Source organism: Phaseolus vulgaris, chromosome 3 (assembly GCF_051622355.1).
Source record: "Phaseolus vulgaris cultivar YP4 chromosome 3, ASM5162235v1, whole genome shotgun sequence".
NCBI lineage: Eukaryota > Viridiplantae > Streptophyta > Magnoliopsida > Fabales > Fabaceae > Phaseolus > Phaseolus vulgaris.
In genome coordinates this window covers 36376534-36446218 of record NC_143500.1, presented here as the reverse complement: position 1 = coordinate 36446218, position 69685 = coordinate 36376534, and the positions used below count along the sequence as shown (strand labels likewise).

At 29.9% G+C, this 69685-nt stretch overlaps 1 protein-coding gene and 1 pseudogene across 3 annotated transcripts; one reads left to right on the top strand and one right to left on the bottom strand.

Annotated features, from left to right (window-relative positions):
• Positions 1–43688: 43688 nt before the first annotated feature.
• On the top strand, positions 43689–53883 carry LOC137807247 (cadmium/zinc-transporting ATPase HMA3). 2 transcript variants are annotated; one of them, XM_068607765.1, is made up of 10 exons: positions 43689–44033; positions 44328–44540; positions 46012–46269; positions 48300–48397; positions 48888–49143; positions 49276–49413; positions 50014–50341; positions 50728–50930; positions 51146–51348; positions 51637–53883. In XM_068607765.1, exons 2-10 carry the CDS (start codon positions 44354–44356, stop codon positions 53527–53529), a joined length of 3564 nt encoding a protein of 1187 aa, XP_068463866.1. In that variant the 5' UTR covers positions 43689–44033; positions 44328–44353; the 3' UTR covers positions 53530–53883. The 2 variants fall into 2 exon arrangements, with proteins under 2 accessions (XP_068463866.1, XP_090156914.1); XM_090300788.1 differs by having other exon boundaries at positions 43983–44033; positions 45999–46269.
• Positions 53884–63457: 9574 nt separating this feature from the next.
• LOC137805569 (zinc finger protein BRUTUS-like) lies at positions 63458–68561 on the bottom strand (annotated as a pseudogene). Its single transcript, XR_016519427.1, has 8 exons — positions 68458–68561; positions 66796–67114; positions 66503–66697; positions 66246–66376; positions 65645–65872; positions 65101–65269; positions 63994–65016; positions 63458–63921 (listed from the first exon to the last, which is right to left on the bottom strand). The product of XR_016519427.1 is annotated as a zinc finger protein BRUTUS-like (transcript).
• Between the last annotated feature and the right edge of the window lie 1124 nt (positions 68562–69685).

The following is a 69685-nucleotide window of genomic DNA, read 5'->3' as shown; positions in this document are numbered from 1 at the left end:
TATGAAAAACCTATGTTTAACGGAGATCCTCTGGCTTCACTAATGATCTAAGTCATGTAGACTAAGATATCAGGTGGTGAGAAGTCGAGAGGGAGTTCATACACACTGGGTCCCACTGTAGACACTCGATATTGGATGTTTGAACTTACCCTGATCCTTTATTAGATTCACTGGTAATCTTTGGATCAAGTGTTAGTCTCTGGTAGGGGCATACTTAATGAGTCTTCTGGAAGATGAAGTGGGATTGAAATGAAATCCAATTATTATGATTGAAAATAGATCCATGTGTGGTTTATATGAATGATGAAATTGGTATTGAAATTTTACATGAAATCATTTAAAGAAATGTTTATAAATTATTAGTCTAAATTGGTTCTATTTCCATGAATTATGTTATGGATTTTCTTTGCACTAGCTTACCCTTGCTTTTCGTGTTATGTTTGAATTGCGACGACTGTACTATGTATACGAGCAGATGACCATACAGGTGCAGGAGAGCCTTAGAGGTTTCAGAGTTTTATTTTGAGTTATGGATATGTAAATATTTGTATTTCTATAAATCCTAATCATGTATTAGAAATGTTTTGAAAAACTCCAAGTTTGTATAGAATCTAGTAGAACTTTTATTGTACTAGTTATATGTAAATTATGGGGTGTTACATTTAATGGTATCAGAGCGGTTCATCCTTAGGATAACCTGAGGGTAGTGGGTTTATTCTGTTTCTCCTGCGTGTAGATTTGTGTTTAAGTCTACCATCAAGACTTAGTTAAAAGTTTCTAATAAGATGTTTGACAAAGTTGTTTTTCTTTGAAATCTTGTTTGTGTTTGAGTAAAATTAATTGTTATGAATAAAGATGAAAGTATTAAGAATGAAAAGAATCTTGATAGAGTGGTGAGGGTGCACACTCATGACTGGATCAAGATTATTTTCTATCTTAATTCTAAGTAGCTAGAGTACATTTTAGAGATAAGTCTTGATTAGTTTTGTATCTATTTTGTGTGATTATTTCTTTTAAGTTAATTTGTCTTAAAGATGTAGCTGGAAATTTTTACTAGTTTCTAATCCAATTATTTATGTGCTTAGAAGATGGCACGTAGACCACCTACTCCTCCTCCACCAGTAGATATGCCCAACTTAGCTCGGGCAATAGAGATTTTTTTTTATCAGTAAAAAATTAAATAAATTAAAAGGGGACACTTGAGGAGTGTCCCAACCCTTATACAAAACCAACAAGAGCTAACCTAGAGAGCATGAGAAAACAGAAAAAATCTTCAAACCCACCCTGTAAATTAACTAAACAATCCAAAGCTTTTAACCAAACCTTGGCCACAACAGAAGCAAACGTTAACCAAGTCCATTTTCTCAGTATAGCAGCGTAATGTTTAGCCCCATTTCCTTCACATGGTGTCGTAGCAAATTATACATGGGTAACCTTTGCTCCAAAGATTCGTATAACTAAAAAGAAAAGGCTGGAAGTACTTTCTATGTATCTCAAACCCGGTAATTCATGCATAATCTAACACCTCCAGGGGCACACAATCCATCTATTTCCTTTGGACCTGCTTCCACTTGAGCACTGCAAGGTGAGGTGTAAACTCCATAGTATCACATTGCATAGGGACAATAAATATTGTTGTTGCTCTAACACCCGAAGGCCAGTACACACAACCAAGCTTACTCCGCTCTAATAACTAATACATCGTACCCTTTGCAGCACCCAACCCGTGTATCAGTGCAGTAGAGATTAGTCCATCATTTCCTTACGCACTGCCATAGCTTCAGAAACCATCCAAACAACAACATAGCCCTGGCACAGCTTCACAGTAGCTACTGTTCCAACCAGCACCGTTCCCAACAAGGCGATAGAGGAAGACACAAGCAATGTGATACACCATCCGAAACAAGCCAACACCCCAACCATACACCATCAGTGCCAGCAACCCCATGCCACCCCATACAACATCTAATCCAGTGACCTCGTCTACCCCAGCCATTGATAGCTAGCACCTGCTATTTCAACCGAACAACCAGCCTATTGCTTAGAACATTTCTCACCAAATTCAGGTAGCTAGATATAGTACCTATAGCACCCAAACCAACTTTGTCCTAGCCTGTACTTCCCAACACCTGGAGCCCAATATTTTGTAAAACATAATTCCTGCAAAGAGTAAGATCACCAACTTTTTTTGATAAGCACCAGTTCTACTATGGCAATAGAGATGATGGCAACAGTTGCAACAACAGAGTTCTACTATGGCACAACAGCATCAGGCCGCCCTTTATCAATTAGAAACAACTAGATTAGCAGCTGAAGCGTCTCAACTTCATCAACAACCCCATACCTTTAGTTTGGAGGATTTTATGAGACACAATCCACCCAAGTTTAATGGGAAGGTAAATCCAGATGAAGCAGACCAGTGGGTGAGAGACATAGAAAGAATCTGTGAAGCTACTCAATGCCCTGAAGAGAGAAAGTTATCCTATGCCATTTATGTACTAACTGAAGAAGTTGAATTCTGGTGGATAGGCATGAAGAAAATGATGGAAGACAGAGGAGAAATGTGGGACACCTTGGAAGTCCACTCATGAAGGAACAAATGAGGTGATAAGAGCTAGAAAGCATGCTCTTATCCAAGAGTATGAGATATTTAGAATGCTTAAAGGAGAAACAATTGCTGAGGTGCAAAAAAGATTCACGCACATCATCAAAGCCTTGACAAGACCTTTGATAAAGAAGAGCTGAACATCAAGATCTTGAAATGTCTTGATAGAGCATGGCAACCAAAGGTAATTGCTATTTTTGAATCTAAAGATCTAACATCATTAAGTGTTGCTTCCTTGTTTGGAAAGCTTAGGGAACATGAGCTAGAGATGAATATACTCAATGTTCAAGAGAGTGAAGATAAGCACACAAGGAGCATAGCCTTAAAAGCATCCAAGCACAAAGGAAAGCAAGATTCCAGTGATGATAGTGATGAGGAAAACCTTAGCTTCCTGTCAAGAAAGTTCAGCAAATTCCTAAAGAGAAACCGCAACAAAGACAACAACAAAGATAGGTATGGAAACAAAAAATCCAATGATTTTAATTCAAATAATTATACTTGTTTTGGTTGTGGTGAGCAAGGTCATATAAAGGCAGATTGTGCAAACAAAAGCAAGGAGAAAAAGCCCAGTTTTAAGGAAAAGAAAAGCAAAACAAAAAGGGTCTACATAGCTTGGGATGAAAATGAGATATCATTATCAAGTTCTTCATCAAGTGAAGATGAGAAAGCAAACATATGCTTGGTTGCTGAAAATGATGATGAATCTTGTAGCTCAAGTGAGGTAAGTTCATGTGCTTCCTTAAATGAACAAAATTACAGTGAATTGCTTGAAGCTTTTCAAGAAACACATGATGAAGCTAATAGATTGGTTCTTTCAAACAACCGATTGAAAGATCATAACAGTTGGCTTGAAAAGAGAGTTAAATCACTTGAAGAAGATATGGAAAAAGCAAAAAGTGATTTTGAAAAATTGGAAAACCATTTCAAAAACTCTTCTTGCAAGTGTGATACTCTTACTTGTTAAAATTGTGAAAACCTTGAAAAGAAAGTGCACTATCTTGTAAGTACTGTGGACAAGCTTTCAAAGGGGAAATCTAACTTTGAGAATGTCTTGGCATCTCAAAGCTGTGTTTTTGGAAAGGCTGGTTTAGGCTTTAATCCACAAAACAAGCAAGATAAGTTTTCAAAAAGTTTTTCAAGAAAAATCAGAAAAACAACCGATTGTTAAGACGAAACAACCGATTGTTACATGATTTTACTGCATGAAGAAAGGCTACTCTGTTAGGTTCTGCAAAATAAGGAAATATTATGTTCCAAAATGTTTTATGAAATGGATTCCTAAGGGATGTGAAGTTTCTAACTGCAAAGAAAAGTCAAATGAACCCAAATTTGTAAGGGGACCAAATCTTATTGCTTGAAATCTTTTATGCAGGAAAACTAAAGAAAAAGGAAGGACTGAGTCATCTTATCAAGTTCTTGAAGAAAAAGACAGTCATTGAAGCTGAATCAATGCTATGCAAAAGACCTCAACAGCGAAAAGAGGCTTCTTGATCATAAAGCACATGACTCATTGAAGAATTAACATAAGGATAAGACTTTCCTTTATTTGTTCTTAATTTCGGTTTCAAAGTTCTTTCTCATGGTTAAACAATCTTTTTATTATGCTCAATGTCATTTGCTTTGAACTCCTTCTGCTCATGGTTAAAATTCAAAAACAGTTTTAACTGCTGTAGAAAAACAACCGATTGTTTCTTCGAAACAACCGATTATTTTGGGTCTGACAGCACTATGAAGAAATTGTTTTAATTGCTATTTTGAATTTCTATCCGTTGCAGATCAATTCAAAAGAGAGAATCTTGGTCAAAGAATCTGTGTTGAAAGCTGATTACGTTCAGAAAGGAGTTACAACTGTCATAAAGGAAAATATTCCAAAAAATGTTGGGAATTCAAAATCCTTAATGACTAGTCAAAGATCACATGTGAAGACCATGTGATTTTCAGCTTTTTCTAACGTTTTTTGTGCCTAGCGTCAAGTCTTCTCTATCTGAAATATCAGTAAACCTTGAAGATGAAACATCTGAGTTGGTCAAGTCAACTCAAGAGTTGAACAATGGATCACTCAGCAAAATGGGTTTTACCAAAGTAGGTAGAAAATGGATAAGCAAGGATGGTGATCTTGGTGTCTCATCTAGTGGTGCTGCTAATCTTGAACAAGATGAACGTGCTGACATGGATGTTCAACATGAAGATCCACTTGAAGATTATCAAGATGTTGGACCTAGTGCTGGTGCTGGAAATCAATAAGAAAGGATGCAAACCATGTCTCCATTTGAAAGACTCATGGTGAATAGGTTTGATAGCTTTGCTGAAAATCAAAGGAGCCTTCATGATCTCTGTGTTAGTAATTTCCAGAGGATTGACACCAGGTTTGACAACATGGATGCGCGGTTCATGACTCTAGATGAACAGATTGAAGCTGTCCATAACCAAATGTTTGATCTTCAGTTTGCTGATGAAGAAGAATGAAGGAAAAACAACCGATTGGTTATCGGAACAATCGATTGTTTTTGGTGGTTATGTCTGGTTTTTAATTTTTTTTTTCTTTCTGCTGTTGTTGCTTTAATTCTGATGTAATCAAAACAATATCTTGTTTTATCTCTTCTTTTTGTCTATTTTGTGAAGACAAATAGGGGGAGATATATCCTGTGTTTAAGTTTCTGTTTTTTAGTTGTTAAAACAGTTTTTGGGATGTAATATTTTCTGATATTTAGCTCTGAAGTTTATTAATGTTTATCTGTGCTAACCAAATATCATAAGTTCTATGCTTTGTTCAAAACTGTATCTTGCAGGAACTGCTTCAGATTCAATCAGGTACAACACAAGCATCAGGGATTTGTCTTCATCAAATAGGGGGAGATTGTTGAACCAAGTGGTGTTCAAGCTTTGAAAAATCCAAACCCTTTGAAGGATGTTGAAGCGTTGGTTGTGCTGGTTTAGTATAGTTCTGGGGTAGTTTGAGTTTTGTAATCCACCCCTTGATCGAATCTAAAACATAAAGCATCTCAATCTTTGTGAAGATAAAATGTTTTAAAACTAAGTTAAAACAACCGATTGTTTTTGTCAAAACAACCGATTGTTTATACTTAGGTGTTTTGAGAAAAAGATTGAAAACTGTTTTTCAAATGGTTGAACTGTTAAGAACCAAAACAACCGATTGATTCGAGGAAACAACCGATTGTTTGTTTTGGGACCATAACAAAAAAACTGTTTTATCTTTGACTGAGCTTTAAATGATTTAACTGCTTATGCTCCAGTCATTAAATGTTTTGACCAATCTTTTAATGCAATTTAAGAGTTTGTTAAGATTTGATACCAAACTACATCTTTGAATAAATTCAGAAAAAACAGATTTGAGAAAAAAATCTTTGACAAGTTTTTGCTAAGAGTTTTTGAGTTTTTCAAAGAGCTGAGATTGCTGAAAGTTAGTGATTGATCAAAGTTTGTGGAATAGGATTCTGCTTGTATTGATTTCAGATTATCTTCTGTAACAAGTGTAATCCTTGTACTCTGAAAAACAAGTTTCGTTTCTGTGTTTGCTGAGATTGGTTGTGTGTTCTTGAGGGGATCAAGATCAACAATCTTGGTGTTGGTGTGTTGGCCAAGGAGAGTGTGTTTCTTGAGGTGTTCAAGGTCATTCTCTTGGTTGTTGTGTAAGTGATCAAGTTGTGATTGCTTAGTGGATTTCCTCGGGGTTCTGAGAAGACTGGATGTAGCTCTAGGTTTGGAGTGAACTAGTATAAACATCTGTGTACAATCTCTCTATCTCTAACTCTTTAAATTTAGTTTTAATTATTGTTTGCTGGTATAAACAACTGATTGTTTCTGTGAAACAACCAATTGTTTTTCTGGTTGTGCTGATTTTGTTTGGTAAACTGAATTTTTTATCAAAAGTTTCCTGAGATAAATTCATTCTTGTTTTAAATGTTTACGAAAATCCTCTTTAAACAATTCACCCCCTCTCTAGTTTAAAGTCATTCATTCTAACACTATTAACTAAGGACTTTAGATAGTTGAGTTTTTTTTTCCGAATGTAATTTAAATAAAAAAGTGTTCATGTTAAAAGGATATTCAATTATTTTTAACTAAGTTTCAAAACACTATTATATATTTCTTTATAAAATTAAGGATTTTTTTTGTAAATATAATTTTTAACTTTTAAAAAGACAACACTTTTTTCATAACTCTTTTCGTTATTATTACTATTATAAATATTGTGACTAAAAGAAGTTATATATAGACTAATTTTAGGAGAAATTTTTTTTTAAATAAAATTTTTTATGTTAGGCATCACTAGACATCACATCACTATGTATCTTTATATTATAACAACAATTATTTGTCATCACATAAAAAAAATATTAAAAAAAGAAAGAAAATACTAAAATATGGGGGGACTAGACCAAAACTCATATGTTAATAAAAACGATACATAGGTAGACAATATCTATTCATAAAGAATTCTAAGAACATAGTAGATGATGTAGCCTATTATACCAATGAAAAATTCTCTATCAATAAATCATAAATTAGCTAACTTATTAACACACACATTTTCTTCACGAAAAATATGACTAACTCTAAACCTGATTTTGGACAAAACTTGGTTTAGGGGAAACTTTTTGAAATGAGTATTTTGAAACTATAAATAAAACAAAAACTAGACTAGTTTTTTTATAAAAAAATGGTTTTGGTTTTTCAAAATTTTATAAACTTACTGTTGAAAAACATTCCAACATGCCCTAAAGTAATTAGTTTTATGTTTTCCATATAAATTAGTTCGTTCTTCCAAAAAAGTACAGAAAATAAATAAGGATGTATGATTGGCAAGAAAAAATTGCGAGTAATTTTTTTTTTATAATTTCGTAATCTTTTTTTTTCAAATTTCGTGTATGCTAATGTAAAACGTGTAATACGTGACATAATCAGATAGTTGAATGTTTTTATGAAGTTATGGATTTAAACTTCGATATCATTATCATATTATATTTAAAAAATAAGTAATATAGTAACACAAGAAAAGTCATAGATATTAGTAGTTAAGCTGGTTGAATTTGGATAAATTTATTATTCAACTCAATAAAAAACAATTAAGTTGAACCCGAATTCTATATTTTTATTAGATATAATCTAACTTAATCCACGTTTATAGATTGGATTCAGGTTTATGTTGAATTGAATTATAGGTTTTAAATTTTTTTCCTAAAATATATATAATTTTAAAGTTTTAATTTCTATAAATTAATTATATTATTTAATAGTTAAATATTAGGTAATGTTATCTAGGATTATGAGATAAAAAGGGAGTTAAAATTTGAGTCATGTTTAAGGAAAAGAGCCAACAAAATTCAGGTCACAAAGTTAACTTTCAAAGATAATAATTTGGGGTGATAACGTGGTGTGTTTTGTGCATATTTTTTGGCTTCTATTTCTCATCGCAGGGTCGGTTTGATGAATTTGACGCTTGGGTGTTTGGTTTACTTTTGTTTGCTGACAAAGATTGAGTTTAGTTGTTGAACTTTTGTGTCTTGTCTTAAGAATGTGTTTCTTTGGAGGGTTAATGTAATTGTATATTTTTTGTGCTCTTGTATCTTGTTATTTGTATAAGGGTTTGGGCCTCCCTGCAATGTCTCATTTTATTTTATTTATTCTTTGTTGATTAAAAAAATGTGGGTTGGCCCGTCCTATCTTGTGGTTGGCCCACAAGGAGTGCGGACTCAATTCACTGTCCCACAAGGAGTGTGGGCTCAATTCACTGACTCACCTCGCATAAGAGGTAGCCTGCGGGTCTGCGAGCTAGCCCACATAAGGAAAATATTTTTTAAAAAAATAAAATTTTATTAGTTATAAAAAAAAACCTATTTTTGCTGCTGAAAAATTAAAATTGTATCCCTCTTTCAATTCATTTAATTAGATAAAAACATGAATTCAAGTATGAGTATTGTAACACCCCTTAATTTACATATAACTATTACAATACCGATTCTACATATTTCTATACAAGCTTACAGTTTTTCAAAACATTCCTAATACATGATTAAGACAAATAGAAATACAAATATTTACAATATAAGTTTCAAAATCAACGCCTTAAAACTCTTCTGATCCTCAGACACCTGTAAGATCATCTGCTCGTGTACGTAGTACAGTCATCGCAGTTCAAACATAACAAGAAAAGCAAGGGTAAGCTAGTGAAAATAGAATTTTATAATATACGCAATTAAATCAAAAGAGAAAACCAAGTTATATGATCAATTTCTCAAATTATACAATCTTCTCCAAATCCCAACATTAAAACAATCACATGGATCTACACATCCAAGATATTCAACAAACAACGTCTTCCGGAAGACCCGTATTAAGTAAGTCCTACCAGAGACTAACACCCAAGATTACCAGCGAATCCAACAGAAAGAATCAGGGTAAGTTCAATACAACCCAAGCCGTGCATCTCATATGTCACGGTGTGCATGAACTCCCCCATCAGCTTCTCACCACCTGATATCTTAGTCTATGTGACTTAGATCATCAGTGAAGCTCGGAGATCTCTGTTACCACATAGGCATCAATACTTAATACACATCAAACATCAGTCCATACATTATCCCAAATGTATGAATTCAATTCCACACCATTTCATCATACAATATCATTCCAAATACGATCCACAACATTCAAAATTTTATTTGACATAAAAAAAAATAACACTTTAATACTAAATCATCAAAACCGAATATTTCCACAAATTTAAATAATATATAAACAAACAATCCAATATATATAAACACACAACATCCCTGCAAGAGAAATTGCATATTGGGACCACGTCCCTTCCACATCCAGATCTTCTATCCTAGGATGCTATTAAAAAAAATAAATTTAGCTTCCCTTACCTCAATTGCTTGCTTTCCAAGCAACTTTTAGAATTTTATCCCTACCGTTTGGATAAGCTTCAAGATTTACGGGCCTAATGCAAATTATCCAAACATAACAAAATTTCAGTATATAATAGAATAAGTTGAGAGGATTAAACTTCTCAAACTGACCCCATCAAGATTGATGACTAAATCCTAAGGAAAAACAGAGAACAAAGGATATTTAGAGTAAAAATGAACTTACTCTGTTTGAAAATCTGATCGGGTAGAAATGTTCCTTAACTCCTCAGCTATAGCGTGGTATGATCAGATTCTAAAATAGATGAAGATTGGGAGAGAAATTAAGAGAGAAAGAGAAGAGAATTGGAGAGAGAGAGAGAAATGGAGATAAGGAAGAAGAAAAAGCATGTAGGTTTCTGTTTTTTTAAAAAAACAACGTTACATTATCTCCAACTACAAAAATTTTCGTCATCGAAAATGAACTTACCAAGAAAGAGATTAGGGTATAATGCTTGTATCTCCTCTTCAATTTTCCAAGTGGAGTCTCCAGATATGAGATCCCACAATACTTTCACCATGGGAATACTTCTTCCACGAAGTTGTTTCACTTGTGAATCTAAAATTTTGATTGGCTTCACTTCCAACGACAAATTTTCTTTGACCTGGATGGAATCAGACTCTAGAATGTGGCTAGGATCAGGCATACTTTCTTAGCTGGGATACATGGAAAATATTGTGAATGTTAGCCAAAGAAGGAGGCAAAGCAATTTCATAAGCCACAGGGCCTATTCTCCTGAGAATTTGATAAGGTCTTATGAACTTAGGAGTCAATTTCTTGGATTTTAGTGCTTTTCCTACACCAGTGAATGGTGTAACTCTTAAAAAGACATGTTCACCCGCAGAGAATTCTAAAGGTCTTCTTCTTTGATCTGCATAAGATTTTTGCCTGCTGAGAGATGTTTTCAATCTTTCTTGAATCATTTTGACTTTCTCATTGGTTTGTTGTATTAATTCTGGTCCAATTAACACACTTTCACCATCCTGAAACCAGCACAGAGGTGTCCTGCACTTTCTTCCATACAATGCCTCGAAAGGAGCCATTCCTATGCTAGCTTGGTAACTGTTATTGTAAGTGAACTCTACCAAAGGTAGAATTTCATCCCAACTGCCCAAATGATCTAACACACAAGTACTAAGCAAATCCTCTAAGGATTGGATAGTTCTCTCTGATTGTCCATCAGTCTGAGGATGATATGCTGAACTAAATCTGAGTTTAGTCCCCAAAGCTTCTTGAAGCGTTTGCCAGAATCTGGAGGTGAATCTGGGATCTCTATCTGAAACTATGCTGGAGGGTACACCATGCAATCTGACTATTTCATCTATGTAAATCTGGGCCAACTTCCGCATAGAGATTCTCAAGTCTATAGGTAGGAAGTGTGTCGTCTTTGTCAACCTGTCCATTATGACCCAAACAGAGTCATGCTTCCTCAAAGTACGTGGTAAGTGGGTAACAAAATCCATTGAGATACTGTCCCACTTCCACACTGGAATGTCTAACTGAGTTAACATGCCTCCAGGTCGTTGATGTTCAATCTTTTATTTCATTATCCTCTGGTATGCATATTCTATTTTTGAATCTCAAAATACCATCCACTCCTAAAGAGAAGTCTTTAGCTTTGTTAGTATTTAATAAGCCCATGAAGTTCTTCAATTTTGAATCTTCCAACTGTTTCTCCTTCACCTTCTCCATAAATTCACTAGTTATAACAAGGGTATTACAACTAATGAAATTTGAAGACATGGAAACCTCCAAATTCATACCCCTGAAATCTTCAATCAATGCTAACTCTCTAATCATAAGCGAAGACATTTGTATCTTTTTACGACTCAACCCATCTGCAACAACATTTGCCTTCCCAGGATGATATATTAGCTGGAAATCATAATCTTTTAAAAATTCAATCCATCTCATATGCCTCATATTTAACTCCTTCTGATCAAACAAATACTTCAAGCTTTTATGATCACTAAACACATTAAAACTAACTCCGTAAAGAAAATGTCTCCATATTTTTAAAGCAAAGACAACTGCTGCCAATTTTAGATCATGAGTTGGATAATTTCTTTCATGCACCTTTAACAGACGAGAAGCGTAGGCAACAACTTTCTTATTCTGCATCAAAACACAACCCAATCCCTGATAGGAAGCATCACAGAAAACTTCAAAAGATTGATTGGTATCAGGGATTGTCAATACAGGAGCATTAGTCAACCTTCTTTTCAACTCTTCAAAGCTTTTCTCACATTGTTCAGTCCATGCAAAAGGATGATCCTTTCTAGTCAATTGGGTCAAAGGAGCCACTATTTTAGAAAAGCCTTCTATAAATCTCCTGTAATATCTTGCTAACCCGACAAAGCTTCTAATTTCTGTAACTGTTTTAGGACGTTCCCACTGAAGTACAACCTCCACTTTAGAAGGATCTACTGATATTCCCTGTGCAGAGATGACATGTCCTAAAAATTGTATTTCTGACATCCAGAAGTCACATTTTGAAAGTTTAGCATATAATTGTTTCTCTCTCAAAATGTTCAAGACGGTTCTAAGATGTTCTGCATGTTCTTCCCTTGTACGAGAATAGATCAAGATATCATTTATGAACACTACGACAAACTTATCAAGAAAAGGTCTGAATATCCGATTCACATAATCCATGAAAATAGCTGGAGCATTAGTCACCCCAAATGGCATAACCAGAAATTCATAGTGACCATACCTTGATCTAAAAGCAGTCTTCTGAACATCTTCCGCTTTCACTGAAATTTGGTGATAACCTGAGCGTCGATCTATCTTAGAAAAGACAACTGCCCCATGCAACTGATCCATCAAGTCATCAATTCTAGGAAGAGGATATTTCTTCTTTATTGTTAACTTGTTTAATTGTCTGTAATCTATGCATAGACGTGACGAACCATCTTTCTTCTTCACTAATAGCACTGGAGCTCCCCATGGAGAAACACTAGGTCGAATAAATTGCTTCTCCAATATGTCTTCTAGTTGTTTCTTCAATTCAGCTAACTCTGCTGGTGCCATTCGATATGGAGAAATTGACACTGGGCCTGCTCCAGGAATCAAGTCTATTGCAAACTCTATCTCTCTTTTAGGTGGAAGTCCAGGAATCTCATCAGGAAATACATCCATAAACTCCTGAACTACAAACATATCTTTTTGTACTTTATCAGTAACTATAGAACAAGCCAAGAGCATAAAACATTTTGCACCTTCTTGTATCTCTCTCAAACTGATGAGCTGAGATAATCTGCATTCCTTCTAATTTAGGGATAATCTGCAAATTATCCAAACAGAACAAAATTTCAGTATATAATAGAATAAGTTGAGAGGATTAAACTTCTTAACTGACCCCACCAAGATTGATGACTAAATCATAAGGAAAAACAGAGAACAAAGGATATTTAGAGTAAAAATGAACTTACTCTGTTTGAAAATTTGATCGGGTAGAAATGTTCCTTAACTCCTCAGCTACAGCGTGGTATGATCAGATTCTAAAATAGATGAAGATTGGGAGAGAAATTAAGAGAGAGAGAGAGAGAAGAGAATTGGAGAGAAAGAGAAATGGAGATAAGGAAGAAGAAAAAGCATGTAGGTTTCTGTTTTAAAAAAAAACGACGTTACAAGTATTGTTAGAAGACTTGATTAAAAATAATTAATGTTTTGTTTTGCATCTATTTTAATATATATGTGTGTAAATGTATTAGAATATCTTATCAAAGTTTTGCTACGAAATATTTTAATGAAGATGACTATTTTTTAACGAGTATATTATGGAAATATCTTTCTTATATTATTTTTTATTAATAAATTTTAAATATAAGACTTTACTTAAAATTAAATTCAGTGTCGCTCTTAATATTAACTCCTTTAGATGATTAAAATAAAACATTCCTTTTGTTAGTACGTTAAATTCAATTCTTTAAATAAAATAAATATCACACTACAATAATGGGTGAGTAGGGGTATATATACTTTTTTACAAAAATAATAAAATAATTATTTTTTATTTATGCAGGTCAGCAGGCCAACTCATCCCGCCCTGTTGTTGGCCTGCGAGTTATGCGAGGTGGGTCTAAGCGGGTCAACAGACTAGATTAGTGAGTTCGCCATGCGCTTTTTTATAGCGGACTGCGAGTCGTCCCACATGGCCCGTCCCGCATTACCATCCCTAATAATAACTAGGACACATATCTTGTATCGTAATGATTATATTGTGTTATATATTTGTTTGAAACATTGTTTCTATATTGTTTTGAATGCATAAGTAATTGTTTGGTTGTTTTTAATGATTAGAGGGGTGAGAAACTGTAACATTCCTATCTTTACCCATATTTAATAAAATAATATTCAAGCAATATCTAATTAGCATATAAACATATACAACTATCTCATATTATATCTCAAAATATACCATTCTTCATAGGTAGAGATTTTAATATATACACAAAAGTTTTAAAAAAACAAAACATTCGTCGTCCCAGATGCTCACCGAGGAGCTTTATTACCTGCAACCTCGTTTGTTCTTGTGTAAATACACAATCATCACAGATAAAAAAAAAAAAACAAAACACAACAAACAATAAGGTAAGCTAGCTATAAAAAAAATCTATATAATTTCAATTTAACAAACAAAAGTAATCAAGTCTCGTACAATTTCTCAAGTCATCAAGTGTCTATCATAATTCATTATTCACATTATTCATGTCAGATTTCTATTGACCAACATACTCAGACACTTGACTTTACTTCCAGAAGACTCGAGCATTAACTTAGACTCAGAGATCTGAACTTGTCATACTATTTCACTGTGAATTCACACAACTATGCGCATAAATAATTCAATATCATAACACCTAGTATGAAAAGGTTAGTACATATGATTTGAAAGACCATATTATATTTCACACCGCAGACAAAATCATATGAACCTCCTTTGACTCTCAACACCTAATAATCTTCTTCTATATGACTTCAATATATCAGAAGAGACGGGATATCTCCTTCTAGATGAATCCCTAATAAATGCACATCCTAAACAATCTTAACACAGTATTTTCTTTCCTGAAAATACTATGTCTTGATTAAGATTCATATTTCACATCTCACAATATCCAAAATCACACAATTAAATAATACCAAAGCTTAGAATTTCAAAACACACAAAAATTAATCCAATAATCACATAAATATCTAATAAAAGGATTTGTTTTATTAAATATACATAAAATTATAAGTTAAAACTATAAAATAGACATAAACCAACATTTTAAAAGCTAAGGATAAAAATTTCAGTTTTAAGGTTCTTTTAGGCTAGCTTAAGCGAAAATCATCTCGCTTGAGCAAGAATGAGTCTCGCCCACTCTCGCCCAAGTGAAATTATCTTGCTTGAGCGAGATTGAACCTGAGAGCATCCATAATTTCATCCTAGGCGTTGCCTGAGCAAGATTTCTTCTTGCTTGGACGAAAACAGACCCAAGAGCACCTCATTTTTCATTTTATTCTCGCTTGAGCGAGAATTATCTCGCTTGAGTGAGATATGCAGAAAAATCAGCATAAAACTGTTCTATTTCTGAACCAAAATTACATTCAACTCAAAATTTTATAAATCTACACATTAAAATGACAGTTCTTACTCATAATTATTCAAGCACTATTATTGAGCTATTATGTCAATATATACATATATGCTCTCTAAACTAAAATCATCTAAAATAAAAAATCAATTCTGATCAAACATTACATTTGAATTGATTCCAAAAACTATTCAAATACATTCATTAACTCATTCAATTACCACTACAAGAAAATCATGAAATAGAAACCAATTTTTAGAGACCAAAATAATTAGTTACAATAGTAACTAAATTAGAGACCATTTTAGAAACTAAAAAAAAAATGGTTTCTAAATTAGTTTCTATTATTGTTAAATAGTTTCTAAATTGGTATCTAATTAACAACTAAGGTTTTTGCTACCAAATTTAGAAACTAAATAATTGGTAGTTAAAACCTTGGTTGCTAATTAGATACCAATTTAGAAACTATTTAACAATAATAAAAACTAATTTAGAAAAAAAATAGTTTCTGAAATGGTCTCTAATTTAGTTAGTATTGCAACTAATTATTTTAGTCTCTAAAAATTGGTTTCTATTTCATGATTTTCTTGTAGTGTACAAACTCATATACATTCCACAACACCTATCATATATACAATTTCACATTTCAATCTCAATCAAATTCTACTCTACTAAAACACAATAAATTTTGTAAGAAAATTTGAGACTGGTAACCACGTCACCCCCACATCTAGATCTTCTAGCCTAGGGTTCTATTGGAAATTTAAAACTAGCTTCCCTTACGTGATTTTGATTAGGTGCTCATTAAGAGTTCCAAACCTACCAAAAGCTCAAGGGTAGCTTAACCTGCACCACAAAGTCTTTATAAAAAATATAACTACATCACTAAGACACTAAGCTAACAGAGACTAATCCTAAAGCTAAAAGAGTTACATGCAAGGGCATATACTAAAGACAAACCTAACCAGATCAAAACTAAGTCAAAGGAAAAAAGGAGCAAAGTGAACTTACTCTATCTAAAACTCTGATCGACCAGTCTTGTAGTATTCGCTGCCAGGAACCCCATGATGGACTTTGATCGTCATTCTGATGACAAAGATGTTCACCACGGATACTTCGGCAAAATTTGTTACCAAAATTCAACGTCTTCTTTCTTGCAATCATGGTGGTTTACCTTTTAATTACTTGGGGGTGCCTATCTTTGTTGGTGTTCCAAAGTGTCGATTTCTTCAACCTTTGGCGGATAAAGTCAAATTGAAGCTAGCATCTCGGAAAGGGAAATCTCTTAGCATGATGGAGCGAATCCAGTTGGTGAATACGATGATTAATGACTCTCTAGCTTATAGTTTTAATATGTTTAAATGACATGTTTCTATTCTTAAGCAAAGTTAAGTAGCAATGTAGAAATTTTATTTGGATTGGTGATATTATGAAAAAAGGCATAACTACAGTTAATTGGGCTAAGATATGTTCTCCTCTTGATAATGGAGGACTGAAGATTATTAATCTCCATCATGAAAATAATGCGTATCTTCTTAATCTTGCTTGAAATTTTTCTTATAGTAACAAGCCTTGATCTCTTCTTTTGAAAGCCAAAGTTCTTAAATCAAAGTACTAGTTTAGAATGGTTTATAGATCATTCTCTATTTGGCCTGGGATTAAATAGTTTTATGAAACTGTTCTTGAACACACTTCTTGGACTGTTGGTACAAGTACTTTTATTAATTTTTGGAATGATAAATGGTGTTCCACTCCTTCTTTATCAATCATTGCAGGGGTACCTGATGGTTCTAGAATATCATATACAGTTTCCCAATTATGGACTAGTAGTGATTGGTATATTCCCTTGCCTTTATAGCAGATGCCTCATTGTTTTGAACATATCATGATTAGGCAGAAACATGATATTCCTAATTAAATTCGGGAAGATTCTGGGTGTTTCACTCTTAAGTCGGCTAGGACTTTTTTTTTGGATCTAGGAGTTCCATGTGGTTAGGCCAAATTCATTTGGTATCCATATATTCCTTCTTCCAAAACTCTAGTACTCTGGAAAGTTTTTCCTGGACGACTTCCTACAGATCAACACATTCAACATAGAGGTTTGCATATATGTTCTATGTGTACGTTGTATGAAAAGTAGGAAGAATCTATTCAACATTTTTTTTAATGTCCTAATGATTTGCATATTTGAAGTTGGGTTCGGAAATTTTTTCTTAATTCTCATTTCTCTAATGTGGATGATCTTCTTTCTTTTATTAAGAGTGATGATAGTCATTTGGTTAATTTTATTAAGCTTGGTGTGATAAATTTTTCTATTTGTATGATAAGTTATGCTAGATTTCAGGTTAAAATTGATGTTTCTTGGGCCATTCCGATCATTAAAGATCTCACTTGTTTAATGGGTAATTCTTCTAAAAATTCTATGCGAAATGATTTGTGTTGATTTCAATGTGCTTAAGTTTTTTGGTATTAATACTCATAGTGGTAAAGTTCTATCTCCTCTTCTTGTTCGATGGGAGTTTCCTTCACCAGGTTGGGTTAATAAACATTGATGGTGCTGCTAGGGGTTCTCCTGGTTTTGCTACTTATGATGGTATTTTCTGTGGGAGTATGGGGGAATTTATTAGTGGTTTCTCTATTTTTCTTGATGTTCAGACTGCTTTAGTTGTTGAGTTTTATGGAGTTATACATGCTATTGAACATGCTCAAAAGATGAACCTTACTAATTTATGGATTGAATGTGATTCTGCTTTGGTTTGTGCTGCTAAAACTAATGTTCTTTGGATGTTTCGTAATAGGTGGAACACTTGTCTTAATTACTGTGAGAAAATCAGGTTTAGGGTTTCTCACATTTTTTGTGAAGGGAATGCTTATGTTGATAAGCTTGCTAACTTAGGATTTATTCATAGAGAACAATTTCTTTAGTATAATAGGCTTCCATCTAGTTTTTTCTTAGAAGTTTTTATGAATACGTATAATATTTTTTTTCATGTGATGACAAATGATTATTTTTACTTAAAGTGTCAGCATAACTGAGATGTCAAGTTTCATAGTGATTCTTAACATGAGAACTTTTATAAAAAAATATAATTTAATTTCAGAAAAAAAAATCTTTAAACATATTTTTAAATGTAATTTTAGATTTCGAACTTGAATCTCTGTATTTTATTTTATTTTTCTTTAAAAAATTATTTTTATTTAAAAATATTAAGTTGAAACATTGATTTGTCTCAATAAAAAATTACACGACATGTATAATTTAATTAATTAGATTAAAACATTGTCATTTGGCTAAAGAACAGGATAATGATTGTATATCTTTACCAAAGTACATTAGTTGATTCCGAATAAATCCCTGGAATGGTTCCTCCACTAAACCCACTACTAGCCCACCTTCACAATTCATTTAAGATAACAATACCTTCTTCTTCCACAAATTTCTTCTCATGTAACAAAATTCATTTTAATATCAAGCACAGTAATTTATCTACAAAATTGATAATCTAAAAATTACAAAAATAAAATAAATTCCAAAACCATAAAAAATATTTTTTCATTAGACTGAGGTTATCTAAAGTGAATAATTTTTATACAATCCTACGGAAAGATAACGCTATTGCATTTATATATCCGCATTTTTTATTTTATATTTATATATAATTATGTTTAATATTAAAATTTGAATAATTATTTCATAAAATATTTTTTGTTTTTATTTTTCTCTTTGTGATTCCTCGTTTATACTTTTTCCCTCTCTTATTAATTACTTCTACACATTCGTATTAAAAAAATATGAGAACAAAACAAAAATATGTAAATAAGTTTAATTCCTCTCCAAATCGTTGCAAATCTGAAACACAAAAAGCAAAACATAGTTAAGTTTATAGTTGTAATTTCTTATGAAAAATAGAAAAAAAAATGAGAATAAAAGAAGAGAAAAGAAAAAAAGTGAGAATGGAAGCAAATAAAGGATGTGAGAGAAGGGAGTGAAGCATGAAATACGTTAATATTGTAACTGATAAGTTTAAGTAACACAATTAAGAAAGAAAAAAGTGAGAAGTTTTTTATAGGAAGGGAAATGAGAAGTTGTTGCTAGTGAAGGAAGTGATAAATTATTAAGAAAAATTTGATTATTAGAAGATAGAAATATAAAAATAAAAATAAACAAAAAAAATAAAATGAGAAATAAAATGAAAAAAAAATCTTCTATTATATATTTTCAAAATAATAAAATGAAATATTAACATAAGATAAAAAAATAAATATATACACGAAAATCTTTCTATATAGATATAAATTAACATTATAGCGTGCGCTTTTATCCAAATATTTTTTTAATCATGTTACTTGTTCTTAATCCTAGCATGTAATGTATATGGTTATATATGTTTTTATCCATTATTTTTTAATCTCAATTTTAGTGCAAAGCGACTCAAAAGTCACGAAGTGACAAAAGTTAAGATGTCGTGCATCTTTTTCCTTTATCTGGTTTCTTAGTTAAGCCACTATTATATATATACTTTTTATTTATTAGTTGTAATATTATATAGTACGTTTTATCATTTACTTTAGTAGTTGTTAAAAGTAAGAAACTAATTCAGTTGAAATACATTCACTGAATTTGGACAACAAAAAGAAAACCAAAAGTTAATTGAACAGCAAAATTAAAAATCAATAACTTGTTCCAAATAATACTGGATTTATCCCGTTAAATAAATATTATAGAAGGAAAAAATATAATTAAATAAAGATTAATTATGAATAAAATCGTTTAGGATTGAGTATACATGTTGCCTAAAATAGAATATAAAAAGTAATGAAAAGCTAACGTTGACCACAAACACTCCACCATCTATCTATATGAGATAGATAAATGCTACAAAGATTGCTACAAATAAAACCAGAGATTCAAACTTTGCGTCAATATAAAAAATTCAAACTTTGCTATGATTATGGTACCAAAAGGAATCAATTTCACACAATAAATTAAATATATTATCTTGAGCATGTAAGATCGACCATGCACCCTTAATTATTATATTCATGAAATAAAGCTCCACTCATAACTTACAGATATTTTTTAAGAGGAAGACAGATTTGGCCATGAAAATAAAAAAAGATGACACGTGTGTGTTGTGTTTGGCAAGTTGAGTACATGAGCTGAGGTTGTTTCCTTCGTGCAGGCAGAGGAGCAAATAAGAATTCAAATAGTAAACATATATATTATGTTATGTTGGATTTTAAGAGACCATCACAACTGCACTTTTCTGTTTCTGTGATAAGTTATCTCAGCTTTAAAGCTACCATCACTTATCAAGTTTTTTTTGCATTTTTATCAGTTTGGATAAATTCCGCCCCTTTTTTTTATAAATAATTTATAAGCAATATACTTTCTTATTGAATTTTCAAAAAATATGTAGATTTTTTTACAAATATATATTATGAAATGAACTTTAAGCCTAACTCAACCTCATAAAACCGGTTCATGGTTGAGGTTTGTACACTCCCTTCACGACCAACAAACACCTATTAGGATAGGCTCAATATCATATTAAGAAGTGGACTTTAACTCTAACTCAATCCTATAAAATCGGCTCATAAAAGTGAAGTTTACATTCACTTATATACAATGAATTGTCTTCATCTCTATTAAATGTGGGATATCCAACAATATAAAAATTATATTTTAATTAAAAAAGAAAAACAATACTCTATTGTGTTTGATTGAAATTATATAAATAGTTTATCTGAGAGACGTTCTCATAATGTTCGGATGAGTGGTATTCCCATAATGCATATAATGTGATGTAATTTAATTATAAGCTTGGGGACTTGATCCATAGAAATACTGAAGCTTATATTATAGCTTATAGCTAAACATAAATAATAGATAAAAATAAATGCATAATTGAAGTGAGGAAGGAAAGACGTCCACTAAAGAAATGCTGTGGGATATGCCAAAGATAGTGGATTGTTAACTAAAGTCCACTATAACCATTTTTATGCAATCATAGAAGCATCTATTATTGTTGTTGTAATTATTATTCTTTTGGGGAGTTAGTGCTATGAACCAGGTCGACTCAGGGAGCTCCCACATGAGTGGTGGATCCTAAAACTTATTAATAATAGACTTCCAAGGGTGGAAATGCAATCATTTTTCTGCAATCATTTATTGTGTACTTTCATCATATACAGTTTAAGTTTTGGGTAAGAGGTGTTGGAACTTAAATCCACTGGAAATGAAATAACTACTTTTAATAATATATAAGTGTAAAGTTGAGTTAGTTTTGAAATTTATTTTTTAATTTAGTATTATAATTATTTAAAGTTTATTTTAGTAAGAGTTTAGTTTTCGGATGTTAAAAAATTATTCATAAATATATAATTTTATGTATGAGTTGATAGTCTTGACATGAGAGTATGAAAGTATGTGTTGAAAATCTCATATCGACTAAAAATAAAGATATTTAATATATATATAAACGAGTGTAAATTTCATTTCTAGAAAAAAAAAAGAGACTTTTTAGTGGCAAACTTTAATATACAATTTTGAGAATAAGGTTTCTCAATATTTAGTAATTTTCCTTTAAACTTATTTAATTCATAACTCAAATTTATAGGTTTATTATTATTCTTAGTTCCATATCTTATCTATGATTGATTGCGTATTAAAAAGGTTTATTATTCGTTACAATTTTTTTTTCTCTTCACGACTTATTATAGTTATTAAAATATAATAAAAAACATAATTATTAGATATATAAAGATATACAAATACACTTAGAAATATACTATAGTTAAACTTCCAAAATATAATGTATGAAGTATTTTAAAACACTGAAAAATAAAACTTCTTATATTCAATCCAGGTACAGTATAATATTTAAAAATTCATTTTTATGATTATTTTATCTATTTATTTATTTATTTTACCAATAAGTAAAGAATAAATAAATTGGAGTATTTAAGGAATACTTTAACTTTATTACAAAAGACTTGCTTACCATTTCAAAGATATCCTCATACATCACCTTATCTAACATATCTAACATTGCCTTCAATCAAGTCCTAATGATTTTAACAAAGTGTATAGGGCATCTAAACTGAATTAGTTGCTCAAGAATAAAGCCTAAATAGTACAACATTGTATTTATCAAATAATATTTCCATGTATTACTTCACACTTATACCCTTTGCATACCTTTCAAGAATTGTTTTTGTGTTATTTGGACAAACTACAATCCCCATGCTTTATGCTCTTGTGCCATTTTCATTCACTTTCCAACAAATGTTAATCACTTCATCCTTTACATATGCTAATTTCAACAATTATTTTCCACTTATTTTCCACTTGCAATTACCACATCTAATACCTTTTCCCACAAGATTATCATACACAACAAACATAAATAAAGTCATATACAAATCCCATCATCCATCATATTGTTACCCCCAGCTATTGACTCATACAGAAATATAGGTTATATTCAACCAGATTTACTTTTAATAGATTTCAAGCAACTTATTGAGTCCAAACATGAATTAGAATAAGCAAAAGATATACCATTTCCATTTCTGATAATTCAAGACCTAGATTTCAATTATAACATCATAAAAATCTATATCGGATCGGGTATATCATTATTAAAAATAATATTAATTCTTTATCTTCAAATCTCTCGCACTATTGTTACATCCACACACCCTCAAACATTATTTTCTAATTCTGATAACTTTACCAACCTGAATTGACATAAATGATTTCTTACATTGTTATACCTAAATCTATGTCTTCATATCGATCATCATCATCTTCTTCTATTCACATATTATAGCATGGTAATCACATAAATAATATATATGGTAAAATCTGATTCATTATCAAAAGTCTTCTATGTATTGTTATTCACATGTAGTTAGCGTAGTTTCTTAAACCCTGAAATCTTCATTGTAGTTAGGATAGTTCATTGAATCCTAAATCTTCACTGAAACTTAGATATGTACTACATAGTTTGGGTCATTACAAGAAAATCATGAAATAGAAACTAATTTTTAGAAACCAAAATAATTAGTTGCAATAGTAACTAAATTAGAGAATGGTCTCTAATTTAGTTACTATTGCAACTAATTATTTTGGTCTCTAAAAATTGATTTATATTTCATGATTTTCTTGTAGTGAATAAAACTTAAATATCTTATATTAATAATAATTCCAATACTTAGCATTCACATTATATTCAAAACATGTTAGCTATCACAGCTTATTAACTAACAATCACATCTTAATTTAAACACAACATTTATAAATTTGTAAGGACGGACAAAAATATTATATAACAATAAAATTATATATAATTAATAACATTTTAAAGCACTTTAAAACCATAAAAAATGTCATATAAACCAAAAAATATCTCTTGAATGAGATATTATTGTTTGAGCAATATTCTCCGGTAGAAGAGAGAATTATTCTCCAATAAAATAGAGAATTGATACAATGTTATCATTGCTTAAATAATGTCTAACATTGTTTGAACATTCTAGAAGAAATAGAATACAACTTATTTTTTTTCTAACTAAGACAATCAATATTGTTTAATTTTACAAGTCACTTTTTTTTTCTTTTAAATAATACTTAGAACTTCATATAAATAATTATTGTTATTAAAAACTTGAATTTTATTCATTAAATGATATTTTAAAACAGGTAAAAATTATTTATATTTTATTCCATTAAATTTTTATGATTAAATGTGAACATAATATTGTCTATTGGAATGTAATGGATACAAAAAGCTGGAACAAAAACAAACCTCTTTTGTACTTAAACCAGGGTTTAGGAGAAACTAAATAATGTTGTTTTCTTGTTCTTAAAAATGGTGGCTTGAAGTTATTAGGATAGTGGAGCATCGATGGTAAGAATATTGGTGGAAGGTCATTTCCGGACAAAACGCAACCATTCACTTTACAACTAATTTGGTTTTTATCAACTCATGTCATTTTTCCTTCCATTATTCTGTCCTTGAAAAAAAAGTATTGTTTTATTAAAAATATTATACATTTTATTAAAACATGACACAATTCAATGTCTGTTTCAATTTTTTTTTAAATGTAGAAAGTTATTTAATATAAATTTAGGAGATATAAGTACATTTTTCTTTAATTTTGAACCAAATATAATTTTAATAAAAATATTATATCTTCACTAGAAATATAAGACTATGATTGGTCTATTTTAAAATTAGAAGCTATATAAATTTCATTTAATATAAAATTAGAAAGGTAAGTGTAATAAATTTCTTTAATAAGCAAAACATCATTATTCATTAAAAATATAGGAGATATGAAGGTCTATTTTTAAAATAAAAAATATAAGTGTTATTTAAATAAATGAATGAGAGAGGTAGATACAATTATTCTAACTTTAAACTATATTCATTTTATCACACTTTCTTATAGTTCTCATTATTTTGACTGTATTTAATGAATGTGATTCTCTAGTAAAATCAACTAACTTAGTTGAATTTTTGCTTTATTCCAACTTTATAATAACCAAACCAATAAAACCCCCAACATCTATTGATTCAGGTATTAATTTAAAGTTAAGAACGTACTCATTCAAATATTTGAAGAATGTTTTTTATTTATTTATTTATTATGAATATAATTTATTAGTGTTTATATATTTTGATCTAACTTGAAAAAGTCTTATCTAAATAATTGAACTTTGGAATACATTAACCAATTATGTCCAATTTATTGGTTGAAAATATATTACATTTTTAACTTATTTTTAATATATTTATGGTTTAAATATATTTATAATCAATATATAATGAGTATTTTTTTTTATTTTGTTTCCTGTAAAATAGTTTCTTTATTATTAATCCATCTAAAGTGGAAAATGAATATAAATAGGCGACTTTCATTAACCGGTACGTAATATAATATTAATATATGCATCTTTTGAAAAATGTAAGGTCCAGAAAAAGAACATTATTTATTTATTTCAAAATGGGTTAGAAACTAAAAAAAATTATTTTAAATTTTGAAAAGAAAAAAATATTTTGCAAATACTAAAACAAAAATTTACTCACTGGGAAAAAAATATTTTAATTTTTAAATGCATAATTTTTGTATAAAAATAAAAAGTGTAAAACTTATTTATTTTACAAAAGCTAAAAGCATATTCAATTCGTTTACTTTTTATTGGCTATAAGTTGAGGATTTAGATTTAAATAATTTTTTCCTAAAGTCTTAGATTGGATTTTAATTGGAAAGAAGTAAAAAATATTTTTTAAATTGACTCTAAAGTTATATCTGATAAACTCATCGTGAACCAAGTTTGTATTGACTTAGATGGATGACTTGATATTGAGCATTGTTGAAAATTAAATCCAACTTATTTGAAAATTTTGACCTATAATTTGTATTTTAATTTAAAATTGAATCTAATATCCTTATATTTTCCTCAAATATTTGTATCAAATAAATTTTAATAAAACCAAAAGGTCAATATAGTGGAAAAAGACAACTGATCAATCGGGAGGCATGTCTATTCGATGGTATGAAAGGACCAAGGTAGAATATAGTTTTGATAATATTGTTTGTGAGAATATAATTTCTTTAAGAAATTTTTTTTTGATAATATTATTTAATTTAGAAAAAAATAGGAAATATTTAAAATAGAAAGGCATAGGAAATAGAAAAGTAAAAGTAAAAGAAAATAAACTAAATTATGTTGTTTGATGGATACAAATTACAAAGAAAAGATTAAGATATTTTGTATCACTTACCTAGATGAACCAAAAAAATATATAATTTTTTTATATTAGTTCAAATTATTTAAATTACTCTATCATTTTTTAGCATAAAATGATTTATTGATTTAACATTGTAAAATATTTAAAAAACTAAAGAGAGAGGCATATTCTCCTATTTGATGCCATTTTAATTTTTGAGGTAGGGTTTATTTATTGTGGTCCCACAGGAAAAAATTCTTCTCCTTTTACTTTTATTCTCAAACAAATAGAATTTGTGTTCAAATCCATCATTTCTTATTTTCTTACCTTTTATTTGTCCTAAAACAAACAGTGGATATATATATATACATATTTTAATGTCTTGACGTTATGTTATGGATGTAGTCACGGGTATAATAATTGTTTTCCTTGATAAGGAATAAACCAAACAAAGTTTCCAATGAAAAAAAATATGACTGTAATGAGGTGGTGCCCAAACATGTGGCGGACATTCACTCATATTATCAACACATGACATCTGAAATTTCTGTAATCAAATCAATTGTTTGCCATGGGACTTACTATAATTTGGTTAAAAGGATTTAATTATGCCTTTTGCTTTGTCAATCTCTTTAATTAAACCGTTTAGTTGTTAATTCATTAATCTTTTTTTCTTTATTTGTTTAACCTACATTTAACGATTTTAATTATTTTTAGTAATTTTTATTTATTAGATTAAATATCTCACATTGACTAAAAATTAGACCATTTCATAATATATATGTGGATGCGAACCTCACCTTATAAGTCGGTTTTATAAGGTTGAGTTGGACTTAAAGTCAATTTTTTAACATGGTATCAGAATCTATCTTAGCTAGTGTTTGTTGGATTTATCATGATACTCGTTATCGGATCACCTATAATATATTTTCTACTGATGTGAGGGGGATTCCCACATCAACTATAGATTATAACATTTCGCGAGGGTTCAAACGAGCGTTTGAGGGTTCAAATTGTCAAAGGATAAATAATAAATTCATTCTCTTCATCACTCAAATTATTTATATGACTTAAACATGAAACTGTATTATTTGAGACATCAAATAAAGGCAAAAGGAATAATATTCTATCACAACGATAAATATCATCGTTTGCAGATCACTCAAATAAGATTCTCATCATTTAAGTGACATGACTCAAAATTTAATATAGTTTGATTAAACGCTAAATCAATACAATGTTTTATCTTATTCCACAAAGATATTCGTGTCTCAATTAAATTGAAATCAAAATATTAAATTGAAATCAAACATTCATTAGTTAACATTTTAACTTTACATACCAATTGATCATTCATACAAAACAATGTTAATTTCGAATTGCACACACCTTATATAATTCATAAAATACACACCTTATATTTCAATATAAACAATACAATAGCATGTAAATATTTATCTCATTAATATACTTATAGTTACCAAATTTATCCTTCTTATCAAACCTGAAGGTAAGGGTGGTCATGGATTGGATTTTGGAAAATTCAATTCAAATCCAATCCAAATCCAAATATTTGGATCAAGTTTTAAATCCAAATCCATATATTTTGTAAAAACAATTTGAGTTTTTATAAATCCAAATTTAAATATTTAGATTGAATTAATCTAAATTCATATTTTTTTTAAATAAATAAATTGGATTTTAAAAGTACATCTATATTTTCTAAAAAATTAACATAATATTAATATAATAATATGTAAAAAAGAGAGTTTAATATTATATAAATATTAAGAAAATGTAATAAAATTATAATTTAATAATACTAAAAATTAACATTACAGATTAGTCAGTGATACAAAAAAAAAAGTAATTGTATTACAAACTATACATAAAATTGGTGATTTTTTTATGTTATTGCTAAAGTAATGAGTGTAAAAAATCAACCATTGAATTTATATTTTACTATAGAATATCTTGTAAATGTAAATATATTTTTTGATAAATATTTTTGGTGATATTATTGCCTGCATATGGTCTCTCTCATGTGTATATAACTAAAGACAACAAAATCTATGCAGTATTTAAATGAAGAAAATAAAAATAAAAATTGTTTATGAAAACAAAATAAAAAATCGAAACAATTTTTTCAAAATTTTAATATATGATTTTGTGACTGTTGAGTTTTATATATATATAGAAAGAGCTTTAGTTTTAACAAAATAAAACAAAAATAATATAAATAAATTATTCTAAGAATTAAAAAAAAGGATAATAAAGTATAAATGAAAAAGGAAGAAGAATGGAGAAGTATATGCATGTGAAAAGACGTGAGAGGGAATTTTACTAAATGGGCATATTCAGAAAATATTACAAGAATGGGCATTTTTTTGTCAAAGTTGTCAATGGTGTAGGCAACATAAATTAAATTCATTAATCCCTCTGCTTTTCTTTTTTTAATTAAAGTTTCCAACCCGATTGACAACTTCAGTTTAAATAAAATTGAATACTGGATTGACAACTTCAATGTATTTTATCTCAAATGAAATTTCCAATTCTGTTGGCAAGTTTAACTGATTTTTTTAAATAATTAATATTTTTTAAATTGAAAGATGTATATAATAATAATTTAAAAATTATTTAAATTTACATGAAGTGAATAAAAATAAGAATATTGAGAAAATTTGTATTTTTATAGATAATTAATATTAAAAAATTAAACTAAATTTTGTTTTCACAAAAAACAAAGTTACTTGTTGTTTTTAAAAATTTGAAATTATGTTTGTGAAATAACGTTTATAGTTGATAAAATTATAAATAAAAATGGTAGCGTTTAAACAATATTTGCGGGAAGACGATGAGATCTCATAAAATTCTAATAAAATGATTCCTGAAAATACAACCAATTTTTAGAGTACCTTTATAGATAATTCATATTAAAATGATATTATCAATAAACATTAATTTTCTTAAATTAAAGATAACGAAAAGATATTTACACATACTAATTAAAGAGTACTGAGTATAATATATTATAAAAATATTGATTGAAAGTAATATATTATGTACAAACAATAAAAATATAAGAAAAATAAAATAAAAATATATTTTTTAGCAATTGTTTGTCAATATTTAATATCAATTAATTATATTAACTTGTTTTTTTTATAAGTTGATAATAATTAAATTTCATCTTTTAAAGTATCATTTTTAAATTCTTTTAATAGAGTATAAGTATTAAGTATTGTTTGTGTGTGGATAACTATTAAAATATAAGTATTCAAAGTGGTAAAATATAATTAAATTTAATGAAAAATTAATGGTTATTTGTATATTTTACCCTCTCAGTTTTCTTTAATTTTTTTTTTGTTTTAACTCTCCAATAAAAGATTAACAGGTTTTGTTTCTTTTTGCTTTTGCACTTTCGTTTTTGGTCTATACTGAAGAAGAAGCCGTGGACTAAATAGACAGACAGTGGTCTTTCGCTAACAAACAACGTTGCATTTAATATTCCATGCAATTCTAACCTAACACTCATGATAAGTCTTCTGCGACTTCATTCACTTTTGTTCCCTCTCACCACAAACCATGGCTATCACCACCTCCTTAACACTCCAGGACGTACACTTCTGATGTTACAGTATAGTTGATGTTTCAAAGGCTAGAACCAAAGTAAAGGGTAAAATATAACATATATATTACATGTACCTTTCTTGTGATTTAATTCATTCAACCATATTCTTTTCTGCGCATGGATAACATGTGGAGAATAGAATGGATAAATCTTTTGCCCATTGGCTCTTTCTCTGCTCCATCAGAGATTCTTATTCTATTCCTTATTATTTATAAAATACTCTTACTTATTATTATTTATAAAATACTTATTATTTATAAAATACTCTTACTTATTGACTATAATGAAGACATTGTATGAAAATAAAAAATATTAGTTGAGTTTTGTTAATGTTTTTAAAACAGATTTCAAGTAGTCAACTTTGTTTACAAATTTAAAGATATTAGTACATTAGAACTAAATTATTATAACTAAATTCTTTTACATGTAATTTTCTCTCATATATATAGAACTAAATTTTAGTCAAAACCAAAATATAATTTTCTTCTGGAATGAACAAGGGTTCATGAGTAATGCCACCATGTAATACAAAAATACATACAAATCCATCCACAGAAAATACAAAAATAATTTATGAGAGCTAAAATATACTGATAATCTTTGTTAGCATGTGCTTGCTACTACAATTAAATAAATAGTTAAAATATTAGAGAGAACTTACCTTTGTGATTGAATGTCACCCTTAAGCACTCTGAAACAATGGCAAAGCTTGAGAGTGTTTTGCATAGGACACAGACTCTATTAAATAGAGTTGCTTGTGTGAGTTTCAAAAAATGAAAGTTTGAATTCAAACTTCATTTTCAAAAAGAACCTGTGCCATGAAAAAAGAATCTCTGCCATGAAAACTATAGCCATGACATAAAGCTAGACACAAAATAAAGTATTGCTTGGTGGTGCACAAAATTGCAAATGAAGTTGACAATGGTGTGTGAACTTTTTTCATTTGGTGCCTATACAAAGTTGTCAACCATGAAGACAACTTTTAATATAAGTTGTCAATGGTGAATGCAACTTCTTCCAAAGTTGTCAATGGTGAAGTCAACTTCTTTGTTATGAAATTAGAAAAAATAAAAATAAACCAAGTGTAGTGTGGAGTGATGGTTTTCTGTCACAATTACATGAGGACTTGACTTATGAATAAAAATTATTGTACTCATACAGAACATTTGTTATATAATGGAACAACAATGCAACTCTCTAGCCTTGCATTCCTTCTTTGTTCTACACTTTTTCTTCTCTTGATTTCTGCATCCAAGTTAAAAAAATCGTTCTTTGCCGATTTCCGCTTTGGTTAAGGCAACTTTTGAAAAAACAAAAACATGATTTGTTGAACGAGTCTTCAAAATAGACACCATGTTACGCGCAAATCATTATTATTCAGAAGATATCACAACCTTACTTAGAAAAAAGCAACAAGATTCGTCTATGTGTTTTGTGGAAAGGTTTAATGCAGAAAATTCTGAATTTGATGTCCAAGAATTAGCCACCCCCAACATGGTCGGCGACCTCAATCATATACAGTTAGATTAACTGATTGGTGGTGTGATTGTGGCCACTTCCAAGCTCTTCGACTTCCCTGTCGTCATGTTATTGCCGTTTGTTCCTCTTGTCATTTACAAATGACGACATTCATTGATCCAGTTTACAACATCCACACGATTAGAAAGGCATATCAAGTTGAATTTCACCCCGTTTGAAACGAGGATTATTGGTCTACTTATACCGGGCCAAATTTCATACCAGAACCCCACATGCGACGTAAAAACTCGGGACGACCAATTACGACTCGTTTGCATAATGAAATGGATCAATCAATTCAGAACAAGACAAAAAAATGTTCTTATTGTCGCAATGAAGGTCACAACAGAGTAAATTGTCCATTTAGACAGTAGAATCATCCTTTGTAATGTTATTCTCATCAAATATTTTAATATCATCTTTTTTAATGACTTATATTTAATAATATATTTTATTTTTAATACATTTATTTTACATAAATACATGTATATTATTACTTTTTACATATTATATAATTTATACTTTCATATATTATATAATCTAAAAATTTATACATAAATTATATCACATTTTTATAAGTGTATTTTTAACTTTAACAATATTTAAAAAATACTAAATATTTTTAATTTATCAAACAAATCATTTTTAATCCAATTTATTTAAAATTATTGTTAAAAATATTCATTTTAATTATTCAACTTTATATATCATTTTCTTATATATCAACTTTCATAATTAAAATACTTTTTTAATTATGTATTTTTTATTTTTAAAAATATTAATTATCATTTGGTTAAAAAAATAAAATCAAGTGAACTTGACAATTGAATTGACAACTTTGATTGAGATAAAATATATTGAAATTGTCAATCCAATATTCAATTTTATTTAAACTGAAGTTGCCAATCCGGTTGGAAATTTTAATTAAAAGAAGAAAAGTAGGAGGTTAAGGAATTTAATTTATGTTGCCTACACCATTGACAACTTTGACCAAAAAATGTCCATTCTTATAATATTTTCTAAATCTGCCCATTTACGTAAATCTAAAAAAAAACTACACCATTTTGGTAAAATTTCCGACGTGAGAAGCGTTAAGAGTTACTGTGTGATATTTCTAAAAACATCTTCCTTATTAACAAATGCAGAGGAATGTCCGTAGGTGATTGGTAATCTAGATTTTCTAGTTTCTAAGATCTGTTTAAGTAAAATGGATATCTGATCTGAAAATTTGATAAAATGTAGATTAATATAAAAATTAAATTTAAATAAATAGATATTTAATAGATTGGATCAATATAAAAATAGATCAATTTTGTTATAATTGAATTTTTTTGTCCACCCCTACCTGAAAGTTACACTATACCTTTTTAATCCTAGAAACTATTTTATAAATTTTTATTAATAATAGAAACCATTTTAGTTATCAATAATTTTTTAATTCTAAAATAGTATATAATTTAGTTAATATAGTAACTAATTATTTTTTTGTCTAAATTTAGTTGCTATTTAATGATTCTTTTGTAGTGATAATAAAAATATTTAGTATTGTATATTTATAATTGATTTTCATTTTTTTATTTTATTTAAAATAATAAAGAAATTTATATTCATATATATATATATATATTGAATTCATCTATGATGAATATGATTAATATCCATTTTAAAATGGATGTATATACATATACCTTATTTATATTTTAAAATTAATCAAAAATAATTTTAGTTAATATTATTTTTTTAAATTTTGTGTAATTATAATTTTTTTTATTATCTAACATTGAAGATTTAAATTATTATTTTCTTTGTTTTAATTTTTTTCATAAAAATTTAATTAATAAATATTTAAATAATATAAAATATGGACACATATATTTATTATCTGATGACATAAAGAAAAAAGTCAAAGTTTGCACCTGTTAAATATCAGTAACAAAGTAAATTTAAATTTTTACTTTAATACGAAGAACGAATATAGTTAAATTCGGAGGCATCTCATTCATAAACTTATTCTAAAATGATAGAATGTCACAAAAAAAGAATAAAAAGTATTAAATATAATTTTATTACTAATTCACGAAAAAGAATCGTTTTTACTTTGAAAGAAAAGGTCACGTGACAAAAAATTCGTTTTTTTTTCTATTTTTTAAAAAACAGAGATGCAAATTTAAGATGGGTAGATTCCTACGGAAAGTAGGGTATCTGTTGATGCAGGTAATGGGGCTTAGTGGTGTTGGGCCTACTGGAATGTAATGATGTTGTTAGGGTATTTCTTCCTGCACCCTATCAAAACGTTTCCTGCACCCCATCAATTTCTCAAAAGATAATTTTATATATTTTTTAAATGATTTCCAAATTATCTTTCTCAGAAACTTTCAAAACACCTCTTTCTGAAATTTATAAAACGTATTCCATAAAAACATTATACGGAAAGAAACAGAATTTCTGAAAAACAATTTTTGAAAAAGATTTTCATAATAAACTTTTCATAAAGTATACGTTTTGAAATAATTTTTCTAAAATGTATTTTAAAAAGAACTTTTCAAAATAAAGACAAATTAAATAAAACATTTTAATCATTTCATTTAATTACGGGTGGATGAAAATTTTATCTGATAGTGGAAGAAACACCCATGTTGTTATTATAAAAAATATAAGTGAACTCCATTTTGGGGTCGCTATGAATTATTATGAGGGTCCACCCCAGATCAAATCTCTTCTCCAACAAAAACAAAAATTAAGGTCTAAATTAATTACACTTTTTTAACCTCATATACTGCTAACATTTATTAATCTATTAATCTAAATCACTGATTAAAAAGTAACATCTGTGATAAACTTCTAACTATATTATCGATCTTTCCCGTCTTTCTAATCTTAACCTACACACAAAATATAAGAAACAAATATATAAATAGAAAAACAAAATTATTCAATATTATTGGAAGAAAAGACATTATATATCTCTATACTTTAAAAAAATAAAACTAATAAGTTACATAAAAAAAAAAAGTAGGTAATCTATATTATATCGTGCTATTGTGAGTGATTTATGTAAAGTTCTAGAAAATACATATAACTATTAAAATACAAATTCTACTATACAAGTTCTAGTTGGATTCTATACAAAATTAGAGTATTTTAAAGTATTTTCATTACAAGATTGTGACTTATAGAAATACATAAATTTACAATATAAGGTTTAAAGTATCCTAAAGTTTTCTGGGACCTCCTACACTTCTGTTTGTGTACATAGTACAATCATCACGCAGTTCACAACACAAAAAAAAACAAGAGTAAACTAATGAAAATATAAATTTTATAATATGCACAAATAAATCAAAAGAGAAAACCAAATTACATGAATCAATTTCAGGATTATTCAATCTTCTTTAAATCCCAACATACAACAATCAATAGATCTACACATTCAGGATATTCAACAAACATAATAACAACTAAATAATTGGTAGTTAAAACCTTGGTAGCTAATTAGATACCAATTTAGAAACTATTTAACAATAATAGAAGCTAATTTAGAAAAAAAAATTAGTTTCTAAATTGATTTCTAATTTAGTCACTATAGCAACTAATTATTTTTAGTCTCTAAAATTAGTTTTTATTTCATGATTTTCCTGTAGTGATGTGATAAATTTTTAGAACTTTGTGACTACGTTACCTTCACATCCAGATCTCTAACCTAAAGTTCTATTAAAAGATAACACTATATTTTCTCTTATGTAAAGAACTTATCTCTAAGTTAATCTTCCAAAATCTAGGTCAGAATCGTTATACAAAACCTGTGGATCTAGAGCAATTTATCGAAACATAACTAAATTTCAGTTTAGGGTTTAAGGTATAAGATTTAGGATATATAATTTAAGATTTAGAATTTAGGATTTAAGGTTCTGAGTTTAAGGTTTAAGGTTTCTCACTCCACTAAAATTGATAACGAAATCACAAATAAAAAAATTGAAAAAAAATCCTAAACTTATTTTGTTTAAAAATCTGATTGGTTGAAAATATTTTAATCACTTAGCGAGATGTGATCATACTGTGAAATAAATGAGGGACGAGTTACGGAGGAAAGACATTAGAGAGTAGAAAGAAAGTTTGAGAAATAGAGAGAGAAAAGGAATTTGTGTTTTGTTTCTACGTGACGTTACAACTTTTATAATTAGTTTAACTCAAATAGAATATATTTAGTTTTACTGAACTCTGAAACTCAATTTACTTTTAACATCAATATTTCCTATTTGAGATATTCCATAGTAGATTAAAATACGTTTTAAAAATATAAAAATATATACCACAATCAATTACGTATTATCTTACATATTTTGGTTCTTCTTTATAGATTTGTATGGAAAAAAAAATATTCAAAGAAATCTTCCCTTAAATGTTATCATTTGTCATTTTTTTTATATTCAATTAAAATAAAAAAAACAATAAATAAGAATATGTTGTATTTCTGAGAAGAAAATATTTTTTAACATAAACCATAAAGAAACTCAAACAAAATAAAAAACATTATATTTATTCCGGTAGTGTAATAGTCCTACCTTAAAAATTGATACTAATAATATTTTAAATATATATTTTTCTTTTAATTCACTCATTCGTTTTTTATGAATAAAGATGTGATAGAGGTTCAAATTATAAAACTAACAATACACATAATGATTAACTCTTATCGTATTATCTCACACATGATGATTAACTCTTATCGTATTATCTCACACATGATGATTAACTTTTATGGTATTATCTTAATGAACAAAACAATATCTAACATACTATTTTATATTTTAAGACAATAAATATGAATTTTTGTTGTATACTATATAACTTGTTACCAGCATCTTATAATGAAATTTTGGATTCTCATATTTGGGTTAAATTGATCAGTAAGGGACAGTTTAGGGGAACCAAACCGTTAACCAATCTTGTTTGGAATTGACTAGAATTCTATGTTTGGATCTCATTCACTTGTCTCTTGCATGCATGAACCCTCATGCCATTTTCATATTGTTTCTTTAACTGTCTTCTCTCCCCCCCCCCCCCCTTTTTTTTTTTACTTTTCCTCTCAAACAATTAACCAAATTCCTGTGATGGGAATGGAGAATTTTCAACTCATTGTAACTATTCCATTTTTATTTATTTTTGAATTGTTCATTGTAACTATCTTGTTGAATAATGTTTCTTTGATGAAAACAGATAAAAGATGGGTTTTGGTAACTTGTAAGTCACACTCACACAGGTCGATTATCCCACAGTTTTGTCGTTGTTATCTAATCACGTGACTATTTTTAATATTTAAAATAATATATTTTGTTCATATCACTTTAATATCTATAAAATTTATATATATATATATATATATATTCAAGATAAAAAATAAATTTTTATTTTTATATCTAGAATCTTATTTTTTATATTATATCAGCATATTTCAATGTAAAATTTTATAAAATTCCATGTCTTATAATCTTATGACCAATTATATGATCTATAATGAATATGTTCTTATTAATAAATATTTAAATTTATATAAATTACTTTTAAAGTACAATTAATATTTTTGATCATATACTTACAGTTATTTGATTTTAACCAAGTATGACATAAATAAAAAAAATTAATATATAATTATAAATTATGAATTAACTACTGAACTGAATTGATAATATATACGTGGGTGACGTCATGGAATAGCATCTTTCATGTTTTTCATTTATGCTATTGTGCCTTTTCTTTTTATTTTCTTTAGTGTATTAGTTTTTTTGTAAAAGATTATCACGGCGGGTACTTTAATATGTATTTTTAGGAAATACATTTTTTATTAATAGTTAACCTTATTAAATATTTATAAAATCACCAATGAAACTTGTTAAATAAGAATAGAATCCTATAAAAAAAATTATGATTTTTAAAGAAAAAAGAGTGTTGTAAAATGTATTTTTAATATTTTTGAAAGTGATAATACACTACTGCAGAAAATAACATTAAGGACAGTTAAAAAGAGCATTTTAAAACGGTCATCGTTAATTTGGGTGTAGTTATATAATAAATAAAATAATAAAAAGTTGGTGCAGAAATGGAGGGAAGAACTCTGGTGGGGAGCAGCTCGGTACGAAGGTCATGCTTTGGGCAGTGTCGCATAGAGCTGGACGACGGAGCTAGCAAATTTTCGATGTGGTGCGACTGGGATTGAGGGTGAAGGTTGCGGTGTCGCGCGAGCTGGCACTTTTCCAGTGCGGTGCAACAAGGGCCAGGTTGCGCGACTGGAGTGATGGAGGTTGCGCGACGACGATTTCGCAGTGTGGTGGAGGTTGCGGTGTCGCGATTGGTGTGAGGTTGAAGGTTGCGATGTCGCACAACTGGAGTGAGGGTGAAGCTTGCGGTGTCGCATGACTGGAGTAATGGAGGTCGTGCGATAGTTAGTTACATGGTGGCGGTTTCGTGGTGTGGTGGAGGTCGCAGTTGGAGTGTGGTGGCAGAGAGACGAGTGTGTGAGAGTTAGAGTGAAAGAAGTGATATTGAAAAGGAGCGCAGGACAAAATAAGAGAGGGAGACATGTGCAACACAACTTTTTTTTTCGAAAATTTTACACTTTTTAACGACGATTCTTCCTAGAATTGTCTTTATATCTCTCACAGAACACTTTTTAACATCGGTTCTTCCCAGAACCGTCTTTATATGTCTCCAAGAACCATTTTTAACGACGTTAAAAACACAATATAATTACGAAATTTCCACCACCTATTTTTTACGACAACTTTCTATTAACCGTCTTTAGAAGAGTTGTGGTTTTGATATTTTGTACTAGTGATAGTATATTTTAATAATTTCTTTTAATACATTTTTCATTGTTGGTTAAAATTTAACTTAAATAAGTTTCATTATTCAATATATATGATTGATTTTGAATTTTAAGTATTTAATATTTTTTTAAAATTGATACCTAAATATTTAACTTAAATAATTCATTAAAATAAATATTTATTTATAATTATTTTTATTTAAATTTTAAAATATTTAAAAAATTATCTTTTTATCCTTCAATATTAGTTTTACTATAACAATAAATATATTGTATATTATATATTAATATATCATGCATGCCATATGAATTGAAACTTTTAGTATATTAAGTACTCAGTTTAAAGAAGATTTTACATACTATAAACAAAAATACTCATTTTCTTTAATATTTGTTTGATAAAGTCAAATTAAAACTAGCATTTTGGAAAGGGAAATCTTTTAGCATGATGGGTCAGATCCAGTTGGTTAATACAATCATTACTAGTTTTTTAGCTTATAGTTTTAACATATATAAATGACCAGTTTCTATTATTAAGCAAGTTGAGCATTGGAGCAGAAATTTTATTTGGACTGGTGATATTATGAAAAAAGCATAACTACAGTTAATTGAGCTAAGATCTGTTATCCTCTTGAGAATGAAGGACTGAAGATTATTAATCTCTATCATGAAAATAATGTGTATCTTCTTAAGCTTATTTGGAATTTTGCTTATAGTAACAAGCCTTAGTCTCTTCTTTTGAAAACCAGAGTTCTTAAATCAAAGTACCAATTTAGAATGGTTTATATATCCTCCTCTATTTGACCTAAGATTAAACAATTTTATTACACTATTCTTGAACAGACTTCTTGGACTGTTGGTACAAGTACTTTTATTAATTTTTGGAATGATAAATGGTGTTCCACTCCTTCTTTATCAATCATTGGAGGGGTACCTGATGGTTCTAGAATATTAGATACAGTTTCTCAATTTTGGACTGATAGTGATTGGATTATTTCCTTGCCATTACGACAGATGCCTTAGTTTTTTGAACATATCATGATTAGGCAGGAACATGATATTCCTAATTAAATTTTGGAAGATTCTGGGCGTTTCATTCTTAAGTCGGCTAGGACTTTTTTCTTGAATCCTGGAATTCCCTATGACTGGGGTAAACTCATTTGGGCTTCATATATATACCTCCTTCCACAACTCTAGTTATCTGGAAAGTTTTTCATGGGCGACTACCTACAAATCAACACATTCAGTATAGTGGTTTGCATATATGTTCTATGTGTATGCTTTGTGAAAAGCATGAGGAATCTATTCACCATTTATTTTTTGAATGTCCTAATGTTATGCATATTTGGAGTTGAGTTCGACAAATTTTCCTTACTTCTCATTTTTCTAATGTGGATGATCTCCTTTCTTGTATTAAGAGTGATGGTAGTCCTTTGGTTAATTTGATTAAACTTGTTGTGATAACTTTTACTATTTGGATAATATGACGTATGATAAATTATACTAGATTTTAGGTTAAAATTGATGTTTCTGAGGTCATTTCGGTCATTAAAGATCTCACTTGTCTAGTGGGTAATTCGTCTAAAAGTTCTATGCGAAATGATATGTGTTGATTTCAATGTGCTTAAATTTTTTGGTATTAATACTCGTAGTGGTAAAGTTTTATCTCCTCTTCCTGTTTGATGGGAGTTTCCTTCTCCAGGTTGGGTTAAAATAAACATTGATGGTGCTGCTAAGGGTTCTCCTGGTTTTTCTACTTGTGTTGGTATTTTCCGTGGGAGTGTGGGGGAATTTATTAGTGGTTTCTTTGTTTTCCTTGATGTTCAGACTACTTTGGTTGCTGAGTTTTATGAAGTTATACATGCTATTGAACAAACTCAAAAGATGGGTTTTACTAGTTTATGACTTGAATGTGATTTTGCCTTGATTTGTGCTGCATTTACTGTTAGGATTAATGTTCATTGGATGCTTTGTAATAGGTGTAACACTTGTCATAATTATTGTGGAAAAATCAGGTTTAAGGTTTCTCACATTTTGTGTAAAGAGAATGCATGTGTTGATAAACTTGCTAAGTTAGACTTTATTCATAAAGAATATTTTCATTGGTATAATAGACTTTTTATCTAGTATTTTCTTAGAGTTCTTTATTAATAGGTATAAATTACATATGTACCGTTTTTGTTAATATATGAGTTTCGGTTTAGTCCTCTTATATTTTTTTTGTATTTCTTTTCTTTTCCTTTTTTTAATAATATTTTTTTTCACTAATGAAAGATGATTGTTGTTACTTGAAGTGTCAGCCTACTTAGTTTCATAATGATGCCATGAGAGTTTTTATAAAAAAAATAAAAATACTCATGAATTGAAACATAAAACTTATCAAACCTAAAATCCATTCAAAATATTTTTTAAAAAGTACGCAAAACCTTGTGTTTGTAAACTTTTGGAAAGCAATACAATTTCTAACACATTATTAAAAAAATAATCCTTAATATAATTATGTCACTACAAGAAAAATTAGTTTCAGTGATATACATATTCATCACTAAATGTTATAAATATGTCACTATTAATATTTTGTGACAATAATTAAATTCTCACTAGTAATTTTGTTACTATAATTTTTTTCTATTTTAATTTGTTATTATGTCATTTTGTAATAATTTATTTTTGTTTATAATTTAAATGTTATTTAAATTTAAAATAGTATGGGCAAAGCATTAAGTATGTTACTTATTATAGTTCTCTTCCTCTGTGTGTCTACTGAATTTGTCCCTTACTACTGATATAAATTTATGATAGCGTCTCACCAAAAACAGAAGAAGAAGTTATGGTGAGATTTTGATGTGTTACACTACGTAGTTAAAGTAGTGGCATGGCAACTGCATACATATTATTATATTATCTTTTTAAAAACATATATTCTTAATTCTATCGTTTTCTTTAAACTGAATTCAGGTCACTTATGAGATATTGCCAATAATAATTTCAATTTAAACTGATTTATCTTTCATTATAAGGAGATTATACATATAATGTGATTACACAATGAGATGAGAACAACTTAATTTGAAGAACATTCATTTATAAATATGATGTGAGATCATGTAATTTAAAAATTACTTTATTTTATTAAAATAATATTTTTTTTATTTTAATTATAATCTGGTCCAAGTTATCAGTATATTACCTTACCAATTTAAAATAGTTAAGAAATAGCAGAAAGATGTGTTGGGATGAGTGTTTCTCTTTACAGAAGTGCAGAGGCATGCATTAGTTACTAGCAAAAGTCCACAATAAAGGAAAGGAAAGAGAAGACATCAGCAGACTCAGAAGCAGGGATAAAATTCATGCTGTGGTTATGAACATGGTTTTTTTAATAATTAATTCAGATTCAAGTTTTTATACAATTTATACTAATTTTAATTTACGAAAAAACTAATTTGATTTTTTTTTTTACTTTTCCAAATGCTTATGAAAGGTTTGTTTTCTCCAACTATAGGCTTGGAAATTGGTAATTATAATAAATAATTATTTTAATTAAAAACATGTAAATTCAATTTTTCATATAACACTATTTACACTTTTATTTTCATCTAACATCCTTTTGTTTTTATTTTCCTATCTAGCACCTTTTTGTTTTTATTTTCCTATCTACACCTTTTTTTTATTTCCCTATCTAACACCATTTCAAAAATTAATAAATTAAAAAAAATGATAATTTTAATTTTTGAATACATTAAAAAATAAATATTTTTAATGTTTAAAATAGTTATTAATGAATAAAGAAATGGGTTTTTAAAAAATAAAAAAAAGTAATAAATTAAAAATATTTAGCTTAATTTTTTGTTAAGAATGAAGAAATAAAAAATTAAACTCTACAACAACATAAAAGTTGAATCTATAAACAAAAATTAGTATTTATTTATTATTATTGATGATGCTATCATGTTAATTTCAAGTAAAAAAATACAGGACATAATTATAAAAAAAATTAAAGTCAATTAGTATTAATTAGTAGTGGATACACATATAAAATTGAAGTGTCTACTCTAAATGCAAAATCCTAAAAAAAATAAACTAATGCAAATGTTATATTTAATGCTTAAAAATGAGTAGACTCTTTAATATTATTTGTGTGTCCACTACTAGTTAATACTAATTGACTTTGATTTTTTTGATAGTTATGTCTTATATTTTTTATTTGAAATTAACATGATTACATCATCAATAATAAAAAATAAATACTAATTTATGTTTATAGATTCAACTTTTATGTTGTGGTAGGGTTTAATTTTTTATTTTTTTTATTTAAAAAAAATTAAACTACACCTTTTTAATTTATTACTTTTTTTGTTTTTATTTTGTAAAAATCCATTTCTTTATTCATTAATAACTATTAATTTTTTTTAATACATTCAAAATTAAAATTAAAATTATTAATTTTTAAAATTTATTTTTTTTACTTTTGAAATAGTTAGGGAAATAAAAATAAAAAGAAAATAAAAAAAAAGGGTGATGAGAAATTGAGTCTGTTATGGTAATGTATAAACATTTTATAAATAAATTGATTCAGATTCATGATTAGACTTAACTATAAAATTGCAATTGTTGAAATTAAATTAAAACTTCACAAACCTTTATTAATTTAATTTAGAGATAATTTTATTTAAAGTTTTTATCCCAGAAGGGTAAAACATTTAGCTAGGATCGAAGGAAACGTGGATAAAGGGATAAAGTTAGACGATAGAAGTCATAATGGGAGTTAAATAACAGACAAGCTTTCATAAAATAAGACAAATCAAGATTTAAATTTTTTTGTTAAAAAGAGATACAAATTTATTGTTGAAAAAACATTCTGAAACATAACGTGCGTTTGTTTCTAGATTAGACAAAGATACCTACAAAGAAGAAGAAAAGAAACACAAGACATCAAATTATAAAATACGTTACTAGATAAAGATACATGTGAAGAAGAAAGAAATCAAATTATAACTTGGCTAACCAGTTGTAACATCACAACACGAGTTAATCAACATTTACAGAATTAATATAATTGCAAACAAACTATTTCCTAATTCTTTATATACCTTTTCATTTAAGAAGTATACTGTTAAAGATTAATTTGAGAACAGTTTCGGGTCGTTCTTAACAACGTTACAAAAGTCAGGTCTTATGTATCTCGTGGAGTAAATTAAAGAATTAAAAAAAGAAGATCATGTTTTGTGATGATGTCTTTGGTTGGAATGTTTAAACTCCTATGGTACTAAAAATAAAGAGAAAATGTGGATTCATAGGTGGATTCCATTAATCTTATTGATTCTCCACTACACTTGTCTCATCCCTCCCTAAAAAAATTAAATAATAATTGAAGTGTGTTAAGTAATTGGTGCTTTAATTAATTTTTCAACTTAGTATTTTTTTTTGAAGTAAAACCTGGTTATGTCAATGCAGCGCAAACATGGATATGAATACTGTAATTCAGACAAAAATATGGAAATAATATAATTTTTAAAATATAAGATATGACATACGAATTTATATATTATATAATTATAAATTATATAAATTGATAATAAATATTTATATAGAGAAAAACATGTTTAAAAGAATTTATTCTTTATTTTTATAATCATAATAAAAATTTATATAATAAATTTAACTTTTTAGAAAATTATTTTATTTATCATTTTTAAAATTGAGTTAATACCGTGTTATAATTATAAAAAATTCAATAATTTTTTTAAAATTAAACATTTCACCAATAAATAACCTATAAGTGTCATATAAGTATCAACATTAATATATGTATCCACGGACACGTTATTTAAGAAAAATGTCTTAACCTCTTCTTATGTTACAAGTCTTATCTCTTCTATTTTATTTTTTTTTTGTCTTGAGTGATGATTCCAGTTAAATTTATACCACCATCAATACTTATTTTAAGTTTATCTTCAGTAATTTAATTTACATTAATTGAACAACTTAGTTTAATATTTTATTATTATTCAGGGCTCTCAAAGCCATCTAAGATAAAAAAAAAAGTGGGGTGTCAAAAATAACTTTTCTGATTTTTTAAAATATTTTTGTCCGGAATACCCCACTCAGAGTTTGCCTACTTAAGCTCCCATTCGTCTTGCACCGCTTCACACACCATTGGCATCACCACCATATTCCTCTTCTCTCTCCTCACAACAAGGTGGTCTTCTTTCTCTCTCTATCTCTCACCAGTTTCTCTTCCTACCTTGTACCATTTTTTTTATTTATCTCATATCATACATGGTTCCACACCTTACTTGTTTAACGGTTTCGTTAACTGTTTGTGTTAAGAAAGAGGCGTTTTTTTTTTGTTCTAATTTGTGGTCCCTTTAGCGTTACCTCTATTTTCTTTTTTTCAGAATAATCACATGTTTTTCCTTTGTGTTTTCTTAATTTGGTTACTGAATCCGAAAGGACTTTCCTCTGGGTGATTGTTGTTTTGGGGGTGGCACAGGTGTTTTGATCAAAGCTTTGGAAGTCATGGAGAAGAGTAAAAAATTGCAGAAAAGCTACTTTGATGTGCTGGGTCTCTGCTGCTCCTCTGAAGTGCCACTCATTGAAAACATCTTAAAGCCTCTTGAAGGAATCAAAGAGGTTTCTGTGATAGTTCCTTCACGAACTGTCATTGTTCTCCATGACACTCTTGCCATTTCGCAACTTCAAATCGGTACATTATTCTCTCCAATATCACTTTATCCTCCTCTTCTTGACCATTTTGTTTGTTATTCTGTACTCACAGAAAGTTGACAAAATACTACATCATTAATGCTCACAAAATTTTGAACTGCGCACTGTGCCACAATCACGATATTCTAGGATGAAGCTTGTGACATGCATAGCATTTAATCGTATATGGAGCGAAGGACAGAACTTTTCCCCCCTGTTTGAAGTGTTCTCGTGGATTGAAATTGATTTTTTTTTAAAAGTATTTTTTATTTAGAAATTAATATTTTTCTTTCTTCGTTTCGTACATTAAAATTTATTATCATTAATTAAAACTGATAAAAGTAATTTCCAAATTTTAGTCCAAATTTCCAAATTGAGTAGACCACTCCACATTGGAGCTCACTGCTTGAAAATAGAGGTGCGATTATAGGATTACCCAATTTTTTGTACCGGTTTATCGAATGGGGGTAAAAGATTCTTTTCCTTGATTAAGAGGAGTTAATTATGAAAACGAGTTTATGGTACTTGTACTTTGTTAATTTCGAGAAATTGTTAGTTTTTTTTCAAACAATTATGCGGAATTCAGAATAAGTTAAAAAAAAACCAAAATAACTATTTTTCATTAATAATTGCCATGCTTGTATTCTAGCCGCGGTAAAAGGTAGAACACAAAGAAGTTTGCTTTGGTGGATGATCTTGCTTACTTGGGCATCTTTTTTCCAAGAAATAAGAGCACCATTATCAACTTTTTCACAAAGTTTCCTTTTCCACAAAACGTAACGTGTTGATGTTAAAGAAATAAGAGCACCATTACGAATGAAAAAGGAAGTGTGCCTCTTTATCTCAACTTTTCCACTTGGACACAAATTATGACCAAAACGGTTTCTTTTGATTAGAGTCCGCAAATCTCATGTTTGCAGGGAGTGAAATAGATTTGCAAACTTTGCCTGTTTTAGATTTCATGTTCTTAAGATTAATTCATCAACCATAATTTTTTTTTTATAAAATCAACATTTTATTTAATCTTAATTAAATAGAATTCATTCAGTCACAGAGACCCACATTTTTTTAAATATATGTATTTACATTTTGAAGATGATTCTAGTGTCATTATTAAAAATTAAAATTCCATGCTCAAAAATCTTATAAATGAATATGACTATAACAAGGTGAGATAAACGCAAATTTTAAAAAAATATAATGAAAGTACACTTTAGGTATAAGTATTATGAATTAAGGAGTAAAACTTGGGTTAGCTGTGGAAGTGTATAGTAATTATGTATAGTTTTCCTTGTGGAATTGGAGTATTATTCCTATAACTATGTACATAGCATTTGTAGCATATGAATAAAGTTAGGGTGTTTATGTATATCTTTTTGCTTTAAGACCAACTTTATCTTTTGTGATGCAAAAAGAATTGATTTTGATGAAAAGGAAAGTGACAAATGAATAATAAAAGTTTGTGATGGCAGTTAAGGCATTGAATCAAGCAAGATTAGAAGCGAATATCAGAGTACATGGAGATGAAAAGCACAAGAAAAGATGGCCAAACCCATACTCAATTGCATCTGGTGTTCTACTTTTGGTTTCCCTTCTGAAATTTGTTTACCATCCCATGAAGTATGTAGCACTTGGTGCAGTTGCTGCTGGTGTTTACCCTATCATCCTAAAGGCCATTGCCTCCATTCGAAATCGTAGAATTGACATTAGCATTCTCATGATCATAGCAGGTAATTTACTTCATTTCTCATATTTTTATTTATTTATTTATTATTTTTAAAATACACTAGCAGAAGCCGTGACAAAACTGTAGCTTCTGTAATTATAAAATTAATTTAATTACTAATAATTATAACAAAATATTCCTCTTTCCTTTTGTTTGTCCTAATACTATACCGGACAAAAGGTTGGACGGGCATTTTTTTTTCTTCATAAAATTTAAATGGAACATTTAATTAAAAATGAAATGGGTACTTTTCAACAATTTCATCTTCTGTTTATTAAGTTGGACTGCTACTCGATTCTCAATTCACTTGTTAAATTTCCTTCACATAAAATTTAGAAGAACTCGGAAAAGGTTCACATACTAGATGAATCATGGCACATTTTGGATTATATATTATCATATTCTGTTTGAATAAATTTTTTAAATTTTATATCATTATTTAAGATGTCTTCAGATAAACTTTAACCCCCATCTTTGCCATGTTTTCCATTTTTTTTTCTACCCATTTTAGAAGTATTAATTGTTTTTTTCGAAAATTCTTCTTATTTTATCTTAATTTTCTAAATAATAGATTGAGTATTTTTAGCATATTTTTCTTTAAAATAACACGCACCATTGTATTTTTTTTTCTTAAATTACTATTTATATTTTTTTTAATTCGCTATAAAAAAATATTTAAGAGATTTATTGCTAGTATTTCTGATGATTTTAACCCTGGTTTGTTACCTATAGTTGAGAACAATCTCTAAAATTTGAAAACATAGTTTGATAATCCCATGGAAACCCCTAAAGTTCCACCATTTAAACTCCGCTAAACTCTCAGTTTTTTAAATTGTTAAACTTTTAGTAAATTGTTTTTTCTTTTATAACTTATTAACTTGCAGTAAATTGTTTTTTCTTATGTAATTTTATATTTAGCTTATTAAATTATGAATATTTATTTCCAAACTAACCATTTAAACTTCCAGAAAATTGTTTTTTCTTTCATAAAAATAACCTTACAGCACACTTGCTAGTTTTTGATAAAGCAAAAAAAAAAAAATCTTGGTTCTCATTAAATTCAAACTCAACCCAAAACAACCACTGACAACAAAAATCCTGAATCAGCACAACCGACAGATTCTGCCATGTTTAAAATATTCATCTTCATTTGTTTTTCCACCTAATATAATCACGTGAAGAATCACATGAGAGATTCTCACATCCTTGTAACAAATATGATTCTCTTTCGCAATCTTTGAAACTTGAATGATTTCATATATTTTTCTCATGCAAAGTGATAGACAATAAGTGTTTAAAAAGAAGTGAAATTTGTATATATTTATATAAAGTGATATCAAGTGAGATTTGCTAGTGCAAGAATGTGCTCTTGAAATGCATTCATAACTCAGTTTATGACGGAAGCTGAAACTAGTGTAAGTTGAACTCAGAAGTGAAAAACCACATAAAATGTGGCATTAAAGTGCATCCATCCGAACACACTGAAAATCTGCTCTGTAACGAACAAACATCACCGTTTGTTCATAAATTTAAACTGATGAAAACGGCTCGTCACAGCGGTTCCCTCGCACTGCTGATAATACTTTGTCTTGTCAGATTTTCTTAACGACAAGTACTAACTTGTATTATTGAAGCGGTATGAAAGGGACAAACCTCACCCCCCTCAAATGTCTTTTCTACTATCTGCATCAAACATTTCATAGAAGCAAACAAAACAAGATATATGCTAACGTCTTATGGAATCAAACTTTATTGTTATCCAAATTAACTAAATAATCAACAGTTTATATTATACATATATATGATTTACCATAAAAGAACACTTTCATTATTCGATTCATGTAACCGTTTCTGTCCAATGAGAAAAAAAGGATTGTTGTTAAATATTATATATTTTCTCTCAGTTTAATAATATATATAGAGCCTAAGAAAGAAGAGTGTTACTCTTTAATTATTATATAATGAACTTCTGATTATATGAAAAAAAATTTATTATAAGATTTACATATCTCTATTTTTCTTTTTACTTGACAGTTATTGGGACAATTGCAATGGATGATTATTTGGAAGCCGGCACCATCGTTTTCCTCTTCTCAATTGCAGAATGGCTAGAATCAAGGGCAAGTTACAAGGTATTCATTTATTTTTTTTGGAAGGTATTTATTTATTTATTTATCATCCTTTACACTGTCTCAAGTATTAATGTTTTATTCTTGAATTAATAATAAATTTGTGGACCCGGATTTATTGTAATCATTACTTCATAATTGAAGTGTGCACTTCTCAAACACAGATACTTATTCCTTATCATTATACTATATATATAAACTTATGGATAATGGTTGACACACTCTTGAATGTAAGAAAGCAACCTGGGTTATACATAAAAAGTCTAATTGCATTATTGATTACACAAAAGCATAAAAAAATGTGTGATTTAAGAATCAAGAATTATTAACATAGTTATGATGTTGATGAAGAAAACTGAATGAATGGAGTTCATGTAAAGTGGCCAATTTTTTGTGATGTGTAGATGTTCTCTATAGAAAACAAAAGCAGGGTTCTCTGTTTCAATTCTGACAGTAAGTTAAACTTCTAAATTGCAAAAATGTATTGATTCAGGCAAATGCAGCTATGTCGTCTTTGATGAACATTACCCCTCAAAAAGCAGTTATAGCTGAAACAGGAGAGGTTGTGGATGCTGATGAGGTGAAAGTAAACACCATTTTAGCTGTTAAAGCAGGCGAGGTGATACCCATTGATGGAGTTGTTCTAGATGGAACCTGTGAAGTTGACGAGAAAACTTTGACTGGGGAATCATTCCCTGTGGCAAAACAAAAGGATTCTACTGTGTGGGCTGGCACCATCAATTTGAATGGTAATTTCTTAGTTCTTATGTGTAACGTGTCATTGGTAAAATAGAAAAAATATGAGAAGAAAAATAGTTGGTCATTAGTTTTTTCCTAAACCAAGTTGGTGAAGTTAACGTGTTTTCTTGATCGATTAAAAGGTTATATCAGTGTGAAAACTACTGCACTGGCTGAAGACTGTGTGGTGGCTAAAATGACAAAGCTTGTGGAAGAAGCTCAAAACAGCAAAACCACCGTTCAGAGATTGATTGACAAGTTTGTCAAGTTTTATACCCCTGGTTAGTCAAAATCACCAGTTTTTGTTTTAATCACTTTTGAATGGTTTCATTGCATTTCGTACTACTTTCTTGTCAAATGTTAATTCTACAAATAAAGGTCATTTTTACTTGCATTTTTGCATTCTTTGCATTGCCTTCCATTAGATTGAAATGATGGAAATTGATAAAATAAAAAATAGAATAATATGTAATGCTTATAGGATCCATTATTTAAAATAAAATTGGAAGTACATCAATATCTTGTTTTTCTTTCCCTCAAATGTTAGAGATACGATAATATCATAATGAATTGCATAAGTAGATAAAAAGAGACGAACTATATTTCTCTATGCACTATGTTGGGATTTATGGAAAGCGACTAAACCATTTTTTTTCCTAGTTCATTCAATTACAAAATATCTAAACTACAAAATGGTAACATTAGTTCATTTCATTTCATTCTATTCTATCCATCATTAGATATCTAAACATTGCTAAATAGATTCTGTTTCTCGTTTTCAGTTCTGACTGTGATTTAGTAGAATAGTTTTTCAGTCATTGGTTTCTTGCCTGCATTCAATTGCATTGCATTGGCCTTACTTTTGTTGTTAATGTTTTCAGCCGTTGTAATCATAGCAATCCTTGTAGCAGTGATTCCAGTTGCGGTAAAATCACGTAAAGAGAAATACTGGCTTCACACAGCGTTGGTTGTTTTAGTAAGTGGATGTCCATGTGCACTCATCCTTTCAACGCCAGTTGCAACCTTTTGTGCTTACACCAGAGCAGCCACATCAGGTCTTCTCATCAAAGGGGGTCATCATCTTGAAACACTTGCAAAAATCAAGGTTATGGCCTTTGACAAAACGGGTACCATAACGAAGGGTGATTTTGTGGTCACACAGTTTCAATCTCTTTCAGCAGACATAGATTTGAACACATTGCTTTACTGGTAAGGACAGCCCTCGTTTCCCTTACACTGCTATTTCTGTCCATCTTTCTTCTGAAATGTAATATTGTTAAAAAAAAGTCTAATTTACATGCACTATGAATGGATCATATTTTAAATAGTTCATTTAAGAAAATTATTCTAAAATTCAATAAACTTGGTTAATATATATGACAATATGTGATTCAAGGAGTGTTAGTTTATAAACTATTTACTAAAAAAATAAACATATTAATGAAAGAAACATACAAGCAGATGATAGTGATAGTTTTTCTTGTGTATGGCAGATATAACATAATCTTGTTAGGAAATTTCAGAAGCCTATTTAGAATAAGGATTAAATAAATTGTTGAATCATGAGATGAATGAGTTTAGATTCAACTTTTCAGGGTGTCAAGTGTAGAGAGCAAGTCAAGCCATCCACTGGCATCTGCGATTGTTGATTATGGAAGGTCTCTCTCCATTGAACCAGAGCCAGAAAAGGTGACAGAATTTGAAAACTTTCCTGGGGAAGGAATTAGTGGGAAAATGGAAGACAGAGTTATTTACATCGGAAATAAAAAAATTGCTGCAAGGGCCGGGTCTGAAACAGGTGAATGCCTTTTCCCTCGAGGTGTAAACCTTGTAGTAATACTATAATGGTTACGGAAAGAGATTACAATATAGTTTTAGTTTCTATATCTCATTTCAATATCTCTTTAACCCAATTAGAATTTACCCTCATGCTCTGTAGAGGTTGATATTTAATTTTTCTTCTCTTTCTTGGAACTGAGTGAGGTGTTCATTTGTGATGGTTTTGTTTTGTAGTTCCTATATTACAAGGAGAGATTGCAAGAGGAAAGACCACTGGATACATATACCTAGGAGCAACCCAAGTTGGACTTTTCTCTCTTTCAGATGTTTGCAGGTTAGGGGTTCAGGAAGCAATTGAGCGGTTGAAGTTATTGGGAATCAAAACAGCCATGCTCACTGGAGATAGTGAATCTGCTGCAATGCAAGCACAGGAGCAGGTATGTGATGTTATATGGCCAAACCTTGTTGAATACAATATGGCTAAATTATAGCAAGCTGGCACCAGAGTGATTTTGAATACGATCAAATTCTCTATTTTCAAAGTGAACATAAATGCTTTGACGAGTGAATTTATTTTTTGAATGCTGTAAGATGTCAGTAGGCCATTCAGTTTTCCATATGTAAATATCTGAATATGCGATATTATTGACATTAACTTCCCATGGTGAAGTTTGAGTAATGGAACCTTAGTTAATTACTAATGGCAACAATGACTTCATCTACAGTTGGGGCATTCTCTGGAGTTAGTCCATGCAGAACTTTTGCCAGAGGACAAGGTCAAAATCATCTCAGAATTTAAGAAGGAAGGTCCAACTGCCATGATTGGAGATGGTATAAACGATGCGCCGGCATTAGCTTCAGCTGATATTGGAATCTCAATGGGCATTTCAGGTTCTGCACTGGCAAGTGAGACGGGCAATATAATTCTTATGTCAAATGACATTAGGAAGATACCAGAAGCCATTAAGCTTGCAAGAAGAACACGTTGGAAAGTGCTAGAAAACATTATTTTGTCAATCACTACTAAGGCTGCGATTATTGGTTTGGCCCTTGGTGGTTATCCATTTGTTTGGGCAGCAGTTGTTGCTGATGTTGGAACGTGTCTATTGGTCATCTTGAACAGCATGTTACTTCTTCGAAGAGGACACAAGCATGGAGGAAATTTATGTAGATCTTCCACTAAATCACATAACCACAAAAGTGGATGTGGTGGTACTCATGACCATGATCATGCTCACCATCAACATCAACATTGTCATGATCATGAACATGAGCACGATCACCATCACCATCACCATCAACATGAGCATGAGCATGATCACCATCACCATCGCCACCATCAACATGAGCATGATCACGAGCATGATCACCATCACCATCATAGCCATGAGACAGAAAACATGTCTCAACCTCAGAAATGTGGTGGCAGTCATGTTAGTTCCTCTCACCATCATCATCATCATCTACAACATCAACATGAGCATGATCATGAGCATGAGCATGATCACCATCACCATCATAGCCATGAGACAGAAAACATACCTCAACCTCAGAAATGTGGTGGCAGTCATGTTAGTTCCTCTCACCATCATCATCATCATCTACAACATCAACATGAGCATGAGCATTATGAACATCATCACCATAATCAACATGAACATCATAGCTGTAATCAACATGATCATCAAAATCATAGCCATAATCAACTTGATCAACATCAACATCCTCAGCAGTGTGTCTCCTCCCAGACAAGTTCCTCAACATCTCCACCCTGCTCTTCAGATTCAAGTTTACGTGGAATTGTTAATCATTCTAACACCATGAAGGGTCATGATCTATTTAAAAGAAGCGATGAACTCCATGAACACGATCACTGTCATCGTGGAAGATGTGACAAGAATGAGGATGGAGTCCAGAAGCTCGAAACGGAAAACCATGGTGGTTCGAATTCAAGCAGTTTGATTCTAAATGCAGAAGATAATCATGCAGTTGGTAATTGTTTGGGGCATAAGGCTCATGGAACAAAACACTACCACAACCAACATGTTGATAGGGTTGCTCATGATGGAGTTTCACATAGTTCCCCTTACCATCCCCATCTTTCTTGTCAAAAGGAGAGCCAACAACTCACCAATGACCATTGCCACCCCATCCTTGGTTGTGAAAACCTGAAAGACCATAAATGCAGCAGTGTTTTACATTCCAACCAAGACATGCATCATAAAAAGTCAGGTTGTAGTCCAGACTTTGAGAAGAATGGGACAGGTGAAATATCCGTTGACATCATCGTTGAACAAGAATTATCACCAATGCATGGTTGTTCAAGTTTGGCAGAGAAAGAGAAAGGTTCCTGCTGTGAAGGCTGCTCAGACACATGCGAGAATTTGCCTGCTGTGTGTTGTTGTGAGGGTTCAAAGGAGGGAGAAGACAGTGCATGTTGCAGAGATGAATGCTCTTCAAAAGAATGCAAGGAATCTCCAGTTGTTCATGTTTGTCTTGGTTGGGATAAGAGAGAATTGGGTGGATGTTGCAAGAGCTACATGAAGGAATGCTGTGGCAAACTTGGAGACTCAAGAGCTGGTTTTGTAGGAGGTTTGTCGGAAATTATGACAGAATAGGTGTGGCTGACTGCGTAAGCAAGAATTTTGGTGGTACATAGTTTGAGGAGTTAATTGAAGTGAACACAACATGGTGTTTCCGACCTCTATTTTACCAAACAGGTCTGCAGGAGCTTCATATGATCAGCTTAGATTTTTAGGTAAATCTGATGTCACTTTATTTTGGGGTCATAATATATATAGGGATTTCGATTCCTAAAGGGGAAGGGGAACCAATCCTTTTGAAAGTTATGTAGATGTTAAGGGTTTCTTCCTTTTTCCTTTTTCTTTAAACTGTATGTTGCTTATTTACTTTCCTTTAATATGTAGTGCTCATTAACATTAAAATAAGAAGTTCACAGTTTTCTGATTCTACTCCTAATTGTTTGATAACCTCTATTTACAATTTTACATCACAAAATCAGTAGTTAACCTTTTAATTTTAAGGGCTTCTCATAACAACGAATTCAAAAGGGAAATATGTATTTTTAATACATTTTTTTTAATTTCTCAATAATTATTTATTTTTTAAAATCATTCTAAAATACTTTCTTTCTTTTCTTAGGACTTTTTTCGAAGTTTATATGGAAATATTTTCCAAACGAAGTGACACACAAATATGTGTGGACAAAGAATGACACAGGCCTAACCCATCCCAGTTCAATATTAATTTTAATCTGGTATTATTTATCTGTATTTGCTTAAGAGAAAAAAGCACAGGACAAAATTTGTCTATCCATGGATCGGTATAACTCGACTTAATCTCACTTAATCTGATATGAGTTGAGTTCATCTGAATTTTATTTGACTTGATTAAAATTAGACTTGATTTAACTCGACACAACGTGGGACAAGTCAATTCCATTTAATTTTGACACAATTTCATCATAACCTGAACCTAGTCTTACTTGGTAAGATCTAGATTTAGATCCCACTTAACTTGACATAACTTTCACCCGTGCCTGACTCGATTCTGCTAGTTTAGATTTGGATTGAGGGAATTCTTTTTATGTGTATAAACATTTTGTAGGTAATTTTTTTTTTTATTTTTAAATTACTTTAAAAAGTTACTCACGGATTGATTCTGTCCTATGGAACTTTTGTGAGCATTTTGATTCTATTGGCTTTCTCTTATGTGTGCTTTTTATCCCTCTGGCTTTCTAGGCCCTTCCCCATATGGGTAAGAGAAAAATCCCATGGATCAAACCAAATTGATAGGTTTAACCTTTATAATTAATAGATCATAATGTGAATCATTAGAAAATGTTGATACTTACTTAGATAAGTGTTCGAAAGATAGTTTTAGAGTAAAATTGGTATAATTAAAATGGAATTTGAATATTTTATTATTAAAGTTAAAGGAGCATATAAATAGAAATTCAATTATTCATGATTCATTTTAAAATAACCATCATTTCTCTAAAACTCAATTTTTCTTTTCTCTAAGATTTTGACCTCCTCGCTCATCAGTTTGATGATTATAGTCCGCCATTGGACTCCTGACAATGAACTCTACAAGACTATCCGATCAGAATCTTTAATAAAGTAAGTTCATTTTTGTTCTTCTCTTTGAGTCAAATTTTAAACTTCTTAAGTTTGTCTCTGCATAGGTTTTGCATGTGACCCTTCAAGCTTCAGGGTTAATCTCTGTTAGCTCATGGTTCTAGTGAAAAAGTTAGATTTTTATCAGGACTTTGTAGTACAGGTTAAGCTACCCTTGAACTTTTGGTAGGTTTGGAGCTCTTAGTGAGCATCTGCTCAAGTTTAGGTAAGGAAAACTAGTTTAAATTTTCAATAGAACTCTAGGCTAGAAGATCTGGATGTGGGGGTGAAGTGGTCACCAATTCCAAATTTTGTTTGCAGGATTGATTGTTTATGAGTAATGCAGAATATTGTTTGAATTAAAATGTGAATATGTTGATTTTTATATGGATGATTTATGGTAAATGCTTTTGTTTGAATCTAAAAAATTGATTGATTTGTATAATTGATATAGCGTAAGTTACTTTTGAAGTGAAATAAGTTATTTAAATTGTTTTTATTTGATTATTAATGATGAAATTAGGCATAGTTATGTAGATTTCTCTGCATATCTCGCTCAAGCAAAAATAGAATGGAACGAGAATGAATCTCGCTCAAGTGAGACCTAAGATGAAATTTTGGGTGCTCACGGATTGAATCTTGATCAAGTGAGAGAATTTTCTTTCTCGCTCAAGTTAGACTTTGTAAAAAAAAAAAAAATTATTTTTGCTTTTAAAAGCTTAGTGTATTATTGCTTATTGCTTTGAAGTGGAAATTCTAAATTTTATTTATAAATATGACCACTACAAGGAAATCTTAATTTAGCTGCAAACAAATATTGAAGGCCATAAGTGGACACTAAATAGTGTCCATTAAACCTTCATTATTAAAATAAATTAAATAAGGTGTGAGGAAAGCGTGGGTTATTCTCACGTAAACTTAAAAAAAAAAAAAATAATGGTTGCGTTGCTAAAATGACAGCTACTAAAATTATAAAAATAATTAAAATTTAAATATTTGAAGGTTAAGCCCACGCTAAAAGTTTTAAAATTAAATTTAAATAATATGAAGGTTAAGCCAAGCAAATTACACACAAATAATTAATTTTTATTTTTGCTTTACTTTAATCCCTTCTTTTCTTTTTCTTCTTTTATTTTTCTTTTCTTTTTCTTCTTTCATTTTTCAATTCTGAAGCAATTCTCTCCACGCAATACTCACTTCACTCCACTTTTCCTCAACATCAGCAACATTCTCACATCTTCCCTCCATTCAAATCTCTCTCTCTCTCTCTCTCTCTCTCTCTCTCTCTCTCTCTCTCTCTCTCTCTCTCTCTCTCTCTCTCTCTCTCTCTCTCTCTCTCTCTCTCTCTGTTGAGCCATCAAGCATTGCGACCGGAGTACGACCGTGTTCTTGATTGTACCCTAACACCGTAAGTTTCACATTTCCTTTCGTTTTCAATCCATCTCGATTGTGCCCTAACACTGTGTTTCTGGTTGCTGGGTTAATTTGCGTGTTTCACATTTCCTTTAAAATACTCATTTTACCCTTGACATCATATTTGAAAGCTTGACCTCGCCTGCTTATTTCTTCCACTGCTCATTTTCTCCATCATGATTCAAAGTACAACTATTCTATCGATTTTTAGTAGCAGTGATTTGAAGTTGGATAGCCTTAGATAACCAAGAAAGGTTTGAATGAGTATAACTAGAGTTAAGTTTTCTTCTTATAGCTATAGCAGCGTCTTCTAGATCACTAATTCCTAACTTATCAGTATTGGCATTCCAGTAAGTAATATCAATACGATATAAAATAACTAACAATATAATGATTTCCTTATTTGCTTATCTGTTTTTCCTCTCTATACTTGATGAATACTTGTTCAGTATGTTGCTGCTACTCAACCCATCAAAGCTTTGGCATTTGTTTTTTATGGAATCAACTATAGGGCATCAGATTTCACATACTCTGCTTACTCAATGGTAAGTTAATCAGAAAAATTGCTTCTTCTGTTGTTTAAGGTTCATTAATACTGATCAGCCTTTTGCCTTTGAAAATAAGGAAAAAAGGATATTGTGAACATTGACCTACTAGTTAATTCTTGTTAACTTTTCCTTTTTCATAAGTTTCACTTTGAAAGAATTATTGCAACTCCTCCTTTCTGCTGTGAATCAGTTTATTTCCCCATTGTGGCTTATGTACTTGCTATTACTCCCAGATTTTGGTGGCATTGGTGAGCATATGTAGTTTATATGTGTTGTCCTCAAGCTTTGGCTTTACTGGTATCTGGATTGCGTTGTCTATTTACATGTCTCTAAGGATATTTGCAGGGTTTTGGAGGTAACTTCTGCTACAAATAAAAGACACCCTCTTAGTTTTGGAGACATTTTTCCTTCATTTCTTTTGAGACCACTGTTCTTTTCAAACAAAAAGAAATTGAACAAAAGTACTAACATAACAGATTATAACGTTTATGAACTTTGGTATGCAGGATTGGTACTGCATCAGGACCTTGGAGCTTCCTTACTGAAAACTCTAATTCGCTCCAGTAGTTCATTGCGGTTTTTAACCATTTTGAGCTTTGGTATTCTGATTCTAACGTGCACAGTAGAAACAGCATTGAAGAGATACCCCATCATGGAGTACCACTGCTTCAACTACTTCTTCCTCTTCTAAGGGTGGTGGCTCTTTTGAAATGATTGTTTTTATTTGAAGTGATATTTTTACTCCACATGAATTCACGTGTATATATGTATATGGAAGAGAATGTTCGTATACAATGTTTTTATCTTCTTGGCAGTGTTGTGACGAGCATGTTTTTATCTTCTTGGTAGTGTTGTGATGTGCATGTTTTTATCTTCTTGGTAGTGTTGTGATGAGTGAGTGTGTTCATGCAGTAAAAGTTCGTGATATAAGCAAGGGAAAAAGGATTTCAATTTAGGGTAAGTATCTTATTGGTAGTGTGTTCATGCAGTATCTCTCATTTTTCTGTTTTGGGAAAATATTGCAATTTTGTGAGGTACGTATGATATATATGTTCTCTTCTCATCCTCTGTGAAGACATACACACTGGGTTGTGACATCTATCTTTCTTAAAACATTTGGCAAGTGTCATTGCCTTTCAATGTCCAATCACAAACTTCTTCATTTTGGTGTAATTAGATTCACTGTGGAAATCAATCCAAAAATTAGAAATGGTATTGTTTTATATTTGGATTATGCATGGATCTGTTTTGTTGTTCAAGAGTTATTGTTTTATATTGGCCTCCTGCACTATGTCATCAATTCAGCATTGTTTTCTCTTATTCCTTATGCAATATACATACATCATGCATGATGAAAACTTCATGTTGACCAATGATATGGCCAATATAGTGTGTGCAGGATAATCCATACCTTTTCAGCTAGTTTTGATATTGATTAGAATTTAAAACTGAACAGGTTTTTGACTTGGGCCTGTGCCTCTTTCATCTACATAAAGCCTGTGCCTCTTTCATCTACATAAAGCCTGTGCCTCTTTCATCTACATAAAACATTAAAAGTTTGTATATGGAGCTATCTTAAGGCTTCTTTCATCTACAGTGAAACAGAAAAAGTTTGTAAATGTGACTATTCTCTTTTAGGGTATATGCAGTGACATCTGCAATTAAATTAGTAACTCCATAGAGGATTATGTGTACGATCCCCAGTTTTAGATACTATGTTAGTAGTGTCCAGAGAAATTAGATAAGCAATATATTCAAAATCCATATGTAACTTTTGGCGCCATGGAGCGGGAAGGCTTACATACGGATTTTTCCGTATGTAAATTTTGGCACCAAAATATAAAATTTGCAATGAATAGGATTCGAAGCCAGGTTCCTTTAGATAACTCAAAGAAAATTTAACCACTACACCAAGCAAATGCTTTAGTATGATTATGATTTTTATTATACTTATTATTATTAACAATATTAATATTAATAATATGAATATAATATTAATAATATGAATATAATATTAATAATATGAATATAATATTAATAATATGAATATAATATTAATAATAATTATATTAATATGTATAAATTATGTTAATAATAATAAGTATAATAAAAATGATAATATGACCAAAGAACTTGTCTAGTCTAGTGGTTAATTCTTCCCTTGGGCACTGGAAGGACTTGAAGAGTCCTGGCTGCTGCAGTTTCCTTGCAATATTAATATGGAGCTTGTGTTCGAGTCCTGTGACGTGGGTTCGAGTCCCATCCAGTGCTGAATGCTTCCAACATTAATAAAAAATATAAATAGGTATAAATAATAATTAGTAAAAACGAAAAAATTAAAAATAAATTTTTGAACACATAACTAGTAAGCAACGCAAATGGAAGACATTTCAACAAAGCCTAAACCTAAGAAGAAGAATAATGAAATCACTAAGATAACCAAGCTAACTAATTAATACCCATCTTCCGGTGCTTAAACACTTTTTATTCATCAATATAATAATTTATTCATTACTTTTGTTTTTTAGTTTTTAACTTATCAATTCATTGATGTTTTTTTTTTCTTTTTAATGTTATTGCAAAAAAAAAAGCAAATTAAAAAATATTAATATTTAATATTTAAAATCCAAACTTTTATTTAAAAGTGGAGTTCAATAGCTGCCAAAAATAGTGCATACAAAAAAAAAATAAATTATGTGTCCACATATCCAAGTTAAGCCCATTCTAATTTCATTGTCACTTTACCAAGGTCAAGCCCTCGCTTTATTCTAATTTTATTGTCCCACTATCCAAGGCTAAGCCCACGCTTTATTTTTAATTTTATTGTCCCCTTATCCAAGGCTAAACCCACGCTAATTTTATTGTCCCCCTACCTAAGTCTAAGCCCTCACTTTCTGTCCAAGGCTAAGCCCCCGCTTAAGTTAACATTTGTAATTTTTTGTGTTGGCAACTTGTAGGCAAAGCCCACGCAAGCCAACTTATTGCGACGCCACGCACCCGACAATTTTTTTTGGGACAAGGATATTAGCTTCAAAGTTGTGTGAAGGCAAAGCCCACGTTAATTGCATCTTTGCGTGGGCTTTTTGTGATTAGTGTCCGCCTTTGGCCCTTTCTAATAAAAGTTTTTTTTTTGTAGTGGACTAAAGGAACTTAATTATATGTTTAAGTGAATTTTGAGATATTTGGATTGTTTAGAAAAGTTTAAAATATGATGTGATTGAATGGTGCATTGATGTGTTACATGAGATATGAAATGATGTAAAAGTGTGATCAAGACATAGTATTTTCAGGGAAAGAAATATCGTGTTGAGATTGTTATTAGGGTGTATTGATATTTGAGTATCCTCTGAGTGAGATGATCCTGACCCTACTGATATAATGGAATCGCATAGATGAAGTTATTCAGTTGGTGAGAGTCGAATGAGGTCCATTTTGCTGAGTCTGAAGTTTGAAAGAACTGATCATAGCAGATTAAATGGATTTACCATGTCATATGAGATGATGAGACATTAAGATGAGTATGTGCATGGTTGTATGAATTTCACAGCGAGTAGTATGACAATAAAAATTTATGTGCTCAAGTATGTTTAAGTTTTTTTTTAGCAGAAAGATATTTTCCATAGCTGGTTCAAAAATATCTATTCATTATTTTTGTAATCATACTAAAAATTTATACAATAAGTTTGAATTTTTAAAAAACTAGTGTTAGAATTGTCAGAAATCCAACAAATATTTTTTGAATTAGACACTTCACCGATACGTGTCTTACGAGTATCATATAAGTGTCGGTGTCCAATACGTGTGTCTGATACGGACACGCCATTTAAGAGGAGTGTCCGAGCCTAGATTTACACTACATACTTTACTTTTATTTAATTAATACATTTTTAATATATTTATATTACTTTAAAGAAACCATTTTCTAGTGTATTTATATAATTTTAAAATAGTTCTGTTTATAGCTCAAAATAAACATTATATAGAAATTCAAATAAAATAAAATAATATCATATTAAATTCGATAAAAAAAAGTTGTTTTATGTTAGATCTATATAATTTATACATAAATCTTAAATTGAATGTATAAATATAGATCATGAATGCAGAAGCGCGTTATGTGCATTAGAAATATAAATTAACTTAAAAAGTATTGGGTGAAGGCAAGAAATTGAGATAATTTGTTTGTGCCTCCACACCCATAAATAAGATTCTATGCAATTCCCTTTCCCACGCTTCAAAAACAAAACTCTTGTCTTTTATAAAGAGAAATACATAAAATTGTTGTAAAGCCGAAAAGTGCACAGTTTGAATAGACACGTTATAGAATTGTAGTGGCATGGCATGGGAGATAGCATAAGTTGGGGGTTGTATCTAATCATTCCCTTTGAACACACATAAAGAATAAAGAAACTATTTCAATGATCAATTATGCTACCTAATAATTCATACCAGTTCAAATAAAATAATTATATTTCTATCTCTATATATAACCATCACATCATGCACCAAACTAACCAAACCTCTTCTACTTCATAATTGGTATGACATAATGGTGTGGATTTTGGTGCCAAGAAGGTTTAGGTTGAGAGTGGAATGAAGCCAAGGATGATTTGCCGAGAGCAAAATTCATTTGATGTGATCCAAACTTTTGAGTTACTCGGCAAGTTATCTTTGGCTGCATTTTCCTTTCTTCCTCTTCCATCAACTAATTCATCTCTTCTGCTATTGAAAACTTTCAAAATATCATTTCAGCCATTAAAATATGCTTACATGTTTAGAAATTTAAATATAAGTTTGATTTTTTTTCGTTGAATAAGTTCAACAATATATAAATATAGACGCACAGATATATTATCTTAGAGTTTTACCTTAGGGTTTGAATTTTTATGTAGATTTGTTTATTCACACCCTCATGTGTGGATTTGTTTTGTTTTACTTTGTATTTGTTATATTACTTGTCGTCATGCATATGCAGGTGGAAGAACTATGTTTTAATATGAGAAGTTTTTCATATAAGAAGAAAACAACACAATTTTTGTACAGGTGTAGGTTAAAGCAGAGACATCTGAAACATGGCATGGAAATAAGATCCATCACCCATGAAAGCAGAGGTCAGCACACGTGGAATTCCTAAATTATTATCTGCTCTCTACTTTTCAGGGTTTAAAATGGGAGAGAAAGAGATTAAACAGAGGTATGTAGTTTCGAAGGTTTTAAATGGGGAATAGAGAGATTAAAGAATAATTAAGATTTAGCTCATAATTTTTAACAAAATTAAGCAAGTACATAAGTCAAATGTGAGAGAGCTGTTAGTTCACATTTTTAAATGTAGAGATACATATTTAATATTTTGATTTGGATACTCAAGAGTTCAAAGTGAAAAAGAAAAAGAAAAAAAAATTATTTGATTAAAGGAAATGAAAACTAAAACTAAAAATATATTTTTATGGTTAATCATATAATAAGATCATTTTTAATGTCAAACGAGCTAATTGAAACATTATTAATTCCATAGCTACTTTCCATATATTTTTCCACACTTTTTAGTATATTGTTCTATCTTTCTCTTTATTTAACACAATACACCTGAATCACTACAAGAAAAAATGGTTTTAACGAGGGTTTATTTTTACATTATCCAGGGTTAAAACCTCCATTAAGTCATTTACCCAGGGTTGTGGTTTCCCCGCTAAACCATCTCTGGGGAATGTGTTCCCCAGGGTTTTTTTAAACCTCAGGAAAAGCCTTTCAAAATACCATGGGTTTCAAAACCTCCGTAAAATACCATGGGTTTCAAAACCTCCGTAAAATACCATGGGTTTCAAAACCTCCGTAAAATACCATGGGTTTCAAAACCTCCGTAAAATACCATGGGTTTTAAAACCTCCGTAAAACCATAGGTTTCAACCCCGTAAAATACCATGGGTTTCCAAACGTCCATAAAATGTTTTAGAATCTCCTTAAAAAATACCATAGGTTTCAAAATTATGAAATTTGTTTTTTTTTATTCATTTACCATTTAGGCATTCATGTGTTTTTTAAACCACAATTATTTACATCTATTGTATTTATTTATCTATGTTTGTTAAAGTATTTTTTTTCAATAAATAAAAGAAATAATTGGGACCAAGTTTTATCTTCAACAATATCTTAGGATGAAGATTAAGCAAAGATAAATTAGTGTTTAGCAAGCACTAAGTAAATGACTTTTCCAAGTAAATTAGTACAATAAATAGTTATAATTGTTATAACATTTACAACTTTTAATTATAACTGAAAAAAAATAGTTATAACTAAAACTTAAAAATATTATATTGTTTTTGTATAAAACTGAAAAGAAGATTGTGGCTGAGATAAATTCTTAAGGAATGAATTCTGTGAATTGTAAAATTGTGCAGGATTGGAATGATAATAGAAATGGTAAGGTTGAGAAATTGTGCAGTATGTTGGGAAATAATAATATAAGTTCAACCAAGAGAAGGATTAACGATTAACCAAGATTCTGCCAACTTCAGAAAGTAAGTTCCAACTATTAGCCCATTAATAGGCAAGTATATAAAGACAGTAAGAAGGAAAAAGCAGGCAAGGAGCTCATAGTTCACATGACAGCTAGAATGATAATTACAATGGTGTGCTTTTGATATCATGGATTCTGTTCTGGCCCTGACCCCTTTCTTAGGCCTATAACTAAGGCCTCTTTCTGTAACCAAAAAACAGAAGAAAAAAACAGTTTTCTACTAAATCTATTGATTTCTAAAGAACCAAAAAGTACCTTTCATCATCAAAGAATTTGCAAATGTTGCAATAGTACTTTGCCATTGTAAGTCCATCACATGAAGGAGATATGTATACAGACCCAACAGGCTGTATAGTAAGGCACCGCATACACATCATTTCCATTGTTGCTTTTCTGTAATCATTAAACAGATATTAAGAAATACATTCCATTACTAAATATTAAGAAATCCTGTGAAAAATATACCTATCCATTGAGTGGTCACTTGCATTGTCATGACAAAATCTGCAAGTAAATAACTTGCCACAACAAGCAACTCGAAGCTTGCAATTTCATTTAGCCATTCATTGAACATGGTGTTTTTGGTTGCCTGTTTCCATGTGTCCATCATTTTGCTCTGTTCATCCTGTGTAAGCGCAGAAGTTACCCATGGTAACATTGATTGGAGAACTTCAGCACCTGTAGTTCCAATTATCCGGCCAACTATCTTATCTTGTTCTTCCACAGTGAAATGCTTTCCAAACAGTAATTTTTCCTCCTGCTTATGATCCAGGGTATAAGAGTGGCTGACATTATGAAGTGCCTCTTTGGATTCGAGTGCAGGAAATACTATACCATCTTCAGCATTACTATGAGCTGTATATAAACCCCGCAAAAGCTGGAATCTTCCACTAAATTGCCGAATAATTGTTTCATCACCATCAGAAAGCTTTCCAGATTCAATGTCTAAATACTCCAAGTCTTTGCGTATGGCTTTATGGAATTTAAATATGGTATCTATTGGTCTTTCTGTAGAGCCAACATCACTTGAGCTGTTGTCAGTTTCCCATATGAAAAGACTATAATTAATGGACGGGGCAGAAGCAGTGAAGGATAAAGAGCGTAAGGACTTGGTTGTAGTGAGTGAACCCAACCCCAAATTGTTCCTGCTGACTCCTAAAGCTGGCACACAACAAGACCGCGAACTACAACATTGTTTCTGAGTACTTTCACTTTCAGAAATTTCAGAGACATCTTCATTGTGCACCTGCTGTATGTTTCGCTTGACTGATCTTTGTTGGGTCCCATCTGATTCAGCTAATATTGAGCAATCTCTATCAGACAATGCAGAAGCAGGACAGGAAGATTGAACAATATTTTCTTCAATATCAGTAATTCGCTGGGCAGGACAGCAGCCTGACACACTAGAAGACAAACACAAACCATCTTTACGAGCCGTGCAAGCCCAACCACAGAAAAGTGTGACTAGAGCAGTATCTATTGATGGAGCTGGAAAAAATTGAAAAATAGTCAAATATAGAAGACAACTAAATATCTTTAAAATATATTTTCTTTCAGAAAGAAGCAAAATACTTGCCAATTGCATGTTTTTCAAAAACATCTGTGCTTCATCTTCAGTTAATGAACTAGTCAACCATGGCAGGACACGCTCAATCAACTTCAATGACATCATGCATAAGCTTTGATAGAGAAGTTCACATTGCCTTTTGAAGCTAAAGTTCCTCCGTGCAAGAGGAAGAACCTACAGAAATGAGGAATTAGGCACATGGAAAAAATACATTAAAAAGTAGCTTGAAAAGGCTATTATTTTGGGAAATGCTTCCTATATATGCCCAACTTTGGATTAAGAAGTAGAGAACTCCCCTTCTTGAGTCATACGTTTCCATCAAACTAACAACAATAACAATAATAATTAGGTAATACAACAAACGCTCATAGTTATCAACCTTTGATGAGCTACGATTTAACTTCTGCAAATAGGACAAAAATTCCCCCCCAAGCAACTTACTAATCATCCTATTGTAATATTAACATTTAACGATGCATCTGCTAACACATACGCATCTCGCTTGAGGAGCTCTTGAGAAAAATTATTTCATCACAAACGAAGAATTACCTGAACTTCTTCATTATGGAAATGCCTCTGTATTGTTTCCAATATATGATCAGCATGTGAACACAATGTTGAATAAAATTCAGTTTCTGAACTAGATGTTGCTCCTTCACTTTGAATACTTTCAATTAAAGAACGGAAGTCATTAAATTGGCTTTCTTCTTCAGCATGCTCTTTACTGAAAGAAAATTTCCATCTACTGCTGGAAAAATAACCTTGTCCTCAGCAATACTGCATCCATATAAATAAACAATTAACATTCCTTGTACATTCTAAGTCTACATAAAGAATGAAGTATAGAGGATATCATTTAAGAATGTAGCATACCTTTGGTTTGACAGTCATTATGACACTCTATATACTATAGTAGATCATAAGATCCTCTTGTAAATATTACTACAACTACATTCCATGACACCTTATTTCTTACCCATTCATTATAGTGGTCACAGACTTCTAACCAGACAAATAATGCAGTATAGAGGATAGCTTTCAGATAGCACCACAAATTAATCTTTTATGATAATTGTTTGGTCAATCACATTAAAAATTACTCCAACCATATTCAATGACACCTTATTTCTTACCCATTCATTGTAGCTGTCATGTACTTCTAGCACTACATAAGAAATGTAGCGTAAAAGATATATGACTACATCGCACCTGAGAATGATCTACACAATTTTCAACTGTGTTGTTAGCACGACTTCTCCCTTCCATCCAGGTGAAAATAACCTTCAATAAGCAAGAATTTAATCAGATACATTACCATGAAAATCAAATGTACAAAAATCTTGTTCAATGCATAATGTAGCATTGAGAAGAAAAGAACAAGATGTAAAACAGTACACAAAACTACACCTTTTGAAGAAGCTTTTCCTCTGGAACTATCTTACTTAAGCACTTCCGCAAATCCTGAGATTCATCAGGTGATATAGATGTTGAGAGCCACGGAAGAAATTTTGTCATCATATTCACAGGAATACTACAGAGAAACTGCCAAACTAAAGAGGCCTGTTCCTCAAGGGAGAACTTCTCAAGAAGCAGTGGAAATACCTGATATCATCCAACGAGCAAAAATATCATATAAATCACTACTGCAACAAGATTTTCAGCCATTTAAATGAAATATAGTCTGAATTCTGTCAAATGACAGGCACGGAGGTCGGCGATGGCTGCTGACCGGAGGGAGGGATCAGAGGAGAATGCGTTGAGGAAGAGGTCGCAAGAGCGGCATTGACGACGGAGGTTGCGATATTTTCGGCGAGGAGAAGCTCCGGCTTTGACTTGGCGTCAACGACGAGGAGAAAGAACGAGAATGTGAAAAGACAAAGATGGAGATGAGATAAAATGAGAAGGTTGAGAGTTTCTCCCTTGTAGAGAACCGATTCCGTGGTGGAGCAAAGGCGGAAGGAGCTTCTCTGGAGCAGCAGCTGAAGAATGGGTTTTGTGGCTTTTTTTATGGAAGTGTGGCTTAGCAGTGAGTATGTGGTGAAAAACTAAATGTATAAGGAAGATAAAAAAAAATTATTTAGGGATATTTAGGGAGGTTTTAGAAAACCTCAGGTATTTTACTGAGGTTTGTACGAAAAACCTTAGTAATTTAACAATTAAAAAAATATTTATTTATTAAATTTATATTTGAATTATATTAATATTTTTCTAAATAATTTTTGTTAAAATAATTTTTTTAGTGATAAAAATACTAGTTTTTCTTATAGTAAATTTTTAAGGAAAATATCTATATAAAATAAATAAATAATTAATTAATTTTAATAAACTTATTTTGCAGAATTTTTAAAATAAACCTTTGTAAATATTAACTAAGATTAAAAAAATCTCTCTTATTTTACGGAAGTTTTAAAATAAATTTTAGAAATTAATGAAGGTTAAAAAAACCTTTGTTATCTTTGTGGAGGTTTTAAAATAAACCTTTATAAATTAATGAAGGTTAAAAAAACTTTCGTTAATTTGTGAAGGTTTTAAAATAAACATTTGAAAATTAACGAAGGTTAAAAAAATCTCCGTTATTTTGTTGAGGCTTTAGAATAAACCTTTGGAATTTAACTAAGGTTAAAAAACCTCCATTATTTTGTTGAGGTTTTAGAAAAAAACCTCCATTAATTAAATCAATTCCTAAGGTTATATTAACCTCCGCTAAATAACCTCCATTAAAACCTTTTTTTCTTGTAGTGAATTACAAATATAATATATACACGGGCATGATAAAATTAGCTTAAGGTTAATTTTTTATTTATTGAATTACTCTTTAATAATTATTTGTAAAAGTCAAATTCTCTTAATTTAATTATTAAATATTTTAACATTAACTCAACCATTCAAAATATTTTTAAATAAATCAAATACGAATAATTATGTAATCTTATCATCATCCGACCTTAGAGTAATTAATTACTCAATTTAAACTAAGAAATATAATATATATATATATATATATATATATATATTAATTATTAGTAAATTTTAAAATATGGCTTTTATCTATTTAATAAATTTACTTTTCATAATATTTTTTTATATGATGGTCATAATTATACTTATGTTATCATGATTATTATTACAACTTCCAATAAGTATAATTATTATCTTATGAGTCGTCATTATTTTTACAATTTATAACATATTCATGCAATTTTTTGTTATCATCTTCTTTTTTATATAAATATCTTATGTGTAATACAGGATAATAAAAATTTACCCACAAGTTTGTAAAAATTTTGTTTTGCCTGTACTTTTTCCCTTTTCTGTCTCTACTAAAACCACCACTTCATCCTCTTTCAACTCTTTCACACAACCTCATATTTTCTCTACTCCTATGACTCTCAAACTTAATGATGAGAGCTTTCTTGTTTGGCTCCAGTAAATTCTTGTCCAAGTTGAGGATCTTGATCTTCTTCATTTCTTGGAATCCTCTTCTATATCTCCATGGTATCTCTCCACTGACTCTACCACTATCAATCCTGCATATCTTCTACACAAGAAACAAGATAATCTTCTTGTTGCTTGGCTTCTTGCGTCAATGTCTAACTCTATGCTCACCTAGATGGTTGGTCTACGCACTGCACATCTCATAGAGTTAAATGCTTATTGTGCCTCACACACTAGTGCCAAAGTTCACCAACTCAAGCTTCATCTCAAATCCCAGAAACATGATCGTTCAATCTCTACATACATTATGGACATCAAACACTACAAGAGAAACGCGAATTACATACGGAATATTACATACGAATCAAAATCCGTATGTAAAATCAACATTACATACGAATTTTTTTCCGTATGTAAACAGGTATTACATACGGAAAAATCCGTATGTAATTTTTGGCGCCATGGAGCGGGAAGGCTAAATCCGTATGTAAATTTTGGCACCAAAATGTAAAATGTGCAATAAATGGGATTTGAAATCAGGTTCCTTCAGATAACTCAAAAAAAATTTAACCACTACACCAAGCAAATGCTTTAGTATTATTATGATTTTTATTATACTTATTATTATTAACAATATTAACAATATTAATATTAATAATATGAATATAATATTAATAATATGAATATAATATTAATAATATGAATATAATATATAATAATATGAATATAATATTAATAATATGAATATAATATTAATAATATGAATATAATATATAATAATATGAATATAATATTAATAATATTCATAATAATATTAATAATAATATTAATAATATTCATAATAATATTAATAATATTCATAATAATATTAATAATATTCATAATAATATTAATAATATTCATAATAATATTAATAATATTCATAATAATATTAATAATATTCATAATAATATTAATAATATTTATAATAATATTAATAATATTTATAATAATATGAATAATAATATTAATAATATTTATAATAATATTAATAATAATATTTAGAATAATTTTAATTACAATAATAATATTAATGATAATATTTATAATAATTTTAATTATAATAATAATATTAATAATGTTAATAATAATATTAATAATATTAATAATATGAAT

Excerpts from the sequence above, each read along its gene's own strand:
- LOC137807247 (XM_068607765.1), top strand. The coding sequence starts at position 44,354 with ATGGAGAAGAGTAAAAAATTGCAGAAAAGCTACTTTGATGTGCTGGGT. Across the intron at positions 44,541-46,011 it reads CATTTCGCAACTTCAAATCG|TTAAGGCATTGAATCAAGCA; the intron begins GTACATTATTCT and ends TTGTGATGGCAG. Across the intron at positions 48,398-48,887 it reads AATCAAGGGCAAGTTACAAG|GCAAATGCAGCTATGTCGTC; the intron begins GTATTCATTTAT and ends GTATTGATTCAG.